Raw genomic sequence first — 72,089 nt, 5'->3', positions numbered from 1 at the left:
ACTGGTGTCGTTTTGAAAATTTAAGCAACACCACCATCTTTCCCTAACTTAGAATGGTCAGATCCAATTTCCTCCAACTGCGAACAATATCCAAAGTCTAGTCTCCTTTGTCCCATGATGTGGAGAAAGTTATCCATTAAAAGACTACAACAGTTAGTCACCGACAGTGATATTATTAAACCTACTTCAAATATTCTCATCTGCAACTCAACCAAATTTAGTGTAACAGAAATTGAGCACAGCAAATGCTCTATGTATGTCAATCACACTATATGCCATGCTTGGCAATGCCTGAAAGCTAATGATGATTCCATTTTATGTGACAATTGGTGTCTGTCTGTCTGTCTGTCTGTCTGTCTGTCTGTCTGTCTGTCTGTCTGTCTGTCTGTCTGTCTGTCTGTCTGTTAGCAACATTACTCAAAAATGGATTCATGGATTTGGGTGGAATTTTCAGGGAAGGTCACAAATGACACAAGGACCACTTGCTTAGATTTTGGCAGTGATGCGGCTTGAGTTTTTGAAAGATTTCATGTCGGAAATGATAAAACTGAGAAGCTTTGGGGGAGTAATGCGCTCTCTGAGTGCTTTTCTTGTTTCAAACAGGTACAGTTTGGTTCTGTTAGCTCCAAATTGGAAAGGGTTCATGACTGCTTTCATTCTTAGCTGCAGTTTAATAATAAAAGCAGACTAAACACATTTAGGACCCTAAAATGGTTTCTCTTGATTTATCATTTGCTGCGGTCTGACTATTTATAGAACAATCCAAAGTCTGTGAAAACAAGGCTTCATTTCTAGCTGTTTATAAAAATCCTAAAACATGTTCACACTTGCTGTAGTCTATAACACAGGAACATTTTTTGGAACAAATAAATAAAACTGCTGGTAAAGTCACTAGTAGTATGCTCCAAAAATATTTTCCCTACTGGATTTGAGCTCCCAGGAGGACATGGGAGACATTTCTTCTGCCACTTACTTCCCTACATCCCGGGTAAGAATAGAAACTGGAACGAACAAGCAGGCTGGGGAGCCAACCCACGAATCACACAGCGTCGCCCACAACACTGACTACACACACACACACACACACACACACACACACACACACACAGCATAAAACCTATTTTTTAATGCTTTTATTTATCCAGGGAAAATCAGCTCAGCTTTCATGCTTCTCTTTGTGTTCCACACACACAGTACTGTAGTAAGTCTGAGGGATGTAGTGATTTTTATCTCACACTTGCTGTTGAAATATCTTGTCTTCTACACTACAAACCACAACTAACAAGTAACTAAAAAGTCACAAACAGTAACATTGTAGCAATCATATTGCAGTTATTGGTACAGGTTTTGTGGGCATAGTTTTAAAGTTACATTTTAGTGAAAAACGAATGAGTAAGGGAAGTATTCAGAGCTGAGGAAATTAAAAGTCAAATACATCAATTAAGGCCAAAGCTCTAAAATTGAGGCAAAAGTCATAAAACCTACCATTAAACATTCAGTTAAAGATGCACTAATCAATATGTTTAATTAGTGATGGATCAAATGGATTGAAGACCCCAAGGAAGAATAGCTGCAGCCTTGCAAAAGCTAACGGGGAGCTTAATCAACAAACAAACAAATAAAAATGTGTACTCTGAAAATGATCACAGAGTGCTGTAAAATAAATGACAGAAGTGTCCAGGAGCGGGTAAATTCAGTAGAATTAAGGTCAGAACTAACAGGAGTCATAAAAACTCATCTGTTCATAAAAGTCAATCATAAAACAATCCATTAGAGCTGCACTGTTTTTATATTATCAATCAATCACTTGACTAAGTATAAGATGAAAAATGCTGCTCATAGAAGACATTTCACAGCTCTGCAGTTCTCAGTTCCTCATGGTATTTTAGCATCTTTTAGTTCATTGCTTTGGTCACATAACTTAGCTGGTGTTCAGTTCAGTCTCAGTGTTCCATCAGCCAGGTTTTAACTGTTCTCAGAGGAAAAACCTTTACCATGTTTCCTAGAAATTACATTTATGTTTATTTTAATATTTGCAAAAATACATGGAAGCAATCTGATTGAACTGTCATGTTTATTTCTGCCAGAACATCTGATTTTGTAGTACAATATCCTCTTGTACTGTTGTATTAGATACAGCCTTATGTTTAGATCGTGGCAGCTCTTGACTAATGTTAAGGAAATGTTAAGGAAATCTGGTGTAATACAGGAGTCCACAGTGACTTCAGAGATCTTGTGACAATCATACAGCTTTCAGGTGACAAAGTTACACATCCAACCCTGTTCAAACAGGCTTTTTTCTGCTGCTGCTGTTGTCTGTTTACATGCTGGACATATCAGTGCTACAAAAGAATCATTTGTCAGATATTATGTTTAAAGTTTGTTTTGCTAGCTACAGGCGGGTAAGAAAAGAAAACCAACAAACAAAAACAGAAAATCATGTTGTGATGATGACTTTATGAATACAATCAGGGCAAACAGCTGAGCAACAACAAAACCACAGTGATAATAAGTTCATTCAGTGACCCAAACCATGAAGCTTCAGCAGGAGGGTTTTTTGGCTTCAAGTGAAGCCAAATCATTTTGTTGAAACTTACTGAGGCAAGCCTTGTTTATTATGCAGTTGTGAGTGTGGCTGTTCTTTAAGAAATGCAGACAAGAAGTAGCAACCAGCTAAACCCCCAGAGACACACAGCTGCTCATAAACTGTCAGGATGCAGGGCATGAATGAAGACAAGTTGTCTGTGTAGAGTAATGGCATGAAGCTGCTGAGAGAAGAAATCCAATCCAACAGATTACCCCACCACACACCTCACCCCTCACTATATCGTACTGCTTAGTAATAGATTTCCACCCGATAGATTCGTTATTCTGTTGACTACAGTTTGAATTTAAGAACATGAATGCAAAAGAAATATAATGAAATGTTATACAGACATTTGTGTTCCCACTAAAGATGAATATTAATGTAAGTGATCCCATGAGTTGTCAAAAAAACATTTTGGTTTGTGACCACATACCTACAAAACTGACATTCCCAACAGCCTCAGCTGTACTAGGTGTTTCCTGCTAATTTAGAAATGCATTCTAACACGCTGAAATAAGATGGGGAACATAGCTCCTATTACACCTGCTATCATCACCAACATCGGGAGCTCATGAGGTAGTTAAATAATAATAAAAATGTAAAAATGTATGCACTATGTGTGTTAATTTTAAACTATGTCCCCATTAATGACAGATTATACATTAAGAAGGCCTGCACTTCCAGGATTATAGTTTGATCATGTGTTGTCCTGATAATTATATTAAATTGATTTAATAAGATTACTTGACATTGTTCCAACAGACAGCAGCTAAGTAAGTGATAGCTGTATTCTATTCAGATATGTTGGCTTCAGTGCTCACTGGCTCGTCTTACTGGAATATTGTGGAGCAGACATGATGAACAACACTCTGACAAGTCAAAACAAGGCCTGCTGGTCTGGAGAGGTATGCTACTACACAAAACTGCTAAATGTTTGGGTCTGAAAGTGGCAAGAGGGCTGTACTACCAGACGTGATTAGTGGGTTAGTGAGGTATGTTGAGCAAAAGGGTAGAATTTTTCAGTATCACAAAGGTGGCTCTCTTTTGAGCCGATGGGATCTCCATGGTAACTGATGCTGTGGAGCTAACCTGGTCTGGTGCAGGTTATGTTCAGAGTTTTGGATTTAAATCAGGTGTAAGAAGTGTCTCAGTTTAACCAAATCATTTCCTGATGATTATTTGTGACCGGTGGAGATTCTCAGCTGAGGGTTTTAGCTGCAGACATGCAGAGCTGTATGTTACTAAAACCACTGAATGAAGCTATGCCATTACAGTATAATACATTATATGCATTGCGTTGCCATGGGAATTCAACATGTATTCAGATGAAATCGAATAAGTATGTTTTTATATTTGATCCTGATTTGCTGCGAAGTCTGTTTACCCTGCTGGTACTGTAGCTGATAGAACACAGAGTAGAGCACTGATTATTCTACTGGTATTTATTACAGAGAATATTTAATCTGTAACATTAATTTCACTTTGATTTGGACACAAATTAAAGTGATGTCCTGCATTATGAGACAGTGTCAGACCTACACATGTGGACAAAATTGTTGGTACCCCTCGGTTAATGAAAGAAAAGCCCACAATAGTCACAGAAATAATTTGAATCTGACAAAAGTAATAATAATTTAAAATTCTATGAAAATTAATCAATAAAAATCAGACATTGCTTTTGAACCGTGTTTCAACTGAATAATTTTAAAAAATAAACTCATGAAACAGGCCTGGACAAAAATGATGGTACCCCTAGAAAAGACTGAAAATAATGTGACCATAGGGACATGTTCAATCAAGGTGTGTCCTCTAATTAGCATCACAGGTGTCTACAAACTTGTAATCAGTCAGTCGGCCTATTTATAGGGTTACAGTAGTCACTGTGCTGTTTGGTGACATGGTGTGTACCACACTAGACATGGACCAGAGGAAGCCAAGGAGAGAGTTGTCTCAGGAGATTAGAAAGAAAATTATAGACAAGCATGTTAAAGGTAAAGGCTAGAAGACCATCTCCAAGCAGCTTGATGTTCCTGTGACTACAGTTGTACATATTATTCAGAAATTTAAGATCCATGGGACTGTAGCCAACCTCCCTGGACGTGGTGGCAGGAGGAAAATTGATGACAAATGGAAGAGACGGATAATACGAATGGTAACAAAAGAGCCCAGAACAACCTCTAAAGACATTAAAGGTGAACTCCAAGGTCAAGGTACATCAGTGTCAGATCACACCATCCATCGTTGTTTGAGCCAAAGTGGACTTCATGGGAGACGATCAAGGAGGACACCATTGTTGAAAACAAAGCCAAACAAAAAACAAAAAAGCCAGACTGGAATTTGCCAAACTGCATGTTGACAAGCCACAAAGCTTCTGGGAGAATGTCCTATGGACAGACCAGACAAAACTGGAACTTTTTGGCAAGGCACATCATCTCTATGTTCACAGATGCAAAAATGAAGCATATGAAGAAAAGAACACTGTCCCTACTGTGAAACATGGAGGAGGATCTGTTATGTTCTGGGGCTGCTTTGCTGCATCTGACACAGGAAGTCTGGAATCTGTGCAGGGTACAATGAAACCTCATGACTATCAAGGTATTCTAGAGAGAAATGTGCTGCCCAGTGTCAGAAATTCTGTTAAACCACGGTTCAAAAGCAATGTCTGATTATCATTGGTTAATTTTCATAGAATTTTTATTTATTATTAGTTTTGTCAGATTCAAGTTATTTCTGTGACCATTGTGGGTTTTTCTTTCATGGGGTACCAACAATTTTGTCCACGTGTGTAAATACACTTTAATACAACAATATAATGTTTAAATATATGAAGTTTAAAGTTTAACAGCTACAATGTGCAGCTGTCTGTCAGAAATAAACAGCTGCTTTAATCAGTTAAATAAATCTAATGACACACAATTACCAGTGTTCTACCAGCATTCATGTCTTGCATCATTTCCAGTCACAGTGGTTATTGTCATCATAATTTACGCATTGACTGAAACAGCTGCACACAGCTGCTTCATTTTGGGGAGAAGAAGCATCAAATGATGCGTTAAACACCTCCTTTAATGTGAACGTGCAGTTAACAAAGAAATATGATAACCACCTTCATGATATCTGTTATCTTTGACTGGAGCTTTTTATTGAGTTGTCTTGCAACAAGACATTTGTCTCGTAGTACAGAACTCACATTAAGCAACTGTTAGCTATCCACACACAATACCTCCATTTAAAGTGAAACCCTTTAAGAGTCATACCAGGCTGGTCCCTGTGGCCTGAAGAAAACAACTAATAGAAACATAATGGAGAGACGAGTCCTAGTTATGTCTTAACATGCTAACAGAAACTGTGCTAACAAAGATGAAGGCTAGTGTTAAATTAAGACTGGTAAAATTGGACAATGCATGCTGGTAAGTTTCTTAAAGCACTGATAGTGTATGTTTAGAAACACTACTGAATGAGGTGAATGAACCCTCACCATGTACTGGCAGGATTGCTAGGCGTGTATAGCATATTTAGCGTGTTTGCCACATAATGAATATGAAGACACAAAATGGTACTTTGTGTTGCTAAATGTGCAGTTTGACTTTCTCTAGACTTCTTCCAAGACATTATGTGATGTATTCAGTCAGTAGTATAGTACATGATTAAGTGATAAAGAAATTGTTGCTAGAACCAGCACCAGATGGTGTGTATTGAAACACCTCCATTCTGCTGAGGTTTTTATTTTAAAACTGTTTTATTTGAATACTGCAGCAGAGGAGTGAGCACCGTTACACACTGGAAAGTCAATTATCAAATCCAAAACTCTCAGCAGCTGGCCAAGTCATTGTCGAGTGTCTGGCACTCATCAGGAAACAAATCAACCCCCTGCAGATGGATTGAGTTTAAAAATTTTTGATTTCCCATTTTAAAAACATATTTTCCCCACAGCCCCAGACAGTACAGGATCAGCAGCAGAAAGATGAGCCGTCTTAAGGGATCCACAGTCAAACACATGCAGGATTCTCTTTCCCCCTGCTTTGCGTATTGACAAGTGCCGATGAGACACAGTGCCTGTTTGTGTGCCTGAAGACGCATTGCCAGTGTGAGTCTCAGATTGGGTCTCAAGAGCTGAGTGCTGGCTGGAGCGTTCCAGAATGGCATGTTCCTTACATCATTCAAAACCAATATTTGACTAGCTGCAGTCCCCAAACTCTGTGGCACTCTGGTGGTTTTTTTGAAAACAGAGAGAGGCTGCAATTTGAGAGTGTCAGAGGAGCCAGAGCTGTTCCCACTGCAGCCCTCCTCCCTCCTCTATTCTCCCTCCATACTGTTTTCATGTCTGGTGCACGGGGATCCCTTGGGCTCCGAGTGGTTTTCTGCTGAATGTGGCATAAAAAAACATGAACTTTTTATACCTCTCTCTCTCTCTTTCTGTGTGTGTGTGTGTGTGTGTGTGTGTGTGTGTGTGTGTGTGTGTGTGTGTGTGTGTGTGTGTGTGTGTGTGTGTGTGCATGCGTGTGTGTGCATGTGTGCATGTTTAATGTGAAATCTGGAGTCTGTGGCTGGAAGCACTCTCTCCAGGATAAATAAAGACAGGAAGTGTGGATGAGAGAGGTAGAGAGAAAGATGGACAGATCCAACAGGGAGAAAGAAAGAAAGAAAGAAAGAAAGAAAGAAAGAAAGAAAGAAAGAAAGAAAGAAAGAAAGAAATCTGAGACTAATCAAACCATGGACACTCTCCCAACCTGATTCCAAACACATGTTCTTTGCCTGTTGGCTCTTTTCTGCTTGTCGTCTATCTGAAGTAAGTTCTGAACACAGATCCAATGCATATGTGCAAAGACTGCATTGAATATGCATATGTCATTGTCTTCAAAAATGTCTTGGCCACCATGCAACTTTTACAGCAGCCACAGTCGTCACAAGTGATAATTCCAGAGCAACAGTTAACGCAACACTGTAAAGTCAACAATACAACTGGACTGCCACCATCCAGTCACTCACTACATAGCTGTTTTTTACACAGTGCTGCTAGAACTTGGAGGACCAGTGCAGCAAATACTGTTCTGTTTTATGTATTTATTTAAAAAAAACAACTCATCATTATATATAAATCATGTGAAACATCATGAGTCAGCCAAAATCAAGCAAATCTGTGAGTGAGGTAGTGAGTGTCCAGAGATGACATCGAGCCTGAGGCTCCTGTCATCTCTGTGATTCAGGCTTTTCCTCCTAAAGCAGTGCATAAACTACGCCATGGCTTTTAAGGGAAGGGGACTGCTTTCTGAAGTTAGACACAGCATTTATGAAGCACTTGATTTAGCTCTTCTTCACGACTGTTTCTGCTACTAAGAACATGATTCAGTGATAAAACAGATGAAAAGTAGCTGCTGCTGTTGTGCATCATTAAGCACCGTGGAGGTTCTACTGTTTTGTTTTACGGTGGTTGACATCAAGGAAGTTAGATTTTGTCCATTTTTACTTCACCAAGGAACTCGGCAGAGTAATGTGACGATCAGTGTATGTTTGTCCATCTGTTAATCTGTCTGTCTGTCTGTGCGCAACATTACTCAAAAACGGACTAACAGATTTGGGTGAAATTTTCAAGGAATGACACAAGAACCAAGCGATTAGATTTTGGCAGTGATGTGGCTTATAGTCTGGATCCATGAATTCGTTAAAGATTTCTGGATCATTGCAAGATAGTGGCACAGCGTCACTGTAACCATGACAACAAGTGAACACTACGTCAGCTGTCTACTGAAGATCACATGATTGCAATCCTACTACAAATACACCGCTGTGGCCTTTTTGGGACTTATCCGTCAGAAATGATACAAGGAACAATGGATTAAATTGTGGGACTGTTTCTGAGTCCCATCAATTCCTGCCGCCCGCTACATATTTATGTTATGCAATTTGGTATCCATACATAATGTACACATGTATAACACACACCTGTGCTCAGCACAAGGTCATTTTGTTTGCAGGTACATCTATATTAAATGGCCACATTTTATGTTGTTGTGATTTCTGCCACAAATTTTTTCAAGATTTCAGCCGTTGGAAATGATACAACAACTGAGTGCTTTTCTTGTTTGTTCTTTGACTTATTTTTTTTTCTTGATCTTTGAGTTATCATTAATCTCTAAAGTAAGTAACGTTCCATCCATTATCTATACACGGCTTAATCTTCATTGGGGTCATGGGGGGCTGGAGTCTATCCCAGCTGACTGAGGGTGAAGGCAGAGGACACCTGGACAGGTAACAGTCTATCACAGGGCTGCACATAGAGACAAACAATCACACTCACATTCACATCTACAATTTAGAATCACCAATTAATCTGAGCATGTTTTTGGACTGTGGAAGGAAGCTGGAGAACCCGCAGTAAACTCACACATACACAGGGAGAACATGCAAACTCCATGCAGAAAGATCCCAGGTCGTGATCTTCTAGCTGCAAGGCAAAAGTGCAGAAGTGCAAGTCACTGTACAGTCCGTAAGTAAAGTTTTTGATATAAATTGCCACACTTTGATGAAGATGGCATGAACAGCATGTGTGTAATTGCAACTAAGTTGATGATGAATCGCCATCATGCATTAATCATACATCAATAATAGCATAATTGTACACGATTCATAATGATTAAGATACTGAAAAATAGAAAACCACAGTTAAAATAGCATATTGTTGCAATGTCTGGGACCAACCCTCCCCCTGCCCCTTCTCCCCCCAAAAAATCTCACAAATCATGTTTTCAGAGGAGCTAACGTCTCATTTATCCTGGCTCACCTGTAGTTCACACCCTGTCCTAAAGCATTACTTCACTTTGTGACTTTTTCATGTAAAGCAAAAAGATCAAATTGTTGTTTCTGTTAATTTTCTATTTGTTACCAAATCATTTTAAAGTTTACAGTTAAGATGGACAAAGACAAATATGTTGTTCTTGCTGTAATTTGAAATGGTGCTTCTAAATTTTCAAGTAGCATTGTTACTGGGGAAAAAGTTTGTCTGGAGCCCTGTGTCTGCAATCGCACAGAAACAGACGAGCCTTACCAGTCAGTATGAACAGAAAACAGATCAGAGCTCTAAAACCACGTGTTTTCTTTTTTCCAAAGTTCACTGAATATAATAGCAGCTATTTAAGTGACCTAAACTATTGCCAAAAGTGACAGAGAACCTGTAGTCATTAATTCTAATAACATTCTAAAAAGAAGCTGACAATCATTGGGGTATTGCAGCGATACTGTTTGCAAATGTATAAAATATGTATATATATATATATATATATATATAAAAAACACACAAATCTGTACATGTTCTCAGTTATGACACAATATGGAAATTTGTGAATAAATAAAATTTATATACAATTTGTATCTTCAGCAAGTCAATAAAGACATTCTTCACAATAGGACTACATAAGTACACATGTGTGGCCTGACATACAGAAAACACACTTTTAAGTAACACTACCACTCCGCTGCTGCATAATAAAAATCTTTTACACATTTTAATGATCTGTAAATGTGACAGCCTCCTACTCATCTACAAATGGTTTCAACTGACATTGGCCAAGTCAGTTTCTGACTATTTTTAAATGAAATTAGCTTTGAAATTTCTCTTTTGAAAGGATTTGAAAAAGAATATTCCCCAAGTCGATCATAAGCATTTGGATTTTAAAGCTAACATCCTCATACATGCTCGTAATTCTGCCTTTGTGCTATTAGACATAAGAGAGTAAAATTTGGTTTACGTGCCCTCTGAATGTTTTTTTGACACAATAAACTTTCATACATCTGGATTGAGATGGGAGCTGGTGTGTGTGTGTGTGTGTGTGTGTGTGTGTGTGTGTGTGTGTGTGTGTGTGTGTGTGTGTGTGTGTGTGTGTGTGTGTGTGTGTGTGTGTGTGTGTGTGTGTGTGCGTGTGTGTGTTTAATTTCCCATTTTAACATGCTTCAAATATATAACCTCCGCTGAAATTTTGAGGTTTGTATTCCTTGATAAGGAGTTAAAGATGTAGTACATGTGTTTCTGCAAATGTGCACACTTGCAAGAGCAACCCTGTGGTGTTCTAAAGGCAGGGGGCAGCATGGTGAGGGAGGGGTATCAGTGTGGAATGGAGGGGGAGCAGGCAGTAGGCTAGTGTCTGGACAGAGAAAGAGAGTATAAAGGATCTTATTGTTTTGAATTGGCTCAAAGGGAGAGACAGAGTAAGAGAGAGGGAGGTGGGGGTGGGAGGGAGGAGGTATTATGTTTCAACTGATGTGGAATGGTCCATTTTGGTTATGGGACACCAGGAGGGTGGAGGTAGGGGAAAAACAGAGAGAGACAGAGAGAGAAAGAAAATGTGGTTTCCAGCTTTCAGATTCCAAAATAAATATTTCCAAACAAAACCTCCCCCTCCATCTCCCTCACAAGCACACAGACTCACACAGCAGGATATACACAGGAATTCTGCTGCTTCATCACGCTTAAATCATCTCCTTTTGTTTCTCCTCGTTCAGCTCAAACGTTGTTGTCCTGTGAGGGAAGGTTTGCCTGCCATCACCCAGGCTCCACATTAATGTATGATGAACAAGCACAAAAGAAAACACAGTAAAATGTATAATAAAAAAAAAAATAAATCACTGCTGGTTGTGATTTATGGAGGTAAACAGGAGTGAAGTGTGGGCACTAAACTCCAGCATGGGCTTTGTTTTTATAGTCAGCTGGAATTGGTGACGCTGAAGCCAAAGTACTGAAATAAAGCTTCACTTCACACAATTTTACTTCACTTTAAAGCCTAAACACTGTCTCTTGGCTGTTTCAGAAGCCAACAGCTTGTATAGAAAGGCCCATAGGTGAAGTGTGAATTTAGTGTATTCTTATAACCTCTTGGACTGATTTATTTGCAGCAGCATTTCCTGCAGGAACATATTTCCGGCCTTAAACAACACACACACGAGGAAGGCACGGACCTGTGGCAGGATTTGTGAAGCCATTTCTGAACAACAGGCTACATGAAGCCTGTAATATACAAATACTAAGAATGGACTGGGAGACAAGAAACATGTTTTATCCAGTGGCTGTTTTTGTTTGTTTGTTTTTAATGAATAGGGTGTGGATGTCAACCAGGTAATTGAACCTATTTTTATGGGTAATAGTGCTAAATGTCTTCCCACATGACTGAGGAAGACCTTAAAGAGCTCCAAACTCACCACAAGTTACACAATATGGCAACACTGCATTTGTGAAAGCACTGAGGGGCATATTTTAAGTATTCACAACTAACTTTCCCCAGTTTCCAATCTTTGTGCCAGACTACAGTAAACGTGTCCTGGACTTAGATGAAAATGTAGTATTCCTTTTAGATTCCTTTGAGCCCTGTGAACTGTAAGGAATCTAATGTCAGCCTTACAACTGTAGCCAAAAAGCCTTTAGCTCAAAGAATTGTTGCCACAATCCTTCCACTTAGGGACCACATGGCACCCAGGATGCTCCCTAAATACCGGCCATTAATGAATGGTGTGCGTGCGTGTGTGCATGCGTGTGTGCGTGTGTGTGTGTGTGTGTGTGTGCTGTAAATGACTCATTGGCATCATAAAGCACAGACAGCCATGAGAGAATACACTCAGAACATCTCAAATGGGTCATGTCACATGTGGTTTGTACATGTGTGTCTACATGCACTATTAAACGAGCCTGGATCTAAACATGCAGTTTTATCATGTCACACTAAACACACACATGCGCTCATGCACACACAGAGTGGAAGTATTTGTGTGTGAATCACATTAGCTAGGTCAACCCCCTGCCCCTTTACACGAAAACACACACACAAAACAGACTGACACTTGCCTCTGCTGATTCATGGCCCTATACATTCATGTGTGTCTGTGTGTATCTCTGCCCTTCATCTCAGTGTCCTGCCTCATCATCATCATGAACTCACTATATATGTATGTATGTATATCTGTTTTAACTAAAGAATGTAAACAGGAGTGATGTTGGCCAGTAGAGGCTGTGTTACCAGCTGAGCTTTCACCTGCACTGGAATTGTGTTTTTGTCTGCCTGGTGACTCGAGGTCAGGGGTGTCAAACTCATCTTAGTTCAGGGGCCACATACAGCACAATTTGACCTCAAGTGGGCCGGAGCAAGAAAATCAGAGCATAATAACCAATAAATAACCACAACTTCAAATGTATCCCTTTGTTTTAGTGCAAAAAAAGTACATTCTGAAATTGTTCACATTCATTGAAATATCTTTTTACAAAACATGAATATCCTGAAATGTCTTCAGAAAAATAAATGCAATTTCAACGCTATTGAGCTTCAGTTTGTCATTTACACATTACAACTTACAGATCACAGAGTGTCTACAAAGGGACAAAACATTCAGTCACAGGTGTCTGGAACTGAAAAACCTAGTATTTATTTTGTTGTACTAAAGCTGCTGTCTGACATTATGTTGCACAATGTTCAGTGTCTTCTCTGTAATTTTTATACTTTGCAAAGTCGTCCCGCGGGTGGATTTGACCCCCTGACGGGTCAATTTTAGCCAGCGAGCCGTATGTTTGGCACCTCCGCTCTAGATCCAGTATTCACTCTACTTTATCTCTGGTCGCTAATGATACTGAGTAAAATGTCTGGCTCTTCAGCTGCTACATGTTCCCCAGCCAGTCTCTGTTTGTATCTATCTTAAGTTGCATCCAGGCAGTTTAACAATGACGTGAAACTCATTGTGGAGCTCTGTAAAGTGGAGGGGAGCTGCAGATTCAGCTCATCATTTTCTGCTGGCTCATCACAACAAATCCAATATCAATACATTTCACATTGTTTTCACATTATCAGTTACACTTATAAAGACTCACTGGATACATTTACAGTGACTGTGTTGTTATATGAAAATAAAAGTAAAGTAATTATAGCTGCTTTATGTCAAGCTACACTGAAGGATCTTTCATTGATGTTTTCTGATCTGCCAACCCTGGGGTCAAAACTTGGCCAAGTTTAAGTAATTAAAACCAAATAATCAAGGTGAAGGAATGATCATGGTCATGGCTAAATGACAAAACTTTGATCATTACACTCTCTTTCCTGTATTGTGTTTCTCCATTTGTGCTGTAGCGTTTAATTTTGTTTTGTTTCATTTTTTGTTTTTTTTAGTGTAACTCACATTTTGGGATAAACTGCTGGTGATGTATTTCATGCGTACGATTTTCTTTTGGCACCCTTTTAACTATATACACTTTAATCACAATAGGGTGTAGTTTTTTTGAAGGGTATTTGAATGGAGTTCAGTGCGGTTGCTTTGGAAACGTAATCATTTGAGAAAATGGGATTCTGTGATTTGCCCTGGTCAAAATATTGTCATATATCCTCAGTGTGTTTGCTCACTGAAAAGTGTTGTGTGTAATGGTGATGTGTGAGGGTGTGTTTATCTTTAACACATCATTATCCATGCATAATCTCAACTGTCCTGCACAGATTTTTGGGCTGAGATCCCACATAGGTTGACATCAGTTGGAGCAATTTTCTTTGTGGGAGGATACAGAGACAGAGATGAAAAGGAGGATAAGAACTGCAAGACTCCAGATGAGACTGATTCTTTCTGAAGGAAAAGTGAGGGAGCTGCTGTGTGATCAACAGAAGGGTGTGTGTGTGTGTGTGTGTGTGTCACAGGCATAGCACATATTGTGCTATGCCTGTGATGTGGTACATGTTCATCTGCATGCATTTGAGTGTGCATGTGTGTACATATGGGCATTTAGTTAGCTGGTGTCTTGTGAATGCCTGTGTATTGGTGGCCTTGCTTTGAATACCCTCACACACACACAACACACAGCCAGTTCATGGTTCTTGCCAAGCCGACAGCCTGTTGGCGGGAGGGGCGGGGTTCACTACTAAAATAAGGAAATTGAGGAAGTGGGAAAAAGAAGAAAACGGGTGACAGAATGGGAAAAGACAGTTGGGGGGAGAAGATTGAGAAGGGAGGCCAAATGGAGTGGAATGAATGCTGCAGTGAGCGCGCACACACACACACACACACACACACACACACACACACACACACACACACACACACACACACACACACACACACACACACACACACACACACACACGCATACACAGCGAGCTGATTGCTGGGCTGATTAGCTGAGGTGCTGCTCAGACTGACAAAGAACAAAGAGTGCACCCTTCAGTTAGCACGATGAGACGGATACAGGGACTCCATACTGGCCACGTTTACATGAAGTTTTTTAATTCGGAATTATTTATTCAGAATTAACTCATTCGGAATTAAAGTTTTGTGCTTTGCGTTTACATCGAAATATTAATTCCTGCACGTTTATCCCCTTCCTTAATTCCGCTTTAACACTTGGGCGTTGGAAAGGATTCTGATTGGACAGGGAGTGGACGTGACGTATCCCTGTTTACCGGAAGAAAACAAACTTCATTTGCCGCGGCATTTCTTTTCCCCAACAACATGGAGGAACAACTAATAAGCACGCTTTGCACTTTGCTTTTTATTGTCGTTTTGAAACAGCAACTCGACAATGGCATACTACTTCTGTTGTGTCACTTGAGAAGGAGAAGAGAGATAGAATACCGGAGAAGGGAGGCAGACGACCAAGCTGTGTACATCGCTACGTCATCGCTACGTGAGGAGCTAAGCATGCGCAGAATGACCATAATTAACTAAAGCGGAATTAACTGTATACATGAACAGAACGTACACAGAAATTAGTTTATTTGGAATTAACATCGGAATAAACCAGGTAGTTTATTCGGAATTAAGTTTATTCAGAATTAACTTTTTAATTCGGAATTAAATGTTTACAAGTAGATTTTAAAGTGGAATTAACTTTAATTCCGAATTAAAGAGGAATTAAAGGTTTCATGGAAACGTGGCCACTGACCTTTCATTAAAAATCTCTTCCCAGCTGTGTCTCAGCTCTTGTATGACACTAGGACACAGTTTGATCCATTATATCTGATTAGCACTTTAGTTACCTGTCTTTATATCAGATGGATTACTGTAATGTATTTAAATGTAGCATTCCTTTATACATGACTGGATCACCCTCCTGAAGTCTTTGCAGCTCCACACTTAACCCCACTATACAGTTCTATTATTACTCTGCCAAGGAACATGGCAGACTTACGTGACGATCGGCGCACATTTGTCTGTCTATCTGTTACTCCATCTGTGTGCAACTTTACTCAAAAACGGACTAACGGATTTGCATGAAATTTTCAGGGAAGGTCAAAAATGACACAAGGACCAACTGATTAGATTTTGGCAGTGATGTGGCTTATAGTCTGGATCCACCGATTTGTTAAATATTTCTGGATCACTGCGAGATAGGCATCACTGTAACTATGACAGCAAGTGAACATTACGTCAGTTGCCTGCTGACGATCACATGATTGTGATCCTACTACAAATAGACTGCTGTGGATTTATCGGGACTCATCCATCCAACATTATACAAGGAACAATTGATTAAAATGGGGTGTTTTCGAGCCCTATTGGCCCAGACTCTGGTTCTGTAAAACAGAAACAAAATGACCTTGACTGATCCACACAATGCTATTCCATGTTTTGCTGTTTTCTCCATTTTATACACTGACCAACAGTCAGATGTATCAACAATGTAAAGAACTGCTGCACCCTTACATTCCCTCTGTGTTTAAATGATTCAAACCTTTCCCTCATTGTGAGGTACTTATCTGAGAAATTCCCTCCACCTTGTGTAGCCCTAACCCTAACAAAGTTAGTTAGTTAACAAACCCCTGACAAAGTTTTCAGTGTTGTCAAAAACCTGCTCTACTGTTTCTGTAACATTTCAAAGGGTGTACCAGAAAATGTGATTTCCTGAAACTAGAAGACGAGATTTTGCATAAATAAACAAATATTAAATGAATAAATATGCGAAGTAAATGGGTTATTCCAGAACTGGAGGACATGTTATGTCCCACTCATCAAATTTCAAATAATCCACATACAAAATCCTAAAATATGCAGTTGTTGTATAAATGTTCTTGTCCTGAGACCAAATCTGAAACAAAATGGGAGAAAAGAATGTTTGAAAATATTTTTATAAAATACCAAATAAGACTGGAGTTCCCCCTAATTTTTTTTCTCATCCCACCCCCCTGATGACCAAATTGAATCTCAAATAAAACAGTTAAAATGAAATTTAGATCTCCCTTTTTTTTCCATTGATGTCTTTTGTAATTGTGAGAACATAATTTTTTAATCAACATAATATTATAAATGATAATTATGATATGTGTGTGTGTTCCACAACATTTTAGCATAACCTTTTTAGCTGGTAGAAGAAGAAGAAAACAGTGAATCACATGATACGCTGGAATTAACATCAAACAGTTTTCCTAAAGAATAGGTAGAGCAAAGCTATGTCCTCTCCTATTTTTCATATTTTCATCACATTGTCAGCCTTGATTGAATGTCTCACTCTACCTCATATTATCAGGATCAGACTAATTCTTTTGACTGTTTTCCATCAGTCAGTTTGTCCTCTTGGTCAGCAGTAACAGCAGCTAAATATCTAGCTTCTACTGCTGAGAAAAAGCTAACATTAGCATGGATTAGCAGCCCTGTTACTGTGATTAGAGTAGGGTTAGCAAACAACACATAAAACATGGAATAAAAATGGTACCATTGATGTGTAAGCTGAGCCAATCAAGCCTTTGATAGTTTGTTACCTGCTTTTGATCAATATGGAGCAGAAAACTGTAAAAGAGAAGGTTTATTTTTCAAAAATTTTGAAGCCCAAATGTCCTCCAGTTCTGGAATGACCCAAATAACTGTTTCTGCTTATCATGTGACAAAATAACACCATGCTGTACATGGTTATTATATTTTTTTATGATACAAAACTTAAGCATATCGATCATATCAATAACTTCTGATTTTAAAGGGAGCAGCTCAGATGGTTGTTGTGAAGTTCACCCTGGCTCCATCTGCTCATTCTGTATTCCTTCTACTGATGCTGAGTTCAGCTTCTGCACCACCCTGTCCAAGCTGTGTCTCATTTGTTCTCATAAAAAATGGTTATTATAGATAGTTGTTGACACCCATGAGATCAGGCTCAGGTTTAACAGGGCGTTCGACAAGCCATTTAGTGCCTCTGAAATGTTTTATTTCAAACTAAAGACATTCAAGGCTACTTCACACAAGTCACAATTCTATTTGTACGTGCCTCTGCATGGACTTCTACTGTGTCCCTGTGCTGAACACTGCACAGCTTGATCATGAAGCTACAGCCTCTCTTCACAAAACAGATCAAACAAACAGTAAATCTAAATCTGCACACAGAGACATCTTGCATATGACTATACAGTAGCAATGATTTCCTGCAGGTTTTTGGAAATCCTACAGTTTAATGCCTGAAATAATGAATTTAGATGACTGGACTTATCATTTAACTTGATTAGTCAGCACTGATTGTTTGTTTGATTATGCAGAACACTAGTAGCAACTTAAATAGGTTTAATAGATTTTACTATTTCATTTTACTGATACTTCCTCTCACTCAGAGAGAGGAGAAGAAGGTAAAAAGGAGGTCAGTATTGTGTTTTTCCTGGTTTAATGTAGGGAAAGTAGGGTAATTTCCAAACAGGCTCCACATCAATATTTATCCTGATAAGTTTCCCACCTTCATCTGTCTACATTTCTGATTCTCACAGTTTTATCCACCACCGTCAACCCTTCCTCAGCACTCTGTGGGGTGTTTTGTATAATGCCTTACCAGCCAGGTGATAAGGTGGACTTGCAGAGGAAAACAAACCACTTGAACTAACTCCCTGTGTATCCTCATACTGTGGGGTAAAGTTATTTTGCTTCTGAAACAGAAGAAGAAAAGCTCATCCCTCATTTGAAAAGGGAACAAAAACAACCTTAAGAAAACATTCTTGATAATACAGAGTCAAGAAAACGTTCTTGGTTGGGTTAGTGGTTATATGGTATTGATAATCGGTGATGTGTAATTTATCTCAGGAAGCTGATTAAATGTTAATGCTAATGGGGGTGGAAATACAACAATACTAAACAGTGTGTCTCTTATAGGCAACCTCCATCAGACACTGATGGATACAGGCTAATTTCGGGGAAAGTTAATGTGAGAGGTACAGAAGTGTTCTGCAGTTTAAGCCCCAGTGATTCTAACAATGCATCTCTCTTTTCTTGCACCGCCTGGTTTCTATCTATCCCCTGTGTCACTCCTCTTTCTTTTACTCTTAATTAAGGGAGGAGGCTCGCTTAATCTTAGCACACTGTGCGCTAATGACCTGCAGGAGGCTTCACCTCCCACAAAGAGTTCCCAGCAAAACAGAGAGAGGGTTGAATCAATGTCAGTGCACAAGTGTCTTTGTGTGAAGTGTGTCTGCAGGTGCTTGAAGCTGCACACGACTCATGAGAAAGCGTGAGCTAGGATTTAGCTGTGTGTGTGTGTGTGTGTGTGTGTGTGTGTGTGTGTGTGTGTGTGTGTGTGTGTGTGTGTCTGGTGGAGGCTAAAGGGTCAGGGGTCACCTGTGGCGTGACAAAAGGGCCTGAGCCCCCCACAAAAAAGTCATTTGGCTGGGAGCGGGGGCCTGGGAGGAGAAAGCTTATTACCATGGACTCTTGTCTGGCCTCTAACAATGACAGATCAGCATCTGCACATCCCGCCACACTGACACTTATTCCTCAGTGGGAGAGAGAGCGCGACAGAAAGCACCAGGGTGGGGGTGGTGGAATGGGGGCTGGGGGAGTAGGTGGACATCTGTAGATATGTAACAGCATGTTGCGGCGCTGAGCAGTGCCGGCTGTCAAGTATCAGCAGATTGTCTGATTTAGGCTGCCGTCCATCTGCATCTCCTTGCAGCTATTCATTGATCCAGCTTGGAAAAAAAAAAAAAAAAGCATAACCTTGTCCAGTAAGTAGTGAAGGGTGAGGGTCGTACGTACCAGCAGATGAACAGGTGCTCCTCGCCACAGAACATCTGACCAAAATGACTAGACGTGTTTAATACATGTTTTTTAAACAGCATTTCAGACTTCGAAAAAAAATATACGATTGTACTGATGGTGTGAAAACAAACTCAGTAACACGTTCATAGGTGGTTGTTTATTTTATGCTAATAATCTACTCATAGCTCATTTGTCTCATGTTTACTTATTTTCATACAAACAAAACGTATACGCATCTTCTGGTTGAAGCTGATCTTTGCTTTCAGGACGTATATTTAAAGTTTCTGACATGCTCAGAGGAATTCCATTATTCAAATTTGTGTAACCAATTCAGGAGGACCCAATGAAAAACAAGTGTTGTGTTCACTGTCAATATGCCTTGTACTTCTGGACCAACTGTGCTTTTCTTCCTCTTGCAATAGACAACCGACCTTGTTGGTTGTCGGTAAATGTCTTTTGTTTTGTTGTTTGTCAGGATGTTTTGTTTTTAAGGTCATTTGGGTTATGGTGGTTTTTCTGTGACACTAGAGTTTAAGTATGACCTGGTTCTTGATTATGAAAACACATTCATGACCATATAAATAGTAGTTTTCTGAAATCATTTACACTTTACATTCACTCACCCAGCTAAGGTTTCAATTGCACCTAATGGTCTTTCTTAACAAAAAAAAAAAAAAAGAAAAGAAAAAACTAAAGTTTGCTCTGGACCAGTTTACTTACTCTCCGAGAGGTAAATCTACAATTTTGCGGGTTTAGACATTTAGTTTTTACCGCTTCATGATATAATGGGTGAATAGCTGAGAGTTGACTGGTATTTCTTACCTGTAAACCTGAGTAGTAAAATGTTTTGTTTGAGTGTAACCACAGTTTCTATTTCTGACAAGAATGATTGTACCACCATGGAAATAAGTCGTAATAAACTTGAATTATGCCTAATTATGCAAAAGGGTTGAGGGCCAACCTACAGTGCTGACTAGATTAGTTGTCATCTTGCACAGCGATGGATAAATTAGGTTGAGACAGATGTGATTTGTAAAAGACTCCTAATTCTCTTTTTCACTCAGACAGCCACATGAAGTCCAGTAATGTTTCACTGAATGAATGAAGGTCTCTCTGGCTTGTCATTTGTCTTGGTTTTGATTTTCAGAATTACAAAACAAGAACACATCAAATTTATCCAAAAAAGTTATCACTTACAAGTAATTACATTCACCCAAGAGGTCTTGCAATTCCAGAAGTGTAAGATGTAGTCCGGCTGTACAAGGTTGTAATTATTATTTTTTTTGATTTTGTGATGCTCAAAACTTAATTTCTTGCATAGAGCATGTTTTCTGTCATTCTTTTTAAAGCTTAGTGGTTCATTAGCACGCAGTACACTATAAAAAGATGCAACACATTTGTTATCCAGGTTGTTTTCTCCTGACTAGATCCTTGATTGTGTTGTATCTACTCTCAAATGTACGTCTCTTTGGATAAAAGTATCTGATAAATGAAATTGTAAAATTGTAAATTGCAAACATGTTTTTTTCTTCATAATTCTTAAAATAATTTTAAAAAATAAGATGCACTACAGTTTAGAAATAAAAACAAAGGAACCAATGAAATGCTAAAGTACACGTTCATTTATAGTTGCATTTTAGAGGTAAATTCACAGACATCTTTCCAAAGAAAGCAAATCTTGCACTCTTATGTGGCTCCTATATTTTTAATTGTTCCCAACAGAAGTCAACATCTGCTCACCCTACACTGCACTATCAAGCTACATCCTTAAAATTAACTTTAACTGTAAGTCCCAAAGTAAGTTTATCAATGCAAACAGATGATTTTCAAAAATTATTTTGGTGTCAAAGATATGAAATAAGGTGCAGAGTAACATGGGATGACGCCTGCAATGGGCTGTGTATTATGAATATGTTGGTCCTGATAAAGTGCAGCTACTGTCTTTGTTACACATCTTTCCTTTTTTCACTCCAAAAAAACTGTGAGGCCTTTTGTAATAGAAGGTAAAGCGAGGGAGTGATGAAGAGTAGATAGAAATGAAAGCAGTAGACGGGGTGGGGGTCGCCCAGCGAGGCAGGAGCCGTCCTTTAGGCAAAACTAATGAATAAGGTGTCGTGACTGATGACTGGAGCTTTCTCATGGAAATCAACGCTGGCAAAGTAATTAGGAAGCTCTTTCATTAGCTTAAACACAGCTAGGCAAAGAGATGCTTCTGGTGCAGCTCTGTCTTTCCCCAGCCTGCCCCAGCCGAGAATCTCTCTTGGGAGTATTGGATTTCTTTGAGTCTTAAGTTTTCATTAACAAACCCATTGGGATGAGTAGGGAAGAAGAAGAAGAAGAAGAAGAAGAGCAGCGGGTAGAAGCAGCGAGAAAAAGAACACCCAACACACCAAATCAGATCATTAGGGTGTTTTCTCAAAGTTATTTTTATCCCATGCAACACTCTGATTCAAATTAATAGTCAATTAGCCTGACTGATAACATGTATGCAGGAACTCAGTCCTGTATGTACAAGAGGCTCACCACCAAAATGCTCCTCGGTCGTCTGACATTTCAGCTTTTCCTAATGCAAATCACCTCCCTCTCCATCTCCACCCCCGCATTTGGGGCTTCTTTGGAATGTGTGCGTTAAGTTGCTTATGAATGATTCAGGAAGGGACATGCCACTAAGTGTTTGTGGTTCCTAATGTGAATCAGTGGCTGCTTTTAATGTGTCCCACCTCATCAACACATAGGTACTAACCCCTGGCATAGCGCGGGCTCTGGCCCACATTTCAGTCATGATTTTACACAAAATACACACACACAGACACACACACAGACAGACACATTACATTGCAGTCCGCTGTCTCCGTGCCCTGCAGCTGCCTGTACACTTCCCTCAGTAGCTGGAAGTGTCTGGAGAACATGAGCTCAGTTGATGCCAGGAGACTCTTTAGCTGTCAGAAAATCTTGTTTACTTTTCATTTTTACACCGTGCCACAGCCCCACTCTGGGGCTTTCTCATCCCAGCTACACTTCCAAAAACTTGTTCTGCCTCCACTTGTGCTTCTCCCCTGTCTATATCTTTTAGTGACTCAAACCAACCAGTGGATTTGAGAACCAGCTCAAACAAATATACACTTACAGTTGCTTCTACAAGCCCAACTCTGTCATGCTTTAGAGGAAAAAATGGCTTTTGGTGTTTGGCTGAGCATGCGCCACAAGAGATTCATGGATTGTGTTTGATTGAAGAGCTTTCTCTTGGATTATCTGACTTAGAGCTGAATTTCCTTCTAAACTCTCTCTTTAGTGAAAGTCAAACAAAATGTAGGCTCATGCCAAGGTCATTAGCTAGTTAAACGGTAAAGCCTTTAAGGTTCACTAGATGAGGCTCTTGCAGTTTCCTCCCCAGGCCCGACCTGGAATGTGTTTAGATAAAGTGCATGGGTCTGAGAATCATTAAGACTAGCCTGGTTATGGGCCGTGTAATAAGTACACCCTTTAGTACCCCCTTCCTCCTGGGTCACCATGATAAACACAACTGCTGTTTTCACTGTCTGGACCTTTTAATTAAGGTCGTAAAACAAAATCCTGTAGTGATAACTAATAGCACTGGATTGCCTGGAACAGTCAGTTACTGTGAAACATAATAGAGAGCATTGGTGTCTGTGTGGGGTACTACCGCAGATTATTATTACCAACACTCCTGATGAGTACTTGTGGTGCACCCATGTACTCACTGGGAAATGTGTTTCCCTGTGAAGTTGGGAAGGTAATAGCTATTAATGAAAAACAAATCTGATGACTGCCTCCCACTTTACACTTGGTCTTGCATCTAATTGCGATACAACAACAATTTAAAAATCATTAAAATGGAAAATGCCATTGTTATTGCATCAGCTTATTAGTTCTGTTGTAATAAATTACATGCTTGCTAATTACATTTGTGCATTAAGTAATCCGTTTACAGTTTAATAACCAGCTGATTGCCCCTGAAATGCCATGCTGATGAAATTTCAGCACACAGCGAAGGGGAACTGTGCACAAAGAGCCATTAAGTGAAGGAATTTTAGACCAAAAATGAAACTAGGAGAAAAAGGATCTCATAACCCTCCCTCTAACCACAAAATTCATTTCACATAGAAAGAATAGCATGTAGCCTGATGCAAAAACATTTCCAGGGAGGTGGAAGAGTTTCCATGTGAATGGCCCCAAAATTAAGAACACGTGTCACTTTAGTGATAAAGATTCTACCCCCACTATGCCAAAAAAAGACAGAAAGGCAATGGCCTGCTTCACATCTGCCAAGACAAACAGAAGAGAAGACGTGGGGGCTGGTGGGCAGCTGGGGGTAGTAAATCCTGAGTCTAATGAATGAGCACTCCCCAAAATATGTCACCCATTGGCCTTGCACGTGGTAAACATTCAACTAGCCCCACATAGGAGGCCTTTGTTCACTTCACTCTCCCCCTCAGGTCGCCACAGAAAAACTCCTTTGCTGCTGCTGTTGTCCCTCTATTGTCCTGCTAGCATGCGTCACCCACAACTCCCAGACAGTTTGCAAACAGAGAGTGTTGCATCACTGAGCCTAATGGGTTAACACTCTCCAAGCTTGTGGGCAATCTACAATTTTGGTGACCCATGCAAAGAGGAGCTGCCTCTGCTAAAAACCTGGTTAACTTGGAGAGTTTGATGATCGACACAAAAGCTAAAACTCTGCTGACGGCAGTGCCTCTTTGCTAGTTTGTGTGTATATGCAGAGAGAACACATTTGAAATGCTAACCAAAATGAAATAAAAAGAAGGTGTTTGCTTAGCATCTGGCAGATACGCCTTTTGAAGATGAAGAGAAAGAGGCAAAATGAGGGGTGCGGTTTGATGAATGACACAAAAAGGAACTATTTGAAGGTTTAGAAGCTACACTAGGACAGCAACTAGCTAGACTATAATCTGCCAGTGCTAAGATATGAAAAGAGGGCGTAAACCTGGAGAGGCTATTGTGCAGCTTCAAAAACAAGTGATCAGGTATCAGGGCAGCATATGCCAGACGTGTGTCCGTCAGAGAGGGGGGGTTTGGCTCTGTCACAACATGAATGCAGGGAAGGCCTCCGGTGTAAAGGTGCCTGTGATCATCCTAAACAGGCCTGTGCTGTTCGTGCATGAAATGTAAGACTACCGCGAGTCCTTTGAGGTGCGCCAGAGAAGTCAATTAGCCTTTGTGGCAGACAAAACCAGCCAGCAGAGTATTCGCAGACAGATACCTTTGTGGTGTTTGTCAGCACTGCTCTAATTTACAGAGCAGGGTCGATGACAACTTACTGCTTGCAGAGTATTGACGAAATGCTCCTGATTTTTGAAGTTCATTAATATTTCATGTGTGAAACTACTTCAACAACAGCATAGTTCTAACTTCTCCACAAACTGAGCCCACAAATGTGTCGTTCTATAAGTCCTTCCATGGAAATGTAGAGTATTTTATTTTTCTTTTCAGAGGAAAATCATCTCTGCATATCTAGGGACCATTTGACACTGTGCAGTTACTTTGTGAGAGCTGCCCTTCATGGCAAAACAGGACATCTGAAAGCATCTTTTCAAAGCTCAGAAGAAGTCAGCAACGTAAATGGTGCCACACAGTACATACCTAACAAGACTAGGGCCTTGTATGGAGCTCGGAGATCCCATTACCAAGTCAAGGAGCTCCTTCAGAGCCTCCAAAAGTGAATGGAGTCCTAGGGGGCAGTTAACAAGACTGCACCCCAGGTAGAGGCAGGGGCTTTATGGATGGGTTGGCAATCCCAGCAAAGACAATAAGAGCTGATCAGGCACAAGAGAAGAGCAAACAAGCTTTTCTGCTGCAGAGAAAGGCTAACAGAATTTACAGCACGAGAGCAGCTCAGCATGAATGTCACTACATGTGATGCAAACAATGCAGTAATTACAACTTACACTAAATTTACATGAAGAATCCATCTATCTTTCTTTGTTTTTTCTCTATTCATGTGTCAAAGGCCTACAGCATTTAATCTGATGATACACTGTCCTCTGCACACTGACATTTAGAAGAACACATGAAGATGATGTTGATGTTCAGGCTAATTACTATTTAAAGTGTACCATCTGCTTCAGTTTTAAGTTGTTTTTCTCTACTGCATGTATCACAAAAATAGCAATGCAATATACTGTATACATGTACTGTCACTTGGTGTGTGAGTCTTGGTAAAATATGCCTGGGTACTATGGCCATTGTGTTTTTCTGTGTCTCAAAGTATCTTAGTTGTTTAAATACAGATATATTATAAATTCCTCTTTTTTTCTTTGCATGTGTTAAATTAACTAACGGTAAATTTTAGGTAACATCCGGTGACAACGGCAACAAAGCCATCAACAAATAACGTGTTATGACTTAATGTAGTATTTGTGCAAAAAACACCCCAAAAAACCCCCCACTATTGTTTTAACGCAGTATTACTACACTACCGTTCAAATGTTTGGGGTCACTTAAAAATGTCCTTATTTTTCAAAGAAAAGCATTTTTTTCATGAAGATAACATTAAATTAATGATAAATCCATTGTAGACATTGTTAATGTGGTAAATGACTATTCGAGCTGGAAACAGCTGATTTTTAATGGAATATCTCCATAGAGGTACAGAGGAACATTTCCAGCAACCATCACTCCTGTGTTCTAATGCTACATTATGTTAGCTAATGGTGTTGAAAGGCTAACTGATGATTAGGAAACCCTTGTGCAGTTATGTTAGCACATGAATAAAAGGTGAGTTTTCATGGAAAACATGAAATTGTCTGGGCGGCCCCAAACTGTTGAACGGTAGTGTATATCAAAAGTTGTTCCTACATCTGCGTTTCCACTGAAGAAAACAGGATCTTAGTTACGTTCTGGGAGTGGTGCAGTGGTGTGTTGGTGGGTGGAATATACTGTGGCTTCAGTTCAACAACTAAGCTTGTAGGACGGGAAATTTGTTCCTTGAGTCTATGATTTACATCTGAGTTTATCTAGTTTACTTGGTCCGCCTACTGACAGCATGTTTTAATATAATTTTACATTGAAACTAAATATAACATGTAATAGAGTGTAATTGTATGTGGTGTTCTCAAAATGCAAACACATTAGCTGGTATTGTGCCAATGTAATCATATGCTGTTTTCTGTATATACTGTATAGAACTCTGTTCCATCTACAGAGTTCCTCTCAATCTTTAAGAAAAGACTGAAACCAGCTCTTCACTGGACACCTTTGCGCTTGACAGACTGCAAAGGAAAAATAAAATTAAAAATTTCTATTACATCTGCACTGCCTGTCAACACCACGGTCCCATTATCAGACTTGAATATGTTTTATGGCTCTTATCCAGGTTGTTTTCTCCTGACTAGATCTTTGATTGTGTTGTATCTACTCTCAGATGTATGTCACTTTGGATAAAAGCATCTGATAAATGAAATTGTAGAATTGTAGAATTCTTCCTTTCATAGCTCCACCAGTCTCTGTCTAGACTCGTTCAGTTCAGTGGTGGTAAAGAGCATCTCTTCCAACATTGTCTCTCTTTTCTGCATTTCAGTAATTTCTGCATGAGTATTCAATGTTCAGCAATCATTAGTTCCAACTCCAATATGATCTGCTTCATTTCATTCATCATCATTTGAAGTATATGAAGAAAGTCAACACAGTGGCAGAGAAACCCCACTACTACGTAGTGTTCTGCTGGTGTAATTGCAGAGCAATGCAGACACACCAGCGAAGGACAGATGCAGCATGGATGCTCACAGTGCAGGCTCAGTGTAGATCTATGCAGAAGTACAGTATAATCAGCCTTAAGTCAGCAATTCTCCCCAGACTAGTTTCAATGTTACCACTCATAAAAGGCTAACCTTGGGGAACACAAGTTTCTGTACACACTAAACATCACAGATGAAATGAAAGGCATTTGCTTGTAGTTCATGACCAACTGATGGGCTGAGGATAAAGGCAGAGACATACAATGTCAATGAGAAAAATATTGTTTGAAATTTACTGCAGTTTGATGCCATCATATTTTGTCTCATTGTGTCCGGGTGGGGCTACATTGCAATCTTTTTTTTTCTTTTCTTATGGAGTTCTGGGGCTTCTGGGGCATTATCATGTTTAAACAGAAAAGTGAAGAATACCAAGCTCATGACATGACACTAAAGTACACTACTACCTCAGATATCTTTGGATGCCTCTAGTTTTGCCTTCATTAGAACTGAGCAGCCCTATTCTAACCAGACTGCCTGAGTTGCTGTTCTTCCTGTGGATACCTGCAAATATAAACAACATGATTTTGAGCGGAGCTGACTTCTGCACAGCTACTAGTTTGATATTAACTGACACCAGCATGTGACACCTCTCTGATCAAAGAGCAATAGTTTGCACCGATGTTTAACAATGACTGATAGAAATAAAAAAGAAAAAAATCCAATTTGCAGGTTGCACAGTTGCATATCTGTCACCATACAATCTGTCATCTTTCTCAGTGTGGAGCTCGTCTCTGTCACAACTTAACAACATTGTTCTTTCCTCTCTAGCAATGTAATTACTGCCTGATGTAGTGAAAGACAACGGAGGCAGAGAACGCAAAGAAAAAGCAAAGTTGCAAGTTTTCATCACAAAAGAAGTCCTGAAATGCAGACACAGATATCTTAAAGAGAAGCGTAGGTGTTGGTGCACCTACATATGTACAGGGAGTGTGATACCTGCCTTTTAAAAAGCAATTCAGCTGTTAAATAAATATACTTCTTCAGTTTCTTTTTGATAATGTGGTAAAAGCAGAATCTCACATCTGTGCATTAGGCATTTAACGATTTGGACAATTATTAGTCATCTTGGACAAATTCTTAGCAACGCTGAACACAATCTGTGTCATTTTAGGCATTTTTTGGTGTGAGTTTGAGTAATTGTTAAGTAGTTTTGCACATTAGAAACGTTTTTGTCATTTTTAGCATGTTTTTAAAGTAATTTTGAACCTGTCTCATGATGGTCTAATCCTAGCTCTGAACAATCCAACACTTAGGGAATTCTGTTTCACAATGACAGGAAGAGCCGGCATGGACAAGTAATTCCACTTTAATCCCTAAAGTTTGTTGCCTTCACATGTAAGTTTGATCTAGGTTGTTTATTTATTGTTCAGGTAAGAGATTTACTTATGAGGGTAAAGTTTAATGGTACAGCATACAATGTTTCAGACAATAATGTCTTTGCAACTCTGTGTTATAAGTGTGTCTGGGTTTCCCCCTCATGACCCTCATACATGTTTCCTCAGCTGTTGAGGAAGAACTTGGCTGGCCTGCACACAGCACCGACCTCAGCTCCATCTACTGAAATGCTGGCTCTGAGCCACACTTTATCACTTACCATCAGTGTTGCACCTCTACGGTGCTCTTGTGTCTAAATGGAAGCAAATCCAGGTTCCAACATGTGGGGGAAAGCTTTGGAAGGACATGTTAACAGGTGTAAATTAAGACATACGCTACTGTTCAAAGCTTTGGTGTCACCCAGTCAATTTCATGTTTTCTCTGAAAACTCAGCTTTCATTCATGTGCTAACATAACTGCACAAGGGTTTTCTAATCATCAATTAGCCTTTCAACACCATTAGCTAACACAGTGTAGCATTAGAACACAGGAGTGATGGTTGCTGGAAATGTTCCTCTGTACCCCTATGGAGATATTCCATTAAAAATCAGCCATTTACAGCTACACTGTAAAAAAATTTTTCCTATATTTTACTGTGAAAAACTGTCAAACCATGACAGTAAGAATCTATAAACTCTAAAACAGTTCAATACTGTTTATATAACACTGAATCACTGTAAATAAGTTAATCGGGAAAAAAATAATTACAGTTATTTAATGGAAAAATGCTGTAATATAAAATACTGTAATTTTTGCATTTGTTTCTCCAAAAAGAATGCAGTTTTCACAGTTAAATGTATGTATTGTTGTGCTGATAATGGAAACATACCGTAATACTTACAACAAGTAATATGGTGACTTTTGCATTTATTTCATGTAAAAGAAAATACAGTGTGTGTATTTTTTATTTATTTTTTTTGCCTTTTTGGCTTTATTCGATAGGGAGTGGAGACAAATGGGGAGAAGAGTGGGGGCAAAACATGTAGCAAAGGGCCGCAAGCGGGAATCGAAACCCGGCCGCTGCATCGGGGACCAGTTCCTGTACATGGGTCACCCACTTAACCCGTTGAGCTATGTGGACGTCTTCAAGCACAATTTTTAACCGTAAAATCAACAGCATCAATACAGTTCTTTACCATTAATGGAGGAAATGCTTTTCCATAATTTTACAGTGTAGAATAGTCATGTACCACATTAACAATGTCAGGACTGTATTCTGATTAATTTAATGTCAACTCCATTGGGAAAAAAATGCTTTTCTTTCAAAAATAAGGACATTTCTAAGTGACCCCAAACTTTTGAGTAGTGTATATCAACCTACGAAGACGGATTCTTCCTTTAATTCTGTTCTTATTTGTTGTAGAGGCTTTAATTTGGAGTCACACAACATATTGCTACAAACAACACTTGAATCAGCGATCAGCTGTTGCTGCATCACATCCAGACTCAGGCTTGTGATGTGTCATCTCTGGTCAGGCTGAGGGGTGGAGGAGATCCTGACTCCCTTCTCCTCCCAGCCCAAATCCGTTCCGTCGCGCGAGCTAACAGCATGGTAATGAGATAGTGGCAGATGCTCGCGTGCCTTTACAATCCTCCCGACCCCCCGACGCACGCCGACACCCCCCCACCCCCCACCCCCCACCCCGTCTAATGGGAGAGAAATGTTGAATATCTGGAATCTAAATGAATCTCTAAGTGTTGTTTTAACGGAGCTGTTACTGAACACCGTGGCACTGCCGCTAACACTGCTTTCTCCTTTTTCTTATTTTTTTCTCTTATTACCAATTATCCATGGTTGCTGGGAGTATTTTTCATGTAAGCTTCTTTTAACTCTTCCCTGACATCTAAAATTGAAGCAAGAAAGAAAGCAGACAGTGACACAGAAAGAGAGGGAGCACATGCATTCCCATGTTCCCAGAAGGCACACACCATCACCACCACCACCACCACCACCACCACTCCTGGTGTGCATGGCTTCTCCTGGGGGGGTGCTTTGGAAGGGGCCCCCGTGCCGCCCTCTCTCCACCTGCTACGCGGCCTTTGTCATGGGGATCCCTTGCTTCATTTCAATGACAAAGTTGCTGATCCCCTCATCCTGCAGACCCACACCCCTCACCGAACCCCTTTCAGTAATTTTATGGTCCCCGAGGGCAGAATCTGTGCCTCCATCCCATCACCCACCCGGTCATCTTCCCTCCAACTGGCCGTATGAGCTGCCTGGGATGACGCAGCAGCCCTTCTGTCTTTTCACAAACAAAAGAAACTGAATCAAGAATTAATGATCTTTTTTTTTTTCTGAATGTTAAGTTTACCGAACCTGAGCACTGGCATTTAGAGATATTACAGCAAATATCAGCTACATCTTCAGATCAATATCTGCTGATGGACAGTGTCCTTTTAATTCTCCTTCAGTGTGTTTGCCTGTTAAAGATGAGGCGGTGTGAGTGTTAGGTTGGATTAGTATCACACAGAACATTCCCCTGGTGCAGCTCTGCAGCGGCAGCTCTGTTGGGATTAAAGAAAGTTGAAATCTGTGGAACGTGTCGAGCTTTCTTTCGATTGCTTTATTATTTTTTTTTCTCTTTTCTCTTTTGCAGAGGAAATGTGATTTGTGCGCGTTCCCGATTTAAGCAATGCCATTAGGGCGCCGTCAGCACCTCACCAGCAGGATGGAGAACTGAATTTGCAGAGGCACCGGCCTGTGGATAATGTTATTATATATTATGGGATTCTTTCATGGACATGCCAGGAGACCACGTCTGCTCCCGTGAGAGGCTGCGCAGTGTGACGCTTAATGCTTCTGGTGATGCGTGATCGGCTGGATAAACCTTGGACTGTATCACTTACAAGCGCTTAAAGTCACAAAACATTAAAAAACATATTTCAGTGAGGCAAACTTTGTCACTTATATCATGAATTATAATAGAAAATATATAAATGTGCCTTCATGAGCTCTTTTTCTGTTAGATCTACCTTATCAAAAACCTGAACACAAATCGTATCAACTCTTTGATTCTCTGTCATAGAACGCATTAAGGAATAGCAGAAACTCCGCCAGTGCTCATCTAAATCAAAGGGCACTAACTCAGTGTTTAGAGGAAGAGCTGCGGCCCTGGAGTGAGTTGAGTTTTGGGGCAGGAACTTTGTCATGGCTTTAGATTCAAATACCCAGCGCTTAAGACATATTTTTGGACTATTGCACTTGCCCCAGTCACAGAAGCATCATTCTGTGAAACGGATGATGCTGCAATAAACCATCTAAAATGAGGCTCTTTATAACATGGACTGTATGGACTCTTTGCCCTTGTTGGGTCAGTCAGCATCAGTTTGTGTATATATGTGGATATATGAGCACGGGAGCCGATGTCCATGTGTTTGCTCAGAGACAGATGGTGGCGCAGAGAGCCTGTTCCCACGGGTCACACATAGGAATTTAAAATGCAGATAAAATCCATCACAGAGACGCATCCACTCAAAGATGCCGGCCCCAGATAATTTGCTCTGTTGAAACCAATCAGCACGGTGGTGATCAGATATGGCTCTCACTCCAAATGGAGCTTACTGAGAATATATGTCTGCGCATTAGTTTGTGAATGATTTGGGGAAAATAGAATCTGGGGAACCTTGAAACGGACTTCTGCATGCTGTGACACTCTGATGAGGATGTAGTACAGAAATGTGTTCTGTGATGTGACCTTTAACACATTTAGCAGCGCGACATGGATTACTGCATGCCATAAAAAGACTTATCTGATCTTTTTGAGGCTTCCGTCCCTCTTTCTTACTATTTCACTTCAAAATAACAGCAGTTATGACACATCCACATAAGGTCAGTCCAAAGCACTGATTCTCCGTCGTTACCACTGAGTAGAGAACTCATACAAGTCTGCTTTAGAAAACGGTTTCTTCAGGCAACATGATGAGGATATTAGATTTTATCTGACATGAACTGCGGCTAATTCTCACTTGGTGACTCTCGGCCGGGGGCGGCAGGGACTGAATAGATGGTAATTGTAGGTTTGGGTTGTCTGAGGCTCGGGCCAGATGGCCCAGTGCGGCTCTCATAAAGCTCCGCTTGCCCAAGTTGTTTGCTCTCTAAGCGACACTTTGAGTATGCAGGATGGTAATTTGGTTGGATCAGGAGATGTAGGCTTCCATGAAACATTATTATGCAGCTAGAAGAGGTGGAGGGGGTTTGTGAAAAGACGCATGTGGGGGTCAGCTGGTTGGATGTCAAAGCACTCGCCATGCCTCAGCCCTCGGTACGTGAGAGAATATATCTGATAGAGCTGCAATTAAATAAGAAGATCAAAAAACGTCACTGAACTCTTTTTTCTAAAGGGAATTATTACATTTCACTGTGGATAGCTACTCTAAGTTATGAGCCCTGTGTTGTGAAGCTCCGAATACATTTACAGACATAGAATAGGGAGCAGAGGAAGGACATAGATAAATAATACCACACAAGATGAAGATGAAGGGGATATTGTGGTCATTAGGTTATATGGCTGTCTGTGTTTGTTTATTTTGTTTTCATCTTAACATGTGAACTCGTGGGTATATTTGGCACTATCCATGTCTAGTCTGCAACCTAAAACTGACTAAACGTGCAGATCGGGATTTACTGTCATAACAACATAACTAATGGGAGGTGTGCTCTGCGTAAATGCGCCTTGTTCGCCAAAGGAGAAATACAGTTACAGAAAAAAAAGTGAAGGGAAAGTTTGGCAAAATAAAGGATAACCCAAAGACAATTTACAGATAATACATTTTATAGGAGAGCTATGATGACATTACAGGAATATTCTAAATGATTTTATTTTATCATGCTCTGGCCACAAAGCCATCGCGCCGTGATGGGCATTTTCCTTTCTCGTAGCGTTATTATTCTGAGAGCGACAACTTTGCCTTTTACGCACACGCGACAAAAGACCCGAGTTGGCACACGTTGTGAATGCAGCCATAACAATGTAAGTCTGTCGCGGGTCAGTATGCGGTTGTGTTAAAAGTGGCTGAGCCCAGAATAATTCCTCCTCTGGCCCATTGTTGTGACACACTTTTAGTACTGGGGTGTCCCCTGTGTTGGTGGGGGAGTTCTGGGGAGTGAGGGTGGAGGGGGACGGTGCTGCCATCAATAGTCCCTCCTGTTCTGCTTGAAGGAGGGCATTCTGGTGATTTAAGGTTGGGTTAGGAGGAGAGCGGCTGAGGGAGTTGAGAAGGAGGGAGGTGGTGGGGGAGTGTTTTGTGTGGAAAAGAGACGCAGTTTCCCTCCTCCCTCCCTCCCTCCCTCCCTCCCTCTCTCTCTCTCTTTCTCTCTCACTTCTACTCACACAGACTGGGAGAAAGCTGCGCCTTTTCTTCGTCCTGACATACACTCTCACTCATTCACTGGGGCGCACAGACAAGAAGCGGCGAGCATATGTGGATATATGCAACAGATCAGTCTAAAGAAAGAGCGCGGCGGTTTGCTTGTGCGTGCCATTAGTTTCCAAAAGGTCAGTCTACTTAGACATATCCGTTTATTTATTTATTGATCTGTTTTGCGGAGTTTTTTGGACAGTGCGCAGCGGCTCAGGATTTAAGATGCCAGACTTCTGAGAAGACATTTTTTCCTCTCCCCTTCCCCATCCCCCTGATTTTCCCCTCTGTGGAAGTAATCGCAATATTGTGCACACAGAAGATGGGGGCAAAAATGGTTCAAACCAAAGGAAATACATTCTCCTCGGCACTATTCAAACTACTGCTTTTGGTCGCGCTCCTGCATGGCACCAACGGTAAGACTTTGAAATACAAAGTTTATGAGGAGCAGAAAGTGGGGACAGTTATCGCACGGTTAAAGGAGGATGTAGCTGGGGTTTTATCCAAACTACCGAGTTCTCTGACCTTTCGGTTCCGCGCTATGCAGCGAGGGAGTACGCCGTTTTTGTCTGTCCGGGAGGAGGACGGGGAGATCAGCATCGGCACCAAAATCGACCGTGAAAAGCTCTGTGAGAAAAACTTGAACTGCTCCATTGAATTCGATGTGGTCACACTGCCGACAGAGTACCTGCAGCTGTTCCATGTGGAAGTAGAAGTGCTGGACATTAATGACAACTCCCCGCACTTCTCCCGTGCTATCGTACCCATTGAGATCTCCGAGAGCGCATCGGTGGGGACACGCATCCCCCTGGACGGGGCCGTAGATGCGGACGTTGGAGAGAACTCACTGTACACCTATTCCCTGACACCTAATAACTTCTTTAAGATCGACATAAGAACCAGGACAGACGGGGCCAAGTACGCAGAGCTGGTGGTGATGAGGGAACTGGATCGGGAGGTGCAGGCCAGCTACCAGCTGCAGCTCACAGCCTCGGATAATGGTGTGCCTCCCAAGTCTGGCTCCACTTTGGTCAAGATAAGTATCTCTGATTCCAACGACAATAGCCCAGCCTTTGATGAGCAGGCATATATCATTAATTTGCTGGAAAATTCTCCTCTTGGAACACTAATCATTGATTTAAATGCCACAGATCCAGATGAGGGCACTAATGGGAAAATAGTCTACTCTTTCAGCAGTCACGTCTCGCCAAAGATCTTAGAAACATTTAAGATAAACCCAGAAAATGGCCACATTACGCTTATTAAAAAAGTGGACTATGAAACCACTGCTTCCTATGAGCTGGATGTTCAGGCTCAAGACTTGGGCCCTAATTCCATTCCCGGACTTTGCAAAATTGTGGTGAAAGTGGTGGATGTGAATGACAACAAACCGGAGATAAACATCAACCTGATGACACCTGGTAAAGAGGAAGTGGCCTACATTTCAGAGGGGGCTCCCGTGGACACGTTCATAGCTCTGGTGCGTGTTGATGACAGTGATGCAGGGTTCAATGGTGAGGTTGTGTGCAGGCTACATGGCCACGGCCACTTCAGGCTCCAGAAGACCTATGAGAAGAATTACATGATCCTCACCAATGTCTCTCTGGACAGAGAAAAGAGGTCAGAGTATAGTCTGACGGTCATTGCTGAGGACAGGGGATCCCCTAGTCTGTCCACCATCAAACATTTCACTGTTCAGGTGCTGGATGAAAATGACAATCCCCCACGTTTTGAGAAGAGTCGCTATGAGGTCTTTAAATCTGAGAACAACTCCCCTGGCGCCTACCTGATGACTGTTGTGGCCTCAGATCCGGATCTGGGCACCAATGGCCAGGTCACCTATACCATCATGGATGTTATGGTCCAAACGAGTCCCATCTCCACCTACGTCACCATTGACCTCTCCACTGGTGCCGTCTATGCCTTACGCAGCTTTGACCACGAAGATGTTAGTCGGATCGCATTCACTGTTCAGGCACGCGATGGAGGGAATCCTGCACTGTCAGCTAACACGACAGTCCTGCTCACTGTTTTGGATGAAAATGACAACCCGCCCATCATCCACTCCCCTTCCCTCCGGAATCACACCGCCGAGCTTCCAGTGTGGAAGTATGCCTCACCAGGTCAGCTAATTACTGCACTTAAGGTCACAGACCGCGATGCAGGCGCCAATGGAGAGGTGAGCTGTGCCATTGTTGGTGGCAACGAGGATGGGTTGTTTGTGATGGATGCACGGCGATGTGAGCTCAGAACTAATGCCAGTCTGGAGCAGGCTCCACGGGACGTAATGGAGATCAGGGTCGAAGTGCAGGATAGGGGCACCAGTCGATTGTCCACAGGGGCCCTCCTCAGGCTCTCCCTGCAGGAGAACATGGACATTCTGCCCCCCCTCTACCCAACAGGCTCCAGCCACGCCTCGCTGGACCTTTCCCTCATCGTCATTATCTCTCTGGGTGCTGTTTGTGCTCTGCTGCTCATTGTCATGGTGATGTTCGCCACTGCCCGCTGCAGCCGTGAGAAGAAAGACCCCAGACACAACTATAACTGCCGTGTGGCAGAGAACAGCTACCAGAACCACCCCAAGAAGCCTGCCAGGCAAATACACAAGGCAGATATCACCTTGGTCCCGACTGTCAATGGTACTCTACCGGTGCGAGCACATCCACGTTCCCCTTCACCGTCCCCAACACCTGAGAGGGGGACCCTAGGGAGCAGGCAAAGTCATCATAGCCGCCAGTCACTCAACAGCCTGGTCACTATTTCCTCCAATCATGTGCCAGAAAATTTTGCCTTAGAGCTGGCCCACGCCACACCTCCTGTAGAGGTAAGACACTGACTTTTTTCATGCTCATTGTAAATTTTCTTTAAATGTAGATTTCATTGCTGTGTATTTTTGTTTTGTTTTTTGCAAAAAGTAGTGTAGTAAATATACAGCTAAAGTAGAAACAACTAAGTATTTGATATCTATCTTTAAAACCAAGACATGATCCGAGATCATTTGCTATGCATGCTTTTTTTTTGTCTACATTAAGTATTTGTTCTGAATTTATTCCTTGCCCCCATATTCTGTTACCTTCAGCCTTTTGTATCATGTTTTTGTTGACCATCACATTTAGGAGCAAGTCACAAGGTCATGCCACTCCCTCAACCCCTTCCCCACAATGTACCCTCTGCACACCCAACATTGTCTTGTGGCCTTGCTTGTTTGACTCCATTCATTTCCCCTCTTCATTTTTTCCTTTTATTTTTGTCTTTTTTCTTTCTTTGTCTTTTTTTGTTTGTTTCTCTTGGGATTGTAGCAAGTTTCACAGCTTCTGTCCATGCTCCATCAGGGCCAGTACCAGCCACGACCAAGCTTCAGAGGCAACAAATATACCAGGAGTTACAGGTAAAGTACATGTAAAGTGATGGTCTGAAAGCCTTCCATGTCAGACTCAAGCAAAACTAAGTAACACCACTTTGTGTCCTTCTGCAATATTCTTGTAAAACATTTATAATGTGATTTTATCTATTTTCAGCACTTTTACACAGTCCCTTCTATCAATATCCAGTATGCTTTTGGTTTAGAGTAAAACTGTATGCTCAGTGTCTTCACATTTGCATAATTTTATGTAAAACCCCTTCTGCAAAATACTCTCTGCCTCTCTGTGCAACTTATTATCCATCAGTAGCATGGTGTCTCCATACCTGTCACAATATTATTGTCAGTGATTAACGTATCAAATCTCTGTCTGTCTCTGTGCAGGTATGCCCTTAATGAGATGGATAAGTTCAGTCTGAAGGACAGTGGTCGTGGAGACAGTGAGGCTGGAGACAGCGACTATGAGCCTGGCAGGGAGTCACCCATGGACAGGCTCCTTGGTGAGGGCTTTACTGAGACATATGCCCCTGATGGCCAGCACAGACTGCATGCAGGTACACCCCCACCTCCTTCAACCTCATCCTCCACACCTGACAAATGCCCCATCATTTCCCATCATCCCTCCTCCTGCCGTTTTAGGATGTAGCGCTAAAGCCAGAGTCCAGTCTGTCTTTAAATCAGTTTTTGCCATGCATCATTGTACTGAACGCTTTCATATACTATGTGCACTACATTTGACCAGTCACTGTGGGGCTGTAACTTAACATTATTTTCAATAATTGGTTATCTTCAAACTATTTTTGGGTGCTTTCACTCTAACTGACTTGTAATTTAGAAAAAACCAAATAAACTTAGCTACTAAATAATCAATTAATCAAAAGAGTAACAGTTTACAAGGTGTTCAGTGTAATTAATTATTACATGGACAATAACCATTGGTCATTAACTCTGGTCAAACACTGCCCCACAATTTCGTGCTTGAATTTTAAATTTGTATGACTGAACAGGGTTGAGCCTGAGTTTCTTAACCTAAGGGTAGCATCCCATCTAGAGGTCAGCTGATTAGAACATGATTGTATAAAATTGCCAAAAAGTTATCTTCTAAACTTTGAATCACACAAATATGTAATATTTTCCTGCTGAGTTGTGTCGGCACAGTAACACAAAGAGGTAGAAAAAGTCTGCAAATGTGGAAGATACCACTTTTTTTTCGAAGTCTCTTTTTTAGGTTAAGCTAAACTTCAGCATGGATTTTTGCACAGAATAGGAGCTATAAATTTTGCCCGTCTTCTAAGAGGAAGTCATGCTAGGAAGTAATCACTTTCAATATCACTGCCAATCTAAGGCAAAACAAGTATTATGTTAAGATTTTTAGACCTCCTTATCCTCTTAATAAACAGAAATAGACATCCACATGAACCTGTTGTTGGAATGATGAGAATTTTTAAACCTGCAATGACCTATTTCACCCTATTCATCTACAGCCTGTTTCAGTGATTTTGGCATGATGTTTTGTGTTCTGCATCAGAACTGTATGCATGTGCGCTGGCCTTGGTGCATTGTGAATGATACTGTATGCAATCAAGCACCCACAGAGTTTTACTTCACTGTCACTAAGTTCTTGAGATATCTCTCTAGATAGCTCAACTGATCGTCTTTTACTAGCCACTCATCTCCCCTCCCTGCTGTCACACTGCATGGACTTCCCATCCTCTCCATAGTCAAGTTAACAAGGGACAACTCTGAACACCTGCTGATTGACCCAACTGACTTTGAAATATTCAATCTGCTGGCATCAAATATCAGGCATTTTTCATGGAGTAGTTGAATGGAAAACACTCGGTCACATTCTCTAAAATTCCTCAGTCTCAGCCTGTCTTAGCTCACATCAGGCAGGTTGCAAGCTGTCGCAGCTTCTTTTATCATGCCATCCTTCTCCTCCCAGAGCTCCTGCTTCTTTCCAGCCAGCTTCCCACACAGCCATCACTCGATACTGCATTTGAGCTACATCCCAATTAGAGTCGACCCAGACGGGCAGACAATCTCATCACTAACACCTCCTCCCTCCCTCTCTCCCCTTCCTTACGGCTTTGTGGAGGAGCTCAGCTCGTTAGTCAATCTCCTTTTTCCCAACTTCAAGCTTTCACTTTCAGTCGTCCAAACCGAAACCCTTGTGCTCCTCTGATGAAAAGGAGACATTTAATTGCCATGTGGCGAATAGTTGCTATGGAGCTGGCTCTGAGTTGCACTCCTGATGAAGCCCTCAAGAGCATAATTACATCTCAAAGCTCACCTTTCTCCTTCTGTATGTTCAGCCCGCCTCCCACCCCCGTGTCCACTGCAGCATAAATGATTCTAAGCAGCACTCTGTAACTGCATTTGGAAATTTTTTCCTAAACATCCGTAGACAACTGACTGTCCTCGGGCCACATTGCTGTTCATACTTTAAAGACAAAGTAGCATCACACTTGCCATGTGCATGTTTAATGCAAGTTGAAGGACATTCATTAGGGGCTAAAAAAGCACAAGCACAAGGTGTTTGTTTGTGCTACGGAATGTAGTGGATGTCCTATATCCTGACGTACAGAAAGTCAGAACACTGAGAGCAGTTTGTCTATGATAACCTGAACAGTGCTTAAAAATATCCTCGCTGTGGAGTCTGATCCCATTCATGCAATGTAGACTAAACGGTGTTGTCATTTGTAGGTAGAGGTGGCAGCTACTACCTATTTTCCTTTTTAGACTTACAAATAAGTTAAAAGACCCTCTCTCCAATTCTGCACGTCCACATCAGTGTACTGTTTGATGGGTTGCCATTGTGAATTGTTTCAGCTTAAACTTGTGTCACAGATTGAGAGTGAGGAGTTTGAAATGTATAGGAATCTACAAGGCATGCAGTGTCTAATGAAAGACAATGTCCTGTCATGTTCATGAACCTTGACTCCATAGCAGGATCTAAAATATCAGCCTCACTGTCAGCCTCTAATCTGTCAGGTTTGACTGTACTTATTATGTATTTTAATCAATTAATTGTCTCTTATACCTGCATAAACATTACACAACTGCCACATTAAATCATTGGAATGCCCCTTTACAGATGTCCTCAGTCTAGTCTGGATCTCATTGCCAATATTCCTTGTCGTTCTCTCTGCTCAGTTGAACAGCGCCGTCATGCTCCTTCTTATCAGAGATAAAAGCGAAAATAATTGTCTGATAAAATGCAATAAAATTAAATCTCAGAAAAAGAAATAAGCACATAATCACCACTGAGCCTTGTTGTCCTGAATCACAAGAAAACTAGTCACAGAATTCATTGGCAACTAAATCTGTCAGTTGATTTGACATTACAGTCAGGCTTTCAGTTAATGTTTGATGCATTCCTTTTTTTCATTTTCACACACAAATCAGTTGGGTTAAATCTTTCATTTTTACCCTTTCATCAGTGGGGCATCCAATCTGCTTCAGCCCCCACAGTGTTTTTTTTCCCCTTCCAGTGCAACCAAATGCACTTTTCATCTGCTCTGAGATGTATTATAAATGTTCCTTTCATGTTAATGAGGGGATAATGAAGTCCCTCAATAGCACGACTGAAAAGCGCCGCAGTCCTTTAATGAAGGCTTTAAGTTGGCATATTTGATTTGTCTAATTTATTCTTCAGAGAATTTCTATTTGAAGATTTAATATTGAAAAGAGTGACTTGAAAGGGAAAAATGCAGGGCTTTTAGAGGAGAAGTTATTTTGAATGGGTAATAGGCATTGATCGGCCTTGCTGAATTGTCTCTGTGGTAAATACATTGGAAGGTAACAGGCAGAACTCCTGCAGAGAGCCTTTCAGACTAATTAGGGCAGATTTCAACAGTTTCCAGAGATAGTGTGGCAATAAAGCACGGACAGGCTGACAAATATTAGCTGGATGGAAAAATACCAAACTGACACAAATCTTCTTTACATCTCTTTGATTAAGGTTGTTTACTACAAATACAAAAAAAAAACAAAAACGTATATACACAAAACATAGTCGGGTAATTTAATACAGTATACAGAGTTTAGTGATTTGTAAGTGAATCAGCATACTGCTAGTGTCAAACCGGACAGGGACACTAGCACAGTGGCTCTCTATATTGAGGTTTTAAATTCCCTGTAAGTCAAAACAGTACCTCCTGATTACAGTTTGTCAAATTATTTACTTGTAATCATTCACACTCACATACAAATGTACATCTTCATACAGTACATATCCTGTTGATGAACCGAGCTGTAATTTCATAATTAGTGTGTAGTTTGATGGATTAAGGGTTCCAGTCATTTATTCAACAAAAAAAAAAAAATCAGTAACATTCTTTGATTCCAGCATGCTAAGCCTTTTGTACTCTCCTCTGTGCTATATTATTGTGATTATATGTCTTTGTGATTTTGATTGCTGGTTGTACAAAGCAATTACTCCACAGAGCTATTATAAACATTAAAACAAAACCAAAAAAACCCAGTGTGTGCTCACGAGCTCACGACTGTTTGTGTCTCTCTCACCAGCTATGCGGCTCTGCACAGAGGAGTGTCGTGTCCTGGGTCACTCGGATCAGTGCTGGATGCCCCCCCTGGCCTCTCCAGCCTCTTCTTCCTCTGACTACCGCAGCAACCTCTACATCCCCGGGGAAGAAGCCCGCCAAGACACTGACCACTCCCAGGAGAAGACCCCACAGCCCTGCACCGACACTGGCCCTACCCGAAACCAGAGCTTCTCCACTTTCGGCAAGGACCTAAGTGGGGAGGATGGTGGAGAAGAAGGAGGAGATGGCAGTGGTGCTGAAGTCAGAGATGAAGACCTCTGTGGGACCACATCATTGCTGTCAGAGATGAGCAGTGTGTTCCAGAGGCTGCTACCCCAGGGCTTGGACTCGTATGTCCAGGTCAACGAGAATCAAAAGGGGACTAGCCTGAGTGGGGTGGGTGTACCAATGACTGGATCTTTAGATCGGAGGAGGAGCCATCTGCCTGGCAAGCCCAGCCCCTCTGTCCATCAGCAGGGTGTAGCCGCCTGGGCCGCCAACACCCATTTCCAGAACCCGGGAAGCAATATCGGCCCGTCTGGCCACCAACAGGGCGGCAGCTACCACACCCTGAAACCCAGTACTAAGCTCAGCTCCCAGAGCAGTAGCCACAAGCTCCCACAAGCGCCCAAAAACAGCCCCCAGAACAGTGGCCACACTCTCAAACCCCACAGTAGCCCGCTGCTCACAGCACTGGTCAGTCCCACTCTAGTGCAGCCTTCTCAGGCATCGGTGCCGGTGCCGGTGCCACTCCCAGGGCCCTCATCTAAATGGCTGCCAGCCATGGAGGAGATCCCAGAGAACTACGAAGAGGATGATTTTGACTCAGTGCTCAGCCACCTTCACGGCAAACGCAGCGACAGTCGACATGAGCTGGTGGACGCAAGTGAGCTAGTGGCTGAGATCAACAAACTCTTACAGGATGTCCGGCAGAGCTAGACTCCCTGTTTCTTCTCTTTATTTATTCACCACCCACTCACTGCTTCCTTCTAGACAGGATAACAGTCAGGGGCTGTGGGTGCTAAAAGATGGACAGACAGGTAACTCCATAAGAAACAAAGACAAAAAACAAGACCTGCAATCGTCGTTAAAGTTGCATTTCTGATGTAATATTTGTGTTTTGTGAATGCTAAATATCCCAAAAAATATTTGTTATTTGCTGGTTTGGTACACAATGTACACTATGTGACTGTATTTATCTTTGTATTTTAAAAATACGTTTGTATACTTATATTTATAAAAAAAAAGTGTATATAAACTTAATCAGAAGTCTATTTTTATATTTTGAATGCATGTTGAGTACAAAAATGCTGAATCAAGACTTTGACATGCGATTGACATTCTACATATTTAAATTGTCTTTTGTATTGTGATGCTTTTTTATTTGTCATGATGATATGTATACATGGATATATTATTGAATTATTAGACACTTGTCCTTGTGGATTCTTGTGGGGAAGGGGTGGTACACAAATAAAATATTGATACACAAACATTATTCAGGTGTCTGTTGTTTGTAGCTGTTAGCATTTTTCCAAGAACAAAAAGGATATCTCTTCCAGCAAAAAAAAATCAGAAAAGCTAATAAATGAACATTTTATTTCAAGTCCAGTAATACGCCACACATCAGGGCAAAAGTAAATAGTCCATACTGTGTTAGGGCCAATATTTCAAAAACAACACTAATGAAGACAAAGTGTTAAGAATTCATGAAACATTTGGACCAAAAACACTAAAATAGAAAATAATAATAATAAAAATATAATAATAATAATAATAATAATAATAATAATAATAATAATAATAATAATAATAATAATAATAATAATAATAATAATAATAATAATAATAATAATAATAAAATAACAAAAATAGGTTGACAACAATCTGGATAGTTCATTAAATTATGTTATTAGAAAAATGCAAATATTTGTTAAGGTCAGCCTTTGTTTCACGTCATTATACTCAAAATGTCTTTGGGGTTTGTGTTGGCCATGTGTTTATATTTTGTAGACTAATTAGTCTAATCGTAATATAAAAGGACACATTAAAGAAAATCTTGTCAGAGAGTTGGTCAAAGATGGCTAAACAGAACAGGCAGGTTAACCCTTCACTAAGTCTCCATCTTCACATCACACAATGTGGTACTTTTCATTGGTTTCAATTTGTTCAACACACTCAGACAAAGGCTTTGAAGCATGCATTTTCACGAACACTTAATGACTCCATGCAGCCAAGATTGTTGTCTCAGCTCCGAAAAAACACATATATGTCGAGTATTCTGTCATTAATCTCGAAGCCACTGGAATTCACAAAGCAAAAAGGGACTACATTTAGGTGTGTAGTGGCTAGTGGGAGAAATGTGCTGTTGGGAAGATGGAAATAGCTGCTGTGAAGAGACACGGAGAGATGTAGAGAGTTTCATGGAGGGCTTTGGATTCTGTGAAGACACCTCCCTCCTCTGTTGCGTTAACAGCTAGATAATGGGTGACACCTAGAGGTTCACCATGTGCACTGTAAACCAACGACTCCAGCTCTTACCAATGCATTACTACCACTGCTAATACCAGCAGCAGCAGTGAGCACTGCCATGGAAGCACAGATGGAGGCAGGCAAAGTAGACAACCACACAGAGCCCCCTGAAGGAGAACTGGCACCACTGCAGCTTTTAGAGAACAGCTGCAGGGAAAACCAGGGAACCTACTGCCCAACACAAGGGATCAAACCACAGCATGAACAGGACACAAAACAAAAATAAGGAACACATCAGAAACCAATGATGCTGCTATACATGTTATAGAAATGTCCTTGCATGGAAACATTTTAGTACTGGTTTGTCAATATATCCATTTATTTTTTGTGAAAGGATATACAGTACATGTTCTTGTTTATCAGAGATGTTCAATAGCATCTGTATTTCCATTATTCATTTTGTTTATTGCCTTAGTTCAATTTCAGTGAAACCATAACAATAATAATAATAATAATAATAATAATAATGTTGGAAGGGATCTTTTCAAGGATTTTTTCAGTGACGCAGATCTGAGGGTGCCTCTAACTTTAGGAAGCCACTTGGTATTAATAAGCTGACTGACTCTTATTTCAGTAAAAATGACTTTTACCATGAAGTAGACAGATTACTGCATACTTGAGAAGTCACAGCTGAAAGGTCCGTACATTTCCCCTGTGCTTAAAATTCTAGTTTGGAGACTAAAAAACAAATACAGATTTTGGTATGCAGACCTTTGGTCTTACTTTATGATATTTATTTTGCAACGATTGTCTTTTTTTAAAGTGGTTTCATTGTAGACATGTACTTTCCACAACCTCTCAAAATATGATGTTCAAATGGTGCAGACAACATAGGTGGAAATATGTTATTGGTAGTGTAAACTATTGGGCTACTTCACGATCTTTCCATGTGCAGCTGGTTGGGAATCATCGATTGATCATATTTTCCGTTACCTTTCATTCACAGTGGAGGTGGTGCTTACAGATATGAACAGTAGATGAACCTTTCCTGAATATTGTTAGAGACCCATCAGTCACAACAATGAAACCACTGACAGATGAAATAAATTGAGAAAAGCACTCAGAGCGCAGTACTCCGCCAAGGCTGTTCATTCCCCCATATGGCATTGTCAGAAATGCAGCATTTGTTTACTAGCCTGGAATTGATGGGACTCGGAAACACTCCCACAATTTGATCAATTGTTCCTTGTATCATTTCCAACGGGTAAGTCCTGATTAGTCCACAACGGTCAATTAGCAGTAGAATCACAAGCATGTGATTGCCAGCAGGCAGCTGACGTAGTGTTCACTTGTTGTCATAGTTACAGTGACGCCGTGCCAAGTTCTAACAATGACAGCAGTAGCAGCCTCTCCCAGCACCCAGACACACTGCACTCAGAAACACCTCAAGGAATGTGACAAAGAGCCCAACACACTTCCCACATCTCAATCTGATCAAGTATTGCAGGATGTGCTGGAATAAACCCGAGCGAATGAAGCTCCCACCAAACCCTACAGGACCTAAAGAATCTACCGCCAACGTCCTGGTGCCAGGTAGTACAGGACTCCCCCAGAGTTTTACCTGCCACTGCACCGTATGAAAATGCAGGTACAGGGTTTTTTTTCTCGTTCAGCAAAAACAAGTAGAAAAGCAAAGTTTATTGACATTTTAGACATTCATATAGAGACATTTCTGTTGCTCCTCCAGAAACAATGTTTAGATATATTACATTGTATTATATTTATAATTCTAATTTATTTCCTTTTCTGAACATATTCTCCTTATAAGTGCTAATAACAATTAGTGCATTGATAAGGAGCTGAACCAATAACAAGTATCAGAAAAACTAAAGATAAAATTCTAGCAATATCAGCTAACTGGTGTCTACATCCCAACTATGGCAAGATGGAAAAACAATCTAAGTTGTAATACACTGAAAACATAGGCTTTATTCTTAGTGTCATTTTGTGATTATTTTCAATTTTGCATAGTCTGACCACTCAAAAATGTAAAAGTTTGCTTCATGACACATTTTCTTTCATCAAGTTTTGCCTTTTTTCTTACAGTGTTCTGTGAAGTACTGCACACTATATTTTTACTGTATTATATTTTTAAAAATGTTGTAATGCAAAAAAAAAAAGATTTTTGTCAGATTTACTTACAATTACTGAGATGAGCACCTAAGATTATTTCAATAAAGACTAGACGTGTATATTTTAGAAGCAATCCCAAACCACCAGTGCCTCTCAGTCACATTTCAGAAATCATGAAACAGAAAACATGTGAGTGTCTAAAGACGGGTATTTTAGTAATAGTTAGCACTTTAAAACTCTGGTTGATGATCTTGTTCCTGCTGTTCTTATTTACATTTTTTTTTTTTTTTTTTTTTTTTAACAATTGTTTAAGCACGATTTTGAACAGAGGGCTCGGAATTTCAAAACACTACACACAATTAACACAACCACACACACAATATGCAGAACACCTCAGATCCTGTCCAAAATGACACACTCTTGTAAAAACTATAAACACATTTATAAAAACCATATTATGTTACCATACGAAACACACATTTCATAAGTCTTAATTCTGTTTGAACCAGTTACAGACTACTGTGTTTAACTTAAAATACTTTTAGCAATTCTACCTCTCAGTGATTAGATTGTTGTAAGTGAAGAACACAGAGAAAGTGCAAATATACAACATGGTAAATTCACCAAACACAGCACAAGATCAATGTTGCAGACTATTGAAAATATGATTTATTTCTCTTCATATAACCAAAATCAGTCAACATAAACAATCACAACAAAACATGTCCAAACACTGTAAGCCCAGAAAATTGACAAATAAAATACTGTACTACAAAGACAAAGAAGAAAACAAAAAGAAATCTGAATAAAATAAATTAAATACTACACATCTCTTCGCCTGGATCTGGCCAGAGAATTTCATCAACACTCAAACATGTCTATACTGGAACAATACAGGTAGTCAGAAATGTTCTGAGAATACTGTAAAAATCTAATGCATAATTCTGCTTCACAAGTGCTAGTAAAATTACAGAAAGTGTACATGACTGACTTTTTCTCTGTTTGGTGTGCGTTTGTTCCAGAGAGTTTTTCAGTTGGATTCTGATGATACACATGGATACATCTATGTGGATGAGGCTGGTTTCAACCTGGCCAAGAGGAGGAGAAGAGGGAGAAACATCATTGGACAACGGGCTGTAGTCAGTGTCCCAGATCAGTGTGGAGGCAACATAGCCATCTGTGCTGCAATAAGCAATCTTGGAGTAATTCACCATCATGCAGTTCTGGGCCCATAGAACACCCAGCATTTGTTAACTTTGCTAGATGGACTTGGTGAGGGTCTACTGACACGGGTGCAGCAGGATGTTTGGCAAAAAGACACGGTTTTTGTTGTTGTCTGGGACAATGTTAGTTTTCATAGAGGACTACTTATTTGGGATGGTTTGATATGAACCCTCAGGTTGTTGTTTTTCTGCCACCATATTCTCCCTTCCTCAATCCTATAGAAAAATTCTTCTCTACATGGAGGTGGAAGGTATATTAGTGGGAAAATCTTTCGTGATCAGTAGTCTTGGCATGTGATGATGTTTCTGTTGATGCATGTCAGGGCTGGATCAGACACACTAGGTCTTTATTTCCAGAGAAAACATAGGTAGTGATGTTGATGAGGTCCTGAGGTCTGACCAGGCTGAAAGAATTGATGCAGACGTGGTGTAAACATCTGCATACTGTACTTTGTACAATACAGTGCTGTATTTTTTGTCTGGCATTATTTTTATTTTGTAATGTACAGTCAAGCACTGCAATGGCCCCGTCTGATTTATTTAGAGGATGCATTTGTGTTTAAGTTGTCATTTTTGAGGACTGTATCATTTTTTATACTTCTTGTGAAAACACAGTGAGAGAAGAGTGCAGTGTCCTACTTTTGCTTTGTGTGTCCTAATTTTGAAAACAAAGTTCAAATTTTGACAATAAAGTGCACTTTTGACCCAAGTGTGCAGTGCTTTGTGAATTGTGTCCTAATAAAGAAAATAGTGTGCAGTGTGTTGGGAAATGTGTGCTATTCTTCAGGACAGTGTCTTGTCAATAGAGAAAAACTGTAAATGGCGGAGTACTGCACTCTCTGAGTGCTTTTCTTGTTAAATGTGAAAATATTGTAAGAAAAATATTTTAAATTTAATCAGAAAACGTAAAAAATAAAACAAAAGTTTTTTTGCAGTGTAAGGACACACATTAGTGTATGTATGTTTGCGCACAACAGGCTAAAATCACACATGCAAGTTTGTGTACATTACTCATTTTCAAGTACAAAATTTTGAGTACAAATCTTCCATTGCACATGAATCACTCTCACTCCTCATCAATATTCAGAGTAGTAATTATTTTCTTGACATGCACTCACTTGTAAATGATATTTTATCCACTTTTACATCCTTCAACTATGGGTCAGTTACAATATCCACCTTTGTAGTATTTACAAGTATTTACTGAATACAATGAATCATTTTGTAAATGATCAGTATAATTACTTTGCATCTTTGATTCAGTAGACACTAAGTAAATGATCAGTTCAAGGTTAACTTCTTGGATGCAGGAGAAACGGAGAAGTGTAAAGACACCAGATGACTGCATCAGAGCAACTCTGAAACAGCAAGGCTTGTGCTGTGTCCTGGGTCAGCAGCCACGAGCATCTCCCCACTGTGGTCAAAGGAGGAACAAACCATTAACTGATGACAAGGTGGTGGGAGATGTGAGGGAACAAGTATCATCCGACAACTTAAAGGATCTGCTGCTGCCAGATACCACAGGGCACATCACAGGTCTTGTAAAGTCCAGGCCTTGGAAGCTGTTTGGCAGCATGCAAAGCACATTAGGCAGGCATTCATGTTCTCAGTGTACATGTGACGGGTCAAGAATGAACCTCTATTTGTAAAAGTCATGAAGGTAATCCCCAGACATCCACTGTAAATCATGTTGATAGGCATATTTTTCAGGAATAAGCATTGAATGTATTGCATATATGCTGCACAGGAGCTGAACTACATCTCTGTACAGCAAAATGCCTCTGGTCGACTCTGTTCTAGTTGAGGCTTCAGAATGTACATTTTTTGAAGAAACTTGTATGTGCTCATGGTTGGAGATACCTCATATATTAAGGTACTGTTACTGCTAATCATCACTATATTTTACATTAGCTTCGACTTCCCACAAAGTAGCACAGCTGCTTTTTGTTGTCAACACAATTTCCTTCTGTTTTCAATGCAGCAGCACCAGAAGATGCTTTTACCTTGGACTATGGCTGCAACAATAGATGCTTTGTGGAGAAGTGCATTCATGTGTGCGTGGGTGGGTGTGTGTTATTTTGTGTTTGTGTGTGGAGTAAATGTGGCAGCACTGTAGTGTGACAGAAAGCTTATAGCCACAGTGGGAGGCGTGCTGTCCTCAAATACACACACACACACACACACACACACACACACACACACACACACACACACACACACACACACACACACACACGATGAGGGCTGGCAGTGGCTAGATAATGGACCATCAGCTGAACAATAGCTGCTGAGTGTGTCTATTTCTGTGTGCAAATGTCTTAATATTTCTGTGTGTATGTGTGTGTCTTTATGATTTCTCCATTATTTTGTGTAACACATGTTGTGTAATGATGTGTGTGTGTGTGTGTGTGTGTGTGTGTGTGTGTGTGTGTGTGTGTGTGTGTGTGTGTGTGTGTGTGTGTGTGTGTGTGAGAGTGCGCTGACAGACATGAGCATGTCTTTGTGTATGAGTGAAATTGTGGTCAATATCTGTCCAGTATGTATCTGCTTTGATGCACCGGAGTGTTGTCAGCCTGTGTGTGGGTGTGTGTGTGTGTGTGTGTGTGTGTGTGTGTGTGTGTGCAGCAGTGAGGCAGTACCATGTGGAGTTTCTATGTGTGTGTTTCTATGTGTGGGTGTTAGGGCTCAATAAGCCAGTGTAATCTCTCTGTATATGGCAGTAAACACCTTGCTGGGTTGCTGGCCACTATCTGTGAACACACTGGGGCTGCACACAGCAGATTAGCCTGATACGTCCATTTGTGTGTGTGTGTGTGTGTGTGTGTGTGCGTGCGTGTGTGTAACACAGCGCGTGCCTGACATACAAAGTTGAGGGAAGGCTATGTGTGCAGGGGGTTAATCTTTTCTAACCTTGGATGTACAGCATGTGGCTTCTCGCTGTGTATGTGAGGTATGTTGCACGTTAAAAAATAAGCCTTGACAAAAAAAACCCTTAAAAAATAGTTTCAAGGACACGTCAGCCTTGCCTGTGTCTTCCTGCAGTAGTTAAACATTAACAATGACAATAATTCTAATCAGACAATTACGTTTTTTATCGGACAAATTTGCAGAATGTGAAAATATATGTTCGTCTTTTCACATATGGACATGAAGGGAAACTCCTCCACAGTTACACGGCAGAGTGGTGTTGAATATTTTTGGTGTACTATAACCTTATGTACTTCATAGAGCTATGTATTAAAAAACAGCTTCCATATGGAGTTGTAAGTGTAGTCACCTGACGAATCACCTTATGCTCTGTTGTCCTCACCAGCTTCTGAGAAATATGTGTCTGTTTAGCTGCTAAAAGCTCCACTGTGCTTATCAGTTTTAAGTATGTCTGTCTGCTGTTTGCTGATGAGCAGGTCATGGATAGTAGCTACATTTGTGGGTTTTTTTTACTGAAAAAAATCTGCCCTCAACTGCTGGAAACTCGGTCGATGAGAGAGCTCAGACTGAACCAAAACACTACGCTTTGGAGAATTACATTCAACACATTGAGCTGAAAGATACTAAAACAGTCAGAGCTGTGCATTGGGATGAAAAATGTAAAACCTTCTCAATATTTCATAACGTTTCCAAAAGAGCATGGTTGTGCTGAATTCATTTTTTGATCATCCATTGCCTTCTTACTTAACAGCAGAGTTGATGGAGGTGTGGGTGGAGGTCAACAGTTCTAAACCTCACACACTTCAGTCCCTTAAAAAATAACTTAGAACTGTTAGAACTGTTTTTTAATCTTACACTTGTATAGTTATGGTTTGGTAATATTTCAACACAAACACTGTTTGGTTCAGGCAAGGGAAATATAATGGTACGGCTGTGACATGGTGTGAAAAAGAAGCAGTTGTTTTGATTGCTATGCAAGCAATCTGAAAATTTTGGCTGCACTCTCATGTCCATACAGAGCTGGGCGTGGAGCCACACAGACAAAACACGTCATGCAAATCTTTGTAGACATGCAGAGGATGAAATCATGAACTGGCCTCTGACTGACTCATCCATCCACCCTGATCTAGTCTGATATGTCTGTGGCTTCACAGCCACCATGCACTAGTTTCTTCTTTGTCCATCTTTGTTGGCCACGGTGGAATGCTGGGATCAAATCTAGTCATCATTCTTGGCTTTTTGGTTGCATCCCACTGCCTCCCTGATTACTCTCTCAAATTGTCTTTGGCATTTCTTTTTTGTGATATTTCCCTAGAGGCATTCATTGTATTGCATACAGTTGTATTAAGATAATAGAAATAGGAAAGTTGACCAAAAACACTGGGCCCACAATTTGAAGCATTCTGAGGTCTTTCACGTCACATCTGCCTTTTTGTCAAATCATGAGTCTACTTTCTGGAGACCTATGTGTTTCTTCAGAAGGTTAGTACAGCCCTGCTGATTCTGATTCTTTGTTCAGAATCAGAATCAGATTACTTTATTGTTGTTTGCTTAAAATACATCGGAGATGCACTGCAGAACGAAATGACAATGCAGAGTCAGGAATAAAAACACGTACAAGTAAAAACACCTGATAAAATAAGTTATAAATACTGATGCGGTAGTACAGTGAATGAAATAAATAAATGAAAAGGAGGGAATAAATAAGACATTATTGCACATGTCCAAGGTAAGTGCACTTGTGAAAGGAAGTAGAGTGTATATGTTTAATACTTATATTTTCAGTGTTTAAAAGACATATGGCAGTGGGAAAGAAACAGTTTCTTGAACCTAACAGTTTCTCAGACTGCAGTACCTCCTGCCTGAGGGTAGGAGGGAAAACAGTCCTTAGGCAGGGTGAGTAGGGTCTCTGGTGTTCCTCAATGCCCTCAGCAGGCAACGTTGTTCTGCAAAGTCCCTTACAGGTGGCAGCGACAATTTAACAATTTCCAGGACCTCATGTAAGGTAAGTTTTCTTAGGCCTTGGGAGGAAGCAGTCTCTATAAGAACTATATTCTTGAGGTTTCTGAGTCTAAAATCAAAACAATTTGCATGGCTACAAACCCCTAGAGATAACTAAGGCTTATTTTGTTTGCAGTTGAAGTCAAATGACCCATAAAGAGCATGTATAAATGTCTAATCTTTTACTGCAACTCTGTACGTTCCGTATTCCTACAACTATCCTGCAGATGTTGGCCACTGTGTGGCTTCAGCATCAGTAGCATGACTGTTCTGCTTCACACTGTGTTTGTGTTTATGCCAACACATCTCCCACCTGAGTCACAGCATCGCATTGCTTGCCAAGAAGCCTCCTTATAAGATGACACAGTAACACCCGACTTGGCAAACTTTAGCTCTGCACCATATAACCAGCCACGCAGCATACGTTTCTCCATGTAGCACCGCATCAACAGCGCCTGATGAATCACCAAACAAACACTTCTCCCTTCCATAGACACCAACCCCACCATGAATTAATTGGCTAACAAAGCTGCCTGGCATTTCAATAAAGACAGGCTTATCATCAGGTGAGGTGAATACCTGACACCTGCTGGATGCGTGAGGGTGACATGAGAGCAGGAATGTGTTCATGTGGAAAAAGATGAGCAAGTGGTTGCTATTGAAAAGAGAAGGTGTTGCTAGAAAAGGCAGTGCAGACATGCTATTTAGCCTGTGTGGAGGTGTGTTTTCTGAGCAATAATTTGCACTTTCACAAACACACCCACTTATTCATTTCTGTCTTAAAAGGAGCCTTTGTATTTCATGTCTTGTTTGTGCCACAGCAAATTTACGACTAGTGTGTGGTCACCCTCTTTTCCTCACACTCTCTCTTACTGTGTTTGCAGATTTTTTGCACCACTAGGTGGAGCTCTTCCCTTTCCTCAGGAGCTTTCCCTCACTCTCTGCTCTCTTCCCTCCCTGTGGATGTGACTGCCAGTTTTCTGACTAAGGCAGCAAATGGATCAGCGGCAGAATAACAAAAGGATGGATATGATCCCTCGATATCCCCTCTTTCTCCAACTCTAGACTCCTTTCCAACTGGCACCAGCATGTGTCTCATATCTGGCATGAGTCTCTGCTCCGATTTAGCTGGATTACACTTACACCTGGTGTTAAAATGCATCTCCAGCATACACGCTTAAATTGGATTTCTCTTCCCCCACCAAAGCCCCAACAGATTGCTGCACACATCTGTTGTCATTTTCCCTTTTTATACTGACAGTGATGCAGAAATGATGAGTTCAAACCATGAGCTACAGTTTACAAGCCTTCTCTGCTCCAGATCAAGTTCAGTGGCAGGTGGAACTGTTCTGGCACAGCTCTCCATAACTGTGTAACAGTTGCATCAGGAACAAAGAGTGTGTGTGATTGTAGATCGTACAAAAAAATTCACATCAGACATTTTAGGCAAAGCACTGGTGTAATTGATAGCATTGACAATGTAAGCATCCTGTTTAGATTAGCCGTTGCAGGATTCTTGTGTGAGTCTGGGTCACTGACATCGAACTGAACCACTAAAAATGAAATTCGCACCGCTTGTTCATTTCCTGTTGTGATGAGTCATAATAGCTGTAAATAAATGAATAAAATTATGAATTGACTATTGTGATATTCAGGGTGATATAAAATTAGAGCAATAATTTGTTTTGCTTATCCATTATCTATTAGTATGCTCTTAATCAGAGCTGTTGTGTGTTACATTGCCAAGGAAAACATAAATTAGGGGCCCTCACTGGTACCATTGTTTCTCTTACCATTGTATTTGTACTGTTTTGTCATAGGAAACTGGTTGCTGTCTTAAATCAGTATCAAGAACTTTGAACGGTATGCACCCTATATGTTCATTATGAATTGAAATAATAGAGACCTGTACAGGATGATGTATCTATTCAGGTGTCACTGATAATAACAATAACCATGTTAAAAACACTTACTTACTTGTCTTACATGGTCAAGCATGAAAACACTGGATGTAACAATCCATCCAATCTAACTTAGTAGCATCTTTCCTCTTTAAGACCCTTCCTTCCCGGTAAACACCCATCTCAGTCAAACTGTGCCGACCAGGTTTCTAATCTAGCTTTGTTTTTTTTGCCCCCATGTGCACTATTTTCTTGTCTGAGTGTATGTTGACTCCAGAAGCCCTACCTTCATGTGTATTCATATGGTCAGATGTGTCTGACGTGGTTTGTGATCAAGTATGGATTATCATCCAGTCCAATAGTGGGGTCTGGCCATGGAGGTCCAAGGTAAATGTAGAGAGGCAAAAAAATAAATAAATAAAACAAAAAATGGATCCAAGATGTGTTAGCTCAGTAAGCATTCAGCATGGTGACTGAGAGCACTATGGAGGCAAGCAGAAGCAAGAATGAAGAAACAGGACCAAACAAACAGGCCCTCTGCTGCTCCACTCTGCTTCTCCATCAACTCTCTGTAGTCTGATTCCAGTTAGGGTTTGCATTATAAAACAACCTAAGTTTAAAAGAGATTAAATCCTGCTGTGTGCTGTTACCCTGCTCTATGCACAATGGTGAAGCAAAAGATACAGAAAAGCTGCATTTATTGGAAAATCGTAGATTCATTCGACTCAACAGCAGTCAGACAGCTTCTCAACAGTCACAACTGGCAGAGGAGCCACCTAAACCCTAAACTGTTCAAAAACATTGACTTAAACCCATATCTTTGACTACAACCTTCTGGAGTTGTGTTTTAACAATATTCACCTCTTGACAATCTTGAAAATTTGACAACAATAAACTGTCATCTGTGATTGAATATTATGAATATAAGGTCATTTTCATTTTCTATAATTGCTTCCTTCGTTCCTTGATAAGGACCTTCTATCTGGAGTATTTGATCATACATTTGAGGCTAACACAGACTTAAGTTTTATTCATGTAATATTGGGTCTTTATTTCTATATTGTGTGTGTGTGTGTGTGTGTGTGTGTGTGTGTGTATATATATATATTAATAATGTATCTCTTAGCTTGTTTTCAAGTCCTTGTACTTAAGTACATAAACAAGAACACTGAAGTTCACAAGAGGTATAGAAAAAAACAACAGAAACAACCAAGCAACAACAATAAAAACTAAAACAAGTAAGTATATCTTTAGTTTAGACTCTGACTGTCTGAAGACCTCAGACTCAGGACAAACTACTCACACAGTTTACAGCAGCGGGGTTGAAGTATTCAGAGTTAATATATTCGAAGCTATCATTGTTTTCCTCATACCCTGGTTCTGCTTTTGAATGATCTGACTCAAGAGTGGCACAAAAACTACTTGTATCATCAGCCCCAGGTTCATCTTCATGTGTAGAGCTGCTGTCATCCAAACCCTCCAATATCAAATAAAATGCTGTTCTGAACTAAACCTGCAACCAGCTGCAGCTCCGTCATATTACTGTGACAATGAGCCAAACAGACACACTTCTGGACCAGTGTTCCTGGGTTTAGGTATTTGAAAGCTGCCACGATTAGGTGAAAAACCAAATTATTTGCTCCCAATTGCATGAGAAACCCATGCTAAACAAGTTACATCCTACGTAGCTCAGGTTCAGCAGCCCTCGAGGCCAAATAGACTGATCAGTAGATCAACAGATAGAGAACGGTCTTCAGTTAGCTGTGATGGTATTGTTCAGGGAACACTGAACTGTTGTAAAATCCATCCATTATCTATAAACCACTTAATCCTCATTAGGGTCATGGGGAGCTGGAGTCTATCCCAGCTGACTTAGGGTGAAGGCATACGGCACCTGGACAGGTAACAGTCTATCACAGGGCTATAGAGACAAACAATCACACTCACATTCACACCTATGGACAATTTAGAATCACCAAATAACCTCAGCATGTTTTTGGACTGTGGGAGGAAGCTGGAGAACCTGGAGAAAACCCACATATGTACAAGAAGAACATGCAAACTTCATGCAGAAAGATCCCAGGCCCAAGCCAATGTGACAGGCCAGAGTAACCCCCCGGCCAAAGTATACCCTGGGGTATAAACTAGCCTAATACCTGTTGACACATAAAGATTAATCATGTTAAACTCTTGTTATTATTGTATTGCTAAGTTATTTAGTTTTTTTTTCTTTTACTAAGAGATATGCTTAGTACAATTGAAACTGAAAGCAACACCAGCCAATGTGGATGTTCTTTCATAATGTTTTGCTTCAATTTTTCTTGGTTTTAATTTCAGTTTTTTCTTTGCTTTGAACTTTTTAAATTGTAATTAGCTCGAGGACATTCTAGTTATGTTCTTTCATAATGATTTGCTTGCTGAGCATCCCTCTTTGTAATAATAAATAACCCCTAAATAACTTAACAATTAGGAGTTTAACATGCTCAATCCTTTATGTGCCAACAGGTATAAACTGACCTAGATCAGAGTATACCCTTCCAGGACAAAGTATACCCCAGGGTATACTTTGGTCTAGGTAGTTTATACCTAGGTATACTTTGGCCGGGGGGTTAATCTGGCCTGTTACACCAGGGATCTTCTAGCTGTGAGCCACGTTGCAGCCCCTGTTGTAAAATGGAAAATGCAACGCATTTTCACAAGTTTCCACTGAGTGCTGATTGGACATAGTGGTAGCAGACTGGTGTAGCAGAGTGAAGGCTTCTCTTTAACCCTCAGACCATCAGCGATGACAACATTGACAAAGAGACTTGAGTAAAGCTTTAATCACAGCTTGAGCCTCACAGGGCTTTACTCTGCTTCATTACAAAGAGACATCAAATGACGTAGACCGATAACCTGCATTCATCTTTAAATTTATGGGTGTTTTGCACTTATTTAAGGCAGATCAAGTGTTGTGGAAATAACACCAAGCTCATATACTTAAATATGAAAACAAACACACTACTGGACCACAGGTAACTTTAATATTTGTAACAATATGAGGAATAAAAATATCTTATTGCAATGCGGAGGAGACCTCCACTCTTCTCCTCCCCCAAACAAGCACAATAATGATGGCTTATTTAGAAGAGAACGCAAACACATTTCCTACAGGCTCACTGTAAATAGAATAGAATAGAATATTCTTTATTGTCATTATACAATGTATAACGAGATTGCAGAGCTTCTCCTTTTCAGTGCAAGGAAATCTTAAAGAAAAATCTATTTATATATATATACAGTATAAATAACGGAGATAAATAATGGAGTGAATATGAATAACAACAGCTTCCTAGAGATTAGACGAAGGCATCTCCTTAGAAGGACCTCTGGTCTAATGTACATTCCCATAAGATGACCAAAGAAACCTCTTTAGACTGAAAGTCCATATCTTAGTAAACCTAACATCTCTACTTGTGACCCTTGACTATAAGCAGCAGTCAACCTGTAACTCTGAACACATAATATTGTGCAATATTTTTCAGAATGTAGCATTTACAGTGGTAGGCACACAATATTATCTTATTTATGATTTTTCCTGAGTAGTGTGCCATTTTGGTGTCGTGTGCTACGCTTTGGGGGCTTCGGAGACCTCTGGCACGATGGTATTGCAAACACTAAACACAAAATGAACTCTTGTACAGAGAATTCTTCCAAAACCATTTGTTTAATCTTGAAGTTTCACTACAGATCCATCCACCTCCTGTGAACAGATCAATGGATAGCCAGCTCTGCACTGTTTCTTAGTGATGTTGCTTGGAAACCCATTTATACAGTCAACCTCAACCAACATATAGGATGAATTATACTTCAATAAAACAAATTGTAAATAAAAAATGCACACTACTGTTTAAAAGTTTGGGGTCAGCCAGGAAATTTCATGTTTTCCACGAAAACTCACACTTGTATCCATGTGCTAACATAATTTCACAAAGGTTTTCTAATCATCAATTAGCCTTTCAACACCATTAGCTAACACAATGTAGCATTAGAACACAGGAGTGATGGTTGCTGGAAATGTTCCTCTGTACCTCTATGTAGATATTCCATTAAAAATCTGCCATTTCCAGCTTGAATAGTCATTTACCACATTAATAATGTCTACACTTGATTTCTGATCAATTTCATGTCATCTTCATTGTAAAAAAATGCAAAACTAAGGACATTTCTAAGTGACCCTAAACTTTTGAACGGTAGTGTATGTAAAAACAAGCAGATCTCAAAATAAAAGACAACCTGGAGCACAGATGAACTAACAGCATTTAAGTAAACTGGGATAATGATTTGAGTATAAATCACTCTACAACATGCATGGGCCAGACTTTGTTTCCCAAGCTTCAGTTCTTCCTCTGCCACTCTGGTTCTCTCCTCCTCTGTTCCTCCTCTCATTCCTTCCTTCCTGTAAATCCACTATCTTCTCAGCCGTGCTCGACTCGTGCAGAACTGATTGCTTCTAATTACTCCAACATGTTGCTGATTAAACTTGACACACAGTGGGCCATGTGCACTGATGCATACACACACACAGCGTGTATACCTGAACACATAAGCAAATATCTATGTCACCTTATACTGGTGACAGCATCTCAAATTTAAATCTTAATCCTCAACCTTCAAACTTATCTTTAAATGTGACAGTCGTTCAAAATTTCACTATATAGTTTTCTTTATTTTAAAGATCAACATTTATCTAATATCTGTTTCACAAGTACAAAGCTGGAGGTGTTTAGCCTCGCTTAGCACTGAGACTCGAAGCAAGTGGAAACTACTAACCTGGTTCAGCCAGAAAACACACTCTACCAACTATTTCTCACTGTTTACCTTGTGGTAGCGGTCAGCAGTTCAACCATGGACCTTGTTTTTTGTCCTTTTTCTTGGTCAAAATTAAAATTTTGTTGCATTATTACCATCCATCCATCCATCCACTATTTATATATATCGCTTAATGCTCATTAGAGTCATGGGGGCTGGAGTCTATCCCAGCTGACTTAGAGTGAAGGCAAGAGACACCTGGACAGGTAACAGTCTATCACAGGGCTACATAGAGACAAACAATCACCCTCATATTCACACCTAAGGACAATTTAGAGTTACCAATTAACCTCAGCATATTTTTGGACTTTGGGAGGAAGCTGGAGAACCTGGAGAAAATCCACACATGCACAGGAGAACATGGAAACTCCATGCAGAAAGATCCTAGACCCAGGCCTTGATGCGATCTTCTAGCTGCAAGGCGAAGTGCTAATCACTGAGCCACTGTGCAGCCTGAATATTATTATTCCACCAAGGAACGCAGTGTAGTTATGTGATGATTGGCATACATTTGTCCTTCTGTTAATCTGTGAATCTTTCTGTTTGTCTGTGTACAACATTACTCAAACATGGACTAATGGATTTGGAGGAAATTTTCAGGGAAGGTCAGAAATGATAAAAGGACCAAGTGATTAGATTTTGGCAGTGATGCGGCTTATAGTCTGGATCCACAGATTTGTTAAGGATTTCCGTATGCTTACGAGATAGCATCATGGTGTCACTGTAACTATGACAACAAGTGAACACTACGTCAGCTGCCTGCTGACGATCATGATTGTGATCCTACTACAAATCCACCGCTGAGGACCTATCAGGACTTATCCATCGGAAATGATACAAGGAACAATTGATTAAATTGTGTGGGTGTTTTTGAGTCCCATCAATTCCCGCCGCCTGCTACATATTTATGCCACACGATTCGGTATCTAAACATAACATACACATGCATAACACATAGGCTCAGTCGTCGGAAATAATACAAAGACTGAGCAGCCTTGGCGGAGTACTGTGCTCTCTGAGTGCTTTTCTTATTATTACTCCGCCAAGGGACGGTGGAGGTCTGTGACGATCAACGTACGTTTGTAAGTCTGTCTGTCTGTGTAAAACATTACTCAAAAACAGACTAATGGATTTAGATGAAATTTTCAGGGAAGGTCAAAAATGACCCAAGGACCAAGTGATTCAGTTTTGGCAGTGATGCAGCTTATAGTCTGGATCCACAGATTTGTAAGAGATTTCCCATTGCCAGATATAGTTGCCGGCACGGCGTCGCTGTAAACATGACGTGAACACTGTGTCAGTTACCTGCCGATGATCACGATTGCGATCCTAAAACAAAATGACTGGGATTTCTCAGTTGGAAATCATACAAGGAACAAATGATTAAACTGTGGGGTGTTTCTGAGTCCCATCAATTCTTGCCGCCCACTAAATTTTTAGGTCACGCAATGTAGCAAACCCCAGCCAGAAAATGGTGAAGCTCCTGGTGTTTCACAAAACCTTTATTTATGGTCAGCCGTCAGCCTTACTTTGAACACAAATTCACCTTTCTGTCCTTCACTCTTTTCTTCACAGTAAGAGCTTGTTCCCATTGCAGCTAGGTACTTCTAAGTTTAGACACATCCTTTGCTAGACAGCAACAGCGTGGAACCATTTTCTTTCATCTTCATGTGAATTTTCAGACTTTTTGGCAGCGTCTTCCTCATGTCAAGATCCCGCTTCTTAGATAAACACTTCCTGTGCTGCTGGAATGGTGACAAAAATAAAAGTCCATAACATTAAAAATATGCCTTCAAAATAAAGCATGGAGGAAACGGTTATTTTAACACTAGCAAAACAAAGGCTTGTCAAAAGTGATGAACTGATCAACAGACCTTTGTAAGTAATTTACACACAATTTGGTATTGATACATAACATGCACATGCATAATACATGCCTGTGCTCAGCGCAAGGTAATTTTTTATGAAAGAGTTCATCTGTTGGAAATGATACAAAGACTGAGCAGCCTTGGCAGAGTACTGTGCTCTCTGAGTGCCTTCCTCGTTATTATTATCTTTACTATTATTATTGAAATTTTGAGAATGAAACTTATATAAAACATGCCTTGGGGTAGTATCCTATAGCATCCCCATTAGTTGGTGAGTAGTCTTGCTTTGGCAGAACATCATGGTCTGGCTGCACCACAATATCATTCTGCTATGGGCTGCTATTTCGTTTTTTCTATTACATGTCACAAAACAGCCCAGAGAGCCTGTTAGAATTCCCTACAGTCAAGTCCAACAGTATGTCTTCAAATGTCTGGTATTGTCCGACAGTGCAAGACCCAAAGGAGCTCAGTTTACTGTCATACAAAACCGAGTAAACCAGCAAATTGTCACATTTGAGAACCTGTGAGAAATGTTTGGGGATTAACTTTTAGTTTATCAGCTAATGGATTTATCAACTGATTCTTTTGTAGCTTACTTCTACTCACAATATGCTGTGTGTAGGCTTTGTGTTGCAAATGAAATGTAAGTGATGTGAACACAGTAAACGGTTAATTGCTCTATATGAATGTCCTGTTCCCCAAGAAAAAAAAATCATCTCCACTGACAAAAAGATTGAGATAGAAATCCTTGCTTGTTTTACTACAAAGACAAGTTTATTATAAAATCATGTTATCTAATATTGTTACCCACAACAGAATCATGATAAAACATATAATGTCAAGAAAAAAAGTTTTCTTCACACCCAGAAACTGCACTATTATGTTACTGTGTGGATAAACCATTGTGATAGACCTGTTCATCATCTAGTTTATATTTATTCATACTAACGGCAAGTCCAAACAAAAACAAACAAACAAATAACCCTACCTATTACAGCCTGAAGAAGGGGACAGAGAAAGAATGCTCAGGTAGCTTCAGTCTGATGTTATTTACAAATAATAAACATATGTACTAACAACAATTTTCTTGACATAAATGTTCAAACAACAAATATACATTTTCTTTCCAGTAACTATGTACTTATGATATCAAAATATATTCTATTGGTTATTAGTAACAATTAAACAAATGGCAGTAAACAAGGACTTGAAAATAATCACAGCACTATATATAATATAGGCCTGTTTCTGAGATATACACAATAGCACATTCATTTGTTATGTTCAGCCCACAGTTATGACTCTTGGTTGTATGTTGGACAGGGAACTGGACAGTCATATTCAATCAGTAGTGAAGTCCAGCTTTTTTCATTTAAGGCCGTTGGCAAAGGTGAAATCTATCCTTTCTAGGCGGCACCTTGAGACAATAATCCATACCTTTATTTCATCTCAGCTGGACTATTGTAATGCACTTCATGTTGCAGTCAGCCAGTCTTCTCTCTCACATCTCCAGCTACTTCAGAATGCCACTGCACACCTTCTAACTGGAGCACAGAGAAGAGAACACATCTCACCTCTCTCCACTGGCTCCCTGTGCACCTCAGAGTCCATTTTAAAATCCTTTTATTTGTGTTTAAATCCTTAAATGGTCTTGCCCCACCGCACCTCTCTGAGCTGCTTTACTCTTATACTCCTGCTTGATCTTTCAAGTCAGCTGATCAGCTGCTCCTGTATACACCTAAATGTAAGCGGAAGCTCAGAGGGGACAGAGCCTTCTCCGTGGTTGCTCCAATTTTGTGGAACAAATTGCCTTTCCATCTTAGACAGACCCCTTCACTGTCCATTTTTAAGACTCGTTTTAAAACCCACTTTTATTTCCTGGCTTTCCATCCAACATGAGACATTAATTTTATTTGTTTTTAGTGCCTTTATTGTGTATTCCTGATTTTATTTGTTTTACTGTTTCTATTGTATTGTATTGCCTTGTACAGCACTTTGTTTCAACTGTGATTGTTTAAAGTGCTATATAAATAAAGTTGGATTGGATTGGAATTTCCAAAACACAAGCAAACACAACCTCAAACTGAGCATGTTCTTTTTAACAATACTAGTAACATGCTGCCCACGTGATGCACACATGCTAGTCGCAGGTAAAGTGACTGACATGACAGCAAGTTCAGGCCACACAGCACTGTGTCTTTATATTTTAACATGAAAATAATTCATGTGTGTATATTGTGAGGTTTCTAAGATTGTTATCCAATCTTTAATGTTTTAGAGGTGTTGATTTATTGACAGCGGTAGTTTGTGATGCAGTCGAACTATACCACCTTATTCTCAGTTATATCAGTGGATCAACAAAAACATTTCAGAAACTGATCACTAAAAAATATTAAACCTTAACAAAGACACCATATATTGCAGGACTGTTTTATAGGACACACGCATGTTTTATCTGAATAAACCTCATAAACAAGGATGGATGGGTTTACAGTTTTATTATTAATATTACTAAAATACATTAGTCTACATTCTACATACAGAGCTGCTGTTTGTCCTCCAACATCCAGAGGTTTATAGTCTGACAGAAACACAAACATCACTACACTTTAATTTGATCACCAGGACTTCTGTATGCACTGAATATCATGAGTAATTAATGATAGAATACTTCATGTTAACTGCTGTACTCAGAACCTGAACACAGGTGAGCTCTTCCTCTGCCTTACAGGTAATAAAACAGAAACCTCTTCAAGCATAAGCAGTGTCTGATAAAACATGTTTGATGTGAGAGGAAAATGTAATTCTGGCTTCAACAATTCAGATCAGACAATTCATTGTTTGAATACAGTAAAAATGAATAATAATAATAATAATAATAATAATAATAATAATAATAATAATAATAATAATAATAATAATATTTATAAGTATATGTATATGTATATGTATATGTATATGTATATGTATATGTATATGTATATATATACAGTCATGGAAAAAAAAATATTAGATCACCCTTGTTTTCTTCAATTTCTTGTTCATTTCAATGCCTGGTACCACTAAAGGTATATTACCTGAAGAATACAATGAACACAACAAAAAAAAGCAACTGATTCCATAATACTTTATGTCCTATTTGACATGCTTAATTGTATTCCCAGGGTATATAAGAGGCCATTTCATGTCATAAGCAGCACTGCACATGCAAAGGTCTAGAGTGGTTTCCTGTTTACATTCAAGCCGTAGCACAACTCAGAAGTTGTCAGCCCTCACATAATCAAAAAACTGAAAACTAAAGAATTACGTAAAGCCACAAAGGCAGCCACTTAACACTGCTAGAAATTGGCATGAGTGAGAGACAGGTAGCGAAAAAACTGAAGATCTCCAAGACAGCTGTTCATTAAACCAAGAAAAAACAAGCCCAACATGGTTCTACCAAATTGCCAACTGGTCGCAGCAGGAAACATCTTTCTACCCATCAGATGACCGTCACTCATCTGTTCCTGTGTCAAGAATCGTCGTCAGACCTCCAGGGACCTTAAAATGAGTGGACACTGTGGAGAAATGTGACTTCTTCAGCAAGGACAGTTGGAAATCAATTTCTTGAAGCTGGTCTGAAGTCACACAGGGCAGGAAGAAGCCCTTCATCAAGGAAAGGCAGAGGAAAGCCCAGTTACCCTTTGCTGGGGATCACAAGGATTGGATTTTGATGATTGGGCTAAGGTTCTCTTCAGTGATTAATTCAATTTTCAGCTGATGCCCACTCCAGCCAACTTACTGGTTAGGAGGAAGCCTGGATAAGTTAACAAACCAGACTGTCTTGCCCCAACAGGGCAAATGCAATTGTGTGAAGGGCAAATGAACCAGGTCATGTACAGGGCTACTCTTGAAAAGTTGCTCAGTCTTCTTCCATCAGCTGGAAAACTCTTTCCTGCCTCCAATGACTGGATTTTCCAACAAGACAATGCCCCTTGCCACACTGCAAGGTCAGTTAAAGCCTGGATGGAGAACCAGAACATTGGAACCATGCCTTGGCCTGTTCAATCACCAGATCTAAATCCAATTGAAAAACCTGTGGAAAATCATTAAACGCAAAATGGAGAACCACAAGCCCAAAAACAAAGCAAACTAGTTAGAATTAGTGCAACAGGAATGGGCTGCTGTGACAGCAGAACAATATCAGAAGCTGGTGAAGAGCATGCCAAGATGCATGGCTGCAGTTATCAGAAACAATGGTTATGAATCAGTACTAACTCCTGTGTGGATCATGTGACTAAAACAGACAGAAAAGAAAACATGGAATCCTAAAAGCTGTTTTTGGAGGTACAATGCCAGAGCTACTGATATAAGAACTTAAGTGATTTTGGTTATTATCAAGAAAACCATGGAAAATACCTAGATATCAGCTCTTCAATTAAACTCTTTTGAGGTATTTTTGTTATCATTATATTTGTCCAGACAAACATACCTTTAGTAGTAGCAGGCATTAAAATGAACAAGAAATTGTAGAAAACGTGGGTGGTCTAATAATTTTTCCCATGACTGTATATACCCAGATAAAACTGCTCTCGGCGACTGCAGTGAGCACTGACCATTCTGTCACAGCTGTCTAACCAGGACACTCACATCTCCAGTATCGTAGGAGAAATTTTTTAGTCAGGCTTTATCTTGATAAATTGACCACAGATTTGATGTTTATACAACTACTTTCTCACCTAAAATAATCTTAAAACTACATTTTGTGTCACAATAACAGTAGTATTCCTAAAAAACTTGTCTTACCTCCAAAACTTTTCTCCTCGGCCTTCGCTGCTGGTCAGCACGAAATGCAGTATGGGTAATTTGGCTGCCCAAGTCCGCACAGTTCTGGTCCACACAGAGCTTAGTTGTTTTTTTTTTTATCCGTAACCTTAACTCGACTATAAACACATACAATAACAATAACACAATTTTCTTTGCACACTGAAGCTGTCATTTGAAAATTATTCAAATCATTTTTTTCACATTCTTACAAATGCTTTGAAGACTTCTGAGCATGCACAGTTTCACCTATCACTGGAACCAACCTATGTTAGCACGCGTACGCACCCTTGAGAGGATTTTTTTGATTAAACAAAAACTTAAAATAACACAATTCCACTACTTCACAACGGCTATGTGTCTCAGGCTTCAAAATCAATGACATTTATGTCTACATTACTTGTTACTATTCATACTTTACAAAAATTACAAATCCAACTTCAGAAGGTGAAAGAAGAGTTGGACTTCTATTCGGATGATTTCTATAATATAGGTTAGTACTGGTACTATATATATATACTATATCATCCCCAGCACATTTGCAATATACATCACACAAACATGAATGTACCTTTATGTTTACAATAATTGTATCTGTCTATGTCCACACAGATGTCAACGATTCACTGCCACAACCACCTGAAACCATCAACCTCCAACAGGACACACTATCAACCTCCACCCAATCATAAAACCTTCTACATACTACAGTATAACATGCTGTCAAATAAATGATCATTTTTGACTTCACCTGTCCCTCTTTATGATACCCTGTTTGATATAGGACTATAAAACTTTACCAACAAAATCCAACTCACACATAAACCTACAGTTTCATAGTTACTCAAACTCCACACACAGAAGCAGATCTACATCCATTCCTTCCTCATATGTAACACTCACAGAACATTGCATTCACATACATTCAAAACACAACAGCGCTCAAACTTACACACATCTATGACTAAACTGTTCTGAACACATACTCCCACCACATATGACAAAACTACACATACTTAGCACATATGTAAACATACAATTTACACTTCATGATCTGATATTGCAAACACTGCTTTTTCCCCCTATTTTTTTTCTCTTTTCAAGTTATTTTTTGATCTTTTTAGTCTTAATCATACTTAAACATGAAAGCAGACAGAGGGAACATGAAAACAAGTGATGTAAAGAGTAGTGATGGGCGATACCACACATTTAAGATTACTTTTTGCATAAAATATTCTATACCGATTACTGGGAATTTCTTATTGGTAAATTTTTTCTCAATCATAATATTAGTACCCTTAAAAACAAATCACGTCAAACACTGGCCACGTAACAACTTTAATGTGCACAGTTCAAAATATAAAAGTTAAACAAATAATTAACATAAATATGAATTAAATAAAACGAGATATTTGAGCTTTCTTTGAACTTTTGCTGAGCAGCATTGTTTTTAAAACAATGAAATGATCCTGACAGAAATATAAATCAACACATTTACCATCAAAACAATACAATAAATAAATAACATAAATGTGAATTTATTAAAATTGTAAAAAACAAACAAAAAAAAGTGCACATTTGAATTTTTACTTTGTCAAACAAACCATACCTTTGGTGACCAGTATAATTTGGTCCTGACAGATATGTACACTTCTGTACAGAAAGAACCTTTCTCAAAAAAAGAATTAGCAATCTTTACAGAGGTGCTATAGTATATATATAGCACTGTCTCCACAACTTGAGATTGGTGTTAACAGTAACATGTCAACATTCTCAGCTTTAAGGTGATTACACTTCTAGATAATTATCTCTCCTGCATTGGAATACAGCCTCTCAGCTGGTGAAAAATATGTCCACACAACGCTTCTCTTTTTGTCGGCCATTTCTCCATTGTCTCTGCTCTGTCAGAAATGCACATGCTCCTTGCCGTGCTGTAGCTAGCAGGATGTAAACACACACACAACTCCTGGCTCTTCTGGTCACATGACTTGGATGGATCAGTTCAATATGCTGCAGGCTGGGGGGTGTTTTGGCACAAAACACTGGAGTAAGTTACCTAAAAATATTTGGAATTGACACATACACTTTATTTTGCATTTATTAATTAGCAATCGATACTTTAATGGAGTAGCACAAACGAGTGCTGAGTGCACATAATTAACTGAATAAAACTGGAGCCTTAAAGCACACACGCATTCCTTAACACAAAACATGCAATGACTGAAGTTACAAGTGGCTTTTCATGGGCTGCTACCAGGAGCCACAGTCTTCACTAAGACTGGTCGCTCCTCACTGAAATAGCAACTGCTAACAGAAGCTCTAATGTCCATAGTAACCCTTCAAGTTGCTACGGAACCTATGGAGCACACAGGAACATAAACAAAACATTAAGACGCAATAAGTCGAACTGGTCACATTAAGTTTTCTTCTCGTCTTATCATCAATTTTGGACAGACGTCCTGTTCTTGGTAACATCACTGTTGTGCCATATTTTCTCCACTTGATGATGACTGTCTTCATTGTGTTCCATGGTATATTTAATTCCTTGGACATTATTTGTACCCTTCACCTGACTGATGCTTTGGAAGCTCTCACCATGGCTTGTGGCTGGAAGATGTAGCTACAAATATGTCAGGAAAAGCCTACTAGAACAGCTAAACTTTATTTGAGGTTAATCAGAGGCACTATGGTCACAGATGTGTGCTGACTGCAATTTAACATGAGTTTGAATGTAATTGGTTAAATCTGAACACAGTCACATCCCCACTTATAAGAGGGTGTGCACACTTGTACAACCTCATTATCTCAGTTGTTTATTTTTACTTCACCTCCCTGAAAGGTTTCAGTTTGTTTTTCAATTGCATTGCACAGTTTACAGGTCACATTAAAGGTGGAAGAAGTTGTGAAATTATTTATCTTGGTGTCATTTTTTTACATTACAAAAACCTGGCATTTGAACAGGGGTGTGTAGACTTTTTATATCCACTGTATATACATGTGCGGTGATTGGTGGCGTCTTGTGGTAGGAGGAGTTGCGGTGGCGGACCAATCCGACGGGTGGGGAGCTGTGGAGGACCAGGGCTGGGAGGAGATCTGGAGCTCCAGGCTAATCACTCATGATGAGAGCCAGGTGGGACCTGAAGCTCAGCCTTCAGCCAGCTGGAATCAGTACACTCTCCACAAGCCGTCCAGAGACACAGAGGCTGTACAAAGTCCATTACCAACCACATGGCTGGCAGAGGATGTAGCACTGCCTTACTGATCAACTTCAATGCAATTTCTTACTTGAATTTCAATCATTTAGACAAAATACGTAATTTTACGGAATGATGGTGGGGAAGCTGTGGGTATGAAGGTTGTCAGCTGAATATCAGCGCATAACAAACAAAGTCTAACACAAACTTCAACCAGTTGTTGTTCATCTTTGAGATATAACTTTGGCATAAAAATATGAGTGGCCTATTGTAAATGTATTGCTAACTAGCCAGGCCCACAGAAAAATAACTTTTTCTTATGTGCTATTTACAAAGCTGCATAAACAATTATTGTTTTTTGTGCTTATCTGCTTATATTGATACTCTTACAAATAGCAAGCCTGATTTAATCAGTTATGAATGGTTTTGAATAAATGTTCATATTTTGTCATTTTAGGCTGATTATGCAAAAAGGTCTCTGTCTATTTGATCCTTATTATACAGATATTTACGTAAAAAAAACAAAACAACAAAAGCAAAAATAAAGGTCAAATTTATTACAAAATTTACAGATAAATTAAGTATAACTGGTTGAACAGAGGTAGCAGGAATGCATGTTGTCACAGGGGAGGAAGGACAAGAGAAAGGAGAGACAGCCACAATAAATGTTCGTGGATGGAATTTTGACAATTCGCCATGACACAGGAAATGCTATCTAACTAGACTGCACATGCTCCAATCTCCCTCAGATTTTACATGTGTGATCAGTGTCTGGCCCTCATCACATCAATAGGCCGAAATACACTCTCAGTCACAGCGCCACCAAGTGGACATGCTTGGATTTGCTGACCAGCAAGGATGCGAGGACCCGACCAATGCTGCTGGCAGTTTTAATCTTATATTGCTTTTCTCCATAGCTTTCTTATGTGTCTCCCGTCATTCAGTAATTTATTCTTTCTACTATCCAGATTTAATTTACTGAAACCCGTCCTTCTTCTCTCCAACAGTGGTTTGAGTTCTTTCAGAACCATATTCATAGATGGTGTCTCCCCCGTCCTATCTAATTTATTTACTGATGTTCCTTAAGCCCTTCTACCATGACTATCAGATACCTATTAACTGTCTCTAGTCTCATAACTTAGATATTACCACACACTGTGCGAGCTATGATACTTTCGTGTTGATGTAGGTCAGCAATGGTTTCTTCACTGGAATCATCACCACTCGTGGCTACTTCAACTGGGAGAGTAAAAAAACAGCCAGGACAAGCTATTTAAATGAAAGGCTGAAGATGCAAAGATTTTATATTTGAAGGTTTATAGACCACATCTCTAACTAAATTTTACCATCAGGATTGATCGCGATGTCACCCAGTCCTTTCCCCTGCAGATCAGACAGTTTTCCTTTTTCCATTGCTATCAACAGTTTGCTGACTTTTGCAAGCCGCATGGTACTCTCTGGAAGGTGGCAGAAATCTCGGTGGGCACGGATGTCGTGTCCCAGAAAAGTGGCGAGTTGATCTGTTACGCGCCCGTCTAGGGGGAAGGTGCGTAGCATAATGTTTGTTAAAAAAAAAGTCGAATATTTTCCCAGTCCCCAAAACAACCAACAGGATCTTTAAAAAAGTACAAAAAAGTTTATTTACAATATTTTAAAATAAAACAGGCCACTCCATGGGCTATATATTCAAACAACAACAACAAAAAACTGGATTCAAACTAAAGAGACATTTTAGCACTCAAAAAAAAAACTTATCCAACAAAAACACAGTTACTAGATAAAAAACCTAACTAAATCTAACAAACAAAAGCAACATTAGCCTAATCTACCAAAGAGCACAGGTATCAATTCAAAAGTTTAGAGTGCTGCTGGCAGAGTGACTCTTCCATCACTGCAGGCCGCCGAGATTTAAAAAGGTGAACAGCCAATCAGCACTGGGTCTGCCTCGCCGCCAATTACACCTCCTGGACAGAACAAAGATCTACACACAGATAGACCACACACAACAACTAACAGGACGAACAGACGACTCACACAGAAAACAAGGACGAGACAAAGATCTACACGAACACAGAACACCCCCTTCCAGACAACAAAACAATTCCAAAATACAAAACACAGGAAAACCACATTACACAATACGGCCACAGCCGTAACAATCCATTTCATTTTCATTCAGGTTTAGTACTGTGGATAAAGTGGCAACTTGTTTTTCCCACCCATACTTGTGAAAGCAGTTGGAGCTTCTGTAATGGGAAAAGACATCTGGCCATGCAAACAAGTACACATTGTTTGTGTGGACTTGATGCTCATTCCTGTTTTTCACAAGGAGGTCCATTGCAACAGTCATATTAGGTATGAGAAGCACAGCTACCATCCCTGACCACCCCGAGTCTCAAATCTGTCAAAGTGCTTTACAAGCTTCTTTTCCAACTCAGTGAGGCACATCATAATGTCAGGATTCAACTCTGTACGATTCTGGGATGTGAAAGCCTGGAGCTTTATTATTGAAACTTCCCCTTGCCTTTTTCTGTTAAATAGTACTACCTGCGTCAAAGTTACTTTAGAAAGATTTCCGAGGCTTATGCTGTTTGGTTTGCACTTAGCACACTCGATAGAGAGAAATTTGTGAACAGTGACACATCCTGTGTAAATGGTAAAATATGTGGTTTACTTCATTTGGCTTGTTAAAGTGTACCCAATGTAGCAGCTGAAATGAACCAACCATTTTTTCTCATCTAGAGTGGCAAATTGCTTAGC

General features: G+C 40.1%; 1 protein-coding gene and 1 long non-coding RNA gene across 4 annotated transcripts; both read left to right on the top strand.

The window, feature by feature from the left end:
- Window positions 1-34,014: 34,014 nt before the first annotated feature.
- Window positions 34,015-43,453, top strand: pcdh18b (protocadherin 18b). 3 transcript variants are annotated; one of them, XM_035950844.2, is made up of 4 exons: window positions 34,015-36,871; window positions 37,347-37,435; window positions 37,793-37,908; window positions 41,939-43,453. In XM_035950844.2, the coding sequence occupies exons 1-4, from the start codon at window positions 34,370-34,372 to the stop codon at window positions 42,892-42,894; spliced, it is 3,663 nt and encodes a 1,220-aa protein (XP_035806737.2). In that variant the 5' UTR covers window positions 34,015-34,369; the 3' UTR covers window positions 42,895-43,453. The 3 variants fall into 3 exon arrangements, with proteins under 3 accessions (XP_035806737.2, XP_023131805.2, XP_035806736.2); XM_023276037.3 differs by having other exon boundaries at window positions 34,016-36,871; window positions 37,380-37,435; window positions 37,793-37,962; XM_035950843.2 differs by having other exon boundaries at window positions 34,016-36,871; window positions 37,793-37,962.
- Window positions 43,454-50,659: 7,206 nt separating this feature from the next.
- On the top strand, window positions 50,660-54,352 carry LOC129350387 (uncharacterized). The gene is made up of 2 exons (XR_008603780.1): window positions 50,660-50,733; window positions 53,597-54,352. It is a non-coding gene; the product is annotated as an uncharacterized LOC129350387 (long non-coding RNA).
- The last annotated feature ends 17,737 nt before the right edge of the window (window positions 54,353-72,089 follow it).

This window comes from Amphiprion ocellaris, chromosome 13, assembly GCF_022539595.1.
Source record: "Amphiprion ocellaris isolate individual 3 ecotype Okinawa chromosome 13, ASM2253959v1, whole genome shotgun sequence".
Lineage (NCBI taxonomy): Eukaryota > Metazoa > Chordata > Actinopteri > Pomacentridae > Amphiprion > Amphiprion ocellaris.
This window is presented reverse-complemented; position numbering and strand designations above follow the sequence as displayed.

Excerpts from the sequence above, each read along its gene's own strand:
- pcdh18b (XM_035950843.2), top strand. The coding sequence starts at position 34,370 with ATGGGGGCAAAAATGGTTCAAACCAAAGGAAATACATTCTCCTCGGCA. Across the intron at positions 36,872-37,346 it reads ACGCCACACCTCCTGTAGAG|CAAGTTTCACAGCTTCTGTC; the intron begins GTAAGACACTGA and ends TTGGGATTGTAG. Across the intron at positions 37,963-41,938 it reads CCAGCACAGACTGCATGCAG|CTATGCGGCTCTGCACAGAG; the intron begins GTACACCCCCAC and ends CTCTCTCACCAG.